Source organism: Phyllobates terribilis, unplaced genomic scaffold, assembly GCF_046119375.1.
Source record: "Phyllobates terribilis strain yellow unplaced genomic scaffold, ASM4611937v1 Scaffold_11__3_contigs__length_659146591, whole genome shotgun sequence".
Classification (NCBI taxonomy): Eukaryota; Metazoa; Chordata; class Amphibia; order Anura; family Dendrobatidae; genus Phyllobates; species Phyllobates terribilis.
Genome location: NW_027362771.1, coordinates 163,629,707 through 163,701,795, shown reverse-complemented (window position 1 = coordinate 163,701,795; position 72,089 = coordinate 163,629,707). Strand labels below are relative to the sequence as shown.

Below are 72,089 nucleotides of genomic sequence, written 5' to 3'. Positions count from 1 at the left end.
AGAGATGCACGGGGGGGTGAGAGATGCACGGGGGGGATGAGAGATGCACGGGGGGTGGATGAGAGATGCACGGGGGGGTGAGAGATGCACGGGGGGGTGAGAGATGCACGGGGGGGATGAGAGATGCACGGGGGGATGAGAGATGCACGGGGGGGATGAGAGATGCACGGGGGGGATGAGAGATGCACGGAGGGGATGAGAGATGCACGGAGGGGATGAGAGATGCACGGGGGGTGGATGAGAGATGCACGGAGGGGGATGAGAGATGCACGGGGGTGAGCTGCACATGGGGGGGTGAGAGATGCACATGGGGGGGTTATGTTTACATAACTTTGTTGCCTTATGAAGGGCGGGGGGGGCCCCCAAAAATTTCTTGCACAGGGGCCCACTACAGTCTGTGTCCGCCCCTGGGATGAAGTAAATGCAGCTGAACAGCAGCTGTCAGGACAGCTGCCCTGTCCTGCTGCAGGGTGTGATGGGGCCTCAGTGATGCGGCTCCTGGCACAGCACATTATGTGGGGCTCCTGGCATAGCTCCTGGCGGGGACCTGGTCTACACTATATGATAAGTATGCACTAAACTCCAAATCGCTCCATTACCCCGCCCCCATATGACCAAAGCCCCGCCCACCCCACCCCCTCCTTGCTGGGCCATGGAAAAATGATCTTGCTTCAAGCCGGTCCCTGGTGCAAAAAAGGTTGGGGACCACTGCCTTAGACGGCTCCATGTGGAAATTTATTTCTTCAACAAAAAAACATATTTTTCAAGTTTAGCAAATAAAAAATTGTCTCTGAGTCTTTGGAATACAGTATGTACATGTCGGATATCTGAATTAATATCAAGTGAATAAGCCAATATGTCATCCAAATAGACAACCACATATTGACCACTGATATCTCTGAAAATGTCAAAATTTTGAAAAACAGCAAGTGCATTACTTAGCCCAAAAGGCATCACCAGTAGTGATGCGTGAATCTGCTTGGATAAGGGATTAACCGAGCATGCTCGGGTACTAACTGAGTAGCTTTGGCGTGCTCGAAAACTATTCTCGAGTCGCCGCGGCTGCATGTCCTGTTTGTTAGGCAATCCCTGCATGTGTTGCGGCTATCTAACAGCCGCGAGACATGCTATTCGGAAAATAGTTTTCGAGCACGCCGAAGCTACTCGGTTAGCACCCAAGCTTACTTGGTTAACCCCTTATCCGAGCACGTTCACGCATCACTAATCACAAGATATTCATAGTAACCCTCTGGTGTGTTAAATGCCATCTTCCACTCATTTCCTTCTCTAATAGGGATCAGGTTATACACACCCCTGAGATCAAGCTTGGTGAACCAATGGGCTGCCTGCAGCTGGCTGTAGAGATCAGGGATGAGTGGGAGAGAATACTGATTCTTTACAGTAATTGAGTCTAGTCAATACAAGGTCTGAGACCACCATCTTTTTTAACAACAAAAAAGAACCCGGCGCCTTCTGGTGATGTGGACTGCCTGGTGAACCCCTTTTGTAGATTGTCTACTATATAATCTTTCATGGCCTGACATTCTGGACATGAAAGATTATATATTTTACCTCTGGGGAGACAGGAGTTAGGTACCAGGTCTATGGAACAATCATAATCACTGTGTGGGGGTAGTTTTTCAGATTCGGACACTGAAAATACATCAGCAAAATTTCTTAATACAGGAAGTAAACTATTGGGTATGGCTTTAGACAGATTCGCAGAAAAGGACATAGATTTGTGCTGACACTCGGGGTTCCAGCGCACAATATCACCCTGGTGCCAGTCAATGACTGGGCTATGTTTACATAACCAAGACATGCCCAAGACCACAGCTGTGGGCCAGTTCTCAAGGGCAATAAATGACACAGATTCAAAATGTAATGTACCAACAAGCAGGGACACCTCCTTAGTGACGTACTTCATGACCGGCGTGAGAGGTGTATCATCCATAGCAGTGATTTTCATAGGAACACATAATTTTAGCAAGGGTTAACCAACATCCCTTGTGACTATGGCATCAACAAAATTTGCTTCAGAACCGCAATCAATAAAGGCCTGAAGTTGAACAGATTTTTCTAGGAAAGATGAACAAACCGCTAACAATAATTTTTCAGAATCATAAGGAAATACCTGTATGCCTGGGTGGGCATCCTTTGGCCCACCCAGACACTGACATTTTTCTGGTGGCGGTTGTCTTGGGCAGAAAGACCTCTGACGTCGAGACTCTCCACAGTGGTTACCCAAAACCGACTTCTGTTACTTGATCCCTTGAAGTTGATGTGAGTGAGTCACCCCAATCTGCATGGGTTCCTCAGTGAGGGTAATTGGTGCACAAGTCTTAGGAGAAGGTACAGAGTCAGCATTGCGTTACTGTCTGCGTTCTCGCAAACGCCTATCAAAACGGATAGCCAGGGACATGGCAGTATCAAGAGTCAGGAGATAGGGACAGAACCAACATGTCCTTAACTTAGTCAGAGAGTCTGGAAAGAAACCGACTGCGAAGGGCCTGGTCATTCCTCTGTGAGTCTGTGGCCAAATACAGAAACTCTGTACAATATTCCTCAGCAGGACGTCGCCCCTGATGGAGTACAGTTAATTTACTTTCAGCGAAAGCTACTCGGTCAGGGTCATCATACAGGAGCCCTAAGGCCTCAAAAAAAGAGTCTACAGTGGAGAGTTCTGGGGCATCAAGGGGTAGAGAGAAGGCCTTAGTCTGGGGGTCTCCTTGCAGAATATGGCGACGCCTGGCGACAGAAGCAGAATTCGCAGGAGCAGGTTCTGGTGGGGATGTGACACTTAGGTTGGGTACACTGTGGATGAGTTGTGGGCAGAAACCACATGCGGTTTTAAATAACACGTGATTATTAATATGTGGTAGTTGAAAGCACTTTTGCTTTGCAAATTAATATGCAACAAAACAGACGTCAATCTACCACATCTTTAAAAAGGCATGTCGTTTCTTTAAAATTTCATGTAAATTTTGTGTTTTCTTAACATATGGAACAGCTTTACTTTCCATGTTGGATACACAGATTTGTATCAATGTTCTTATATGACAACAGAACAGGTTCTGTAAGGTCAGCAGCCATCAATCTGTTTTGTACTGTTGCCATTCAGAATGATTCAAGGGGCATCCTGACATTTACAATCTCTGAATTCTGATAATGATTAATTATTTTGTTTCACTTATTTGTCATTCCTCAGACAGGTGATATTTTGCTCTGGAACAAATAGTAACAAAACATGACTGATTTAAAACCTGTTTTATAGCATGGAGTGCTTGAATATCTGAACTTTTTATAGGGGTTGTACCAATTGGACAAATCCTGGTCATACGCTCTCAATCCACCACTAATGTCAACCACTATATATACGGTGCAGGTGAAAGTCGTTCATGCAAAGCTCCAGTCTGAGCTTTTAGCTACTTGGAAGCTATAGTCAATAGCAACTGCAACATATAAGAGTCCTGTTTTGCAGAAGGTTTGGATGCAAGCCCCGACGGGACCAACGTGGGCGAAAACGCAATGGTAAAAGGGCCTTAGAAAGACATACATTCACACAAATTGCAGTCCCTGCTACATTTTTATCATGGTGGTGCAGGCCTAATGAAGGTCCCAAGGTCTTTGATCTTTCTACATCTCTTAGGTCCTGGGCAGGATCTGGATGTTAAAATTAGACTAATAGGCATAATACACTGCAATGTAAGACAATAATAAAAATAAATAACATTTTGGAATTGATGATTTTTTTTTTTTATTTACTTGATTGTAAATTGAAAACTATTTGTACCCCAAAATGGTGGCATTTAAAATAATGAATCATCCAAAAAAAAATCAGCATATGACTATGTAGCAGGAAAAATATAAAATGTGATTTTCTGCATATGTGGCGCCCCTGCGGGTTCAGTCGCCACAGAGGTACTGCATCTCACCCAGAGGTGTGGTATCTCACTCTCAGGTAAGGATGGAGTACTGCCTGGGACCCAAACTCCTGCATCTAACACTACACTCCTCCAGACCAGCAGAAGGGGCAACATGCAGAGCGCGCTGCTGAGCCCTGTCCCTGGCTGGAGTGGGGGGAACTAGGAGAGGGGGAACCATGTAGTGGGTGTGGATCGAGGAAGGAGTTTAGAGGAGCACTTCAACAAGTGTATAAGAAGGGATGGAACCATCTAGAAGGGTTCCAGTCAGAGGAGGACAGTGAGTGGGAGCAGGAGCTCTGCTCAGAAGAGCGGGCCTAGTGAGAGGCCCAAAAGGTGAGACCGACTGAGGAGAGGAGAGGAACAGAAAAGAAGGCTCTAGAAGAGAAGAGGGGATCCTAGGGGTACGGAAAGTGCTGGAGGCCACCCGTACGCCCGAATCTACCAGGACGTGGAGGAATCAGGCCGCAGAGGAGACCGGCCCCTAACTAGTGAGAATTGCAACGTTCAGCTAGAAACCGGAGGCTTCTGTACTTTTAGGGTGCAGTTGCCACAGCCACAATTACATCGCCGAAAAGGTGGCCACAGAGGGTCCAGGGGACTGCAGGTCGCCCGACAAGATCCGAGGCTACCGGCTTGGGGCACTGATTGTGAGGCGCAGGGCAGGAGGGTAAGAGCCAGTGCAGGAAGACGACTGAGAAAGGCACATAGAACGGGGTCCTGTTAAGTGCTCTTGAATTATCTGAGGGATTGCTGAACCCCTTCCTTGGTGAACGCAGGACGACGTGGGTGGTTATAATCCGGAAAGTGTAACCTGAGAAACTTAAGAACTGTGAGTAAAACCCTGAAGACTGCACTCCACTGTCTCCGTGAATAATTGCTGCGCCATCACCTTCCTGCGCTACACAGCACCCGTCACATCTACCTAATACAACATCTACACTGCCCTGGAGCTAAGCTCTACCTGCGGAGAGCTAAACCAACTCTGCTGCATTTACAACAGCTCCAGAGCACCTGCTCTGCAGCGGCGGCTCCCTTTATCTGCATACCACAGGTGGCGTCACGAACATTATCTCTATAAACTTTATTCCCCTTTCTCTAATCCCCTTTTATTGACCGCCCTGGGTCATGGACCTGGTCACCGACACTGTGACATCCCCCAGCATCGACCGGCCCGGCACCGAGTACCCCACGGCCCAGGGGGCGCGTCACATACAACAGAAAAATAATCACCGTGTCTTTATGACCCAAAGAGTCACATCCTTAAGAGGTTAAAAGAAATTAAATTAGATATTAATTTTATGTTTCCTGACTAGCAGATTAATATTAATATTATTTTGTATAAAGTAGCAGGTTTATTGGCAATGTAACATTCTGACAAACAAAATTGTCATTACTTCTTAGGTGATTCAGTAAAAATCAAACAATATAGTGCATTTTATACTTCACTTGGTTTACCTGAAACATTGATTTGGGTTAAATTGGGTCAATGAATATTTATATATTTCATAAACTTTATAAAACTTATTTTGTAGAATTGGAGACTACCGAAAATGGGTATAAAATGACCTCTAAAGCAGCAAAGAATGACTTTTATACCAGTGCAGTTACTTGATATACTGCCTGTACTGCTGCACATAGCATGATCATTTCCATAGAAGACAATGTGCAGACGTGTAGCTCTATTACGTTTAATAAACAGTGCTATGCAGTGAGGAGATATGCTTATGTAACTTGTGCTACTTATGCAACATTGATAAGAACTTCATTCCTTAAAATGTTTTGTACCATAATTTATACATCGCACCATACCCAATAAGGATAAAAAAAGACAAAGATTCCTCCAGTCTAAACATCATTGCAGTTTGCCCTAAGAAATCTAATCATTCATACACTAAGACTTTTACATTTCTGTTTTTTCTGTGAGATTGGGAAAACTCTTGGCCAAGGTAGAAGGCAATGTATTAAATGGCGGCATTCAGATAAAAGTGATAACCTTTGGATTGGCATAAAGCTACGGGGCTGATTCAGTAAGACATGCCAGTCTTAATGAAGGGGTGTCGTGGGATATGATCCACCAAATTCATTAAGAGGCGCACAACATTTTTGTGCAACTTTACCTTGCATAAAAATGTTGCAACTTTTCAAAGTGTTTTACATTAGAAAACTGGTGTAAACACTTTGATGAATCAGCCCCTAAGGCTATGTGTCCACGATCAGGAGATAGCAGTGATAATTTTTGCTGTGTCCAAAGCATTGCGTTCAATCCCGCAGTTAAATCCGTATGTGTTCAGTGAACCCTGTGGATTTACTGTTGCGGAGACTAGTGTCTCCGCAACAGAAATTGACATGCTGCAGCTCGTAAATCTGCACTGCGGGTGAGTTTACGCGGCGTCAATTAGAAGCACAATGGGCATAGGATTTCTATAAATCCCATCCACTGTGCTTGTATCATAGAACGCCGCGTGTTGGACGCAGCAAGGGTGAGCTGCATCCAAACCGCTGCTATTCCTGATCATGGGCACGTACCCTAAATGTTCATTCTTTTGCCTGATTTTTCACTTTGAAAAGTAAGGGTATGTAAATACAAGAGTTGTTTTCTTTTAGGTGGTCAAAAACTACAGGTATTCTAGTGAAAATTGCTTCAGGAATCATTCTTTCTTTGCGCTGTGTGCACACTGAGTTTTTCGAGAAGTTTATGGAGTAGCAACTGAGCAGAAACTCTCCAAATTTCAAAACTACCTCAAAACTTGGAGTTTTCATTAAGATTCTATCCTGAAAACTCAGTAAAAAGACCCCACGAGCACATACACTCGGGCAAAGACCCCTCAGGGAAATGCCGGCAGTCATTTTAATAAAGTTGTTTCACTGGCGTTTTTTCCCATTGTTCTTGCGGCAACTCTGTTGCCAGTGTATTCTCCTTTATTCTTTCAAGTAAGGAAGCTAGGAAGCTGCCCAAAAAATAAGCATTTAACTTCTTTTAACTGCTTTAGGATTTCCAAACCCTAAAATGACTAAAAGACCTGAAATGAATGAAACGTGCACAGCAATGTTGTTTTGACATTGCTGTACATTATGCTCATTTTATGGGCGCTTTTGCGGGCCTTTTTCAGGCAGATTTCAAGTGGAATCGGCCTGAAAAAAATGTCATGTGCACATAACCAAAGGCTATGCGTTTACAGAGATCCCCTAACCTACTGTCTCCTTCCTCGTTATCCTGTATACTGTAAGCCCACAATGGCAAAGTTCTCTCCTTTCTGTACCAGTCTGTGTCATTGTTAGTTTGTTCACCGTAATGTACATTTGTATTTTGAATCTAACCCCTTTTCATATACAGCATCATGGAAGCAATTGTGCTATGAAAAGAAATAATAATAATTAAAAAATAAAGAAAGAAAGAAACTGTCAAGGCAGTTTACCCCTATAATGAAACAGGAGCGCTTTATCATGCTGTTAATAGCCTTTTTAACCATGCCTTTTTTGTTATAAAACCTAAGACAGAAACAAAATGAACATATATCCTACTGTAATAAGTAATAGCAATAGTGCATACAAATAACTTAAGGTACTTAGTAAACACCGTTTTTGATAAGAAAAAGCATAAATGCCATCCCATTAGCACTAAGGTGTACCCAAATCGGGATAGTCCTAACCCCTAGTATTTAAACCTTGCAATGTTAAAACCTTGCAATGCAAAGTGACGTCAATGTGAATAAGGGCTGAGCAGGACCAGTCCTGAATATGGATACCCAGCAACTTGGAAGCTATATAATGGCCAGCTCAGAGAAATTGAGGCCACAGCCTTACTTGCCTCATCTTTAAGGCTATAAAAAGTTAGGGACTCACTAAGGGGTTTGCTGTGATGTGGCAGTGGGGTTCATACATTCTGATGAGAATGTTAAACTAAGAGCCTCATGTTCAGTTTTGTACATTTTGGCCTAGCGGCATTAGATCAACGTTTGATTTTTGGATGTGCGATCCATGTCTTATTTTACAGCTATGGTAGTTTGTTGCACAGGTGCTTTACACCACAAATAAAAGCACACAAAGTCTGGTTACTTACAAATCTGTTCCAAAGAAAGTTTTCCTAGTCTTCCAACCGCTTTTAGGCAAACAACTTTAAGAAGACCTCAGATATGCACACATGATGCTGGGAAAGAATACAGGCTATTTTTTCTTACAAATTTAAAGGGGTTGTCTGGTCTTAGAGTAAAAGTCTGCAGTCACTCCATGTGACTGCAGACTTGTGAATCCTCACAGCCCGTGACTGCAGACTAGTGAATCCTCACACCCCGCGCACTGTGAGGATTCTCCGGTGAGGACGCTGGGAGTGGTGGGGGCGTGACTACAAGTATGTGATTTGCATACATATGGTCACGTGCCGACTAGACGTGCGTGGCCTCGCTCAGTGCAAGTGAATTGAGCGAGGCCGGACATATCTAGTTGTAATGTGGCAATCACATACTTGCGGTCACATGACTGCCCGTTCCCGGCACAGGAGAATCCTCATAGTGCGCAGTAGGGTGACAGCAGACTTATACCCTAAGACTTGACAACCCCTTTAGGATACTTGTTTGGCTCTGATTCACAGTTGAAAATGTATGTATTTACACTATGCAAGCAAGTAGTTCTTTTGAATCAGCAGGAAAATTATACAAGACTTTATACACAAGACATAATGACATCTTGAAATTCAGCTGTGAAGGATTTTTGTAAACTACAAAGCTGGCATCTCTGAAGTAAAATAAATCATAGATGGAAAATATAAGACATACGGGGTCTTTTGAAGTTGCTAATGTCTTCATCTGTTAATACCTACACAACTTTTTACCTGAGTGTGCACTTGATGTGTGAAGGAGCCTGTGTGCATTAGCAAATGTGATTCTACAGAGACATTTGAAATTATTCACCCATTAGCCATGGACGTTATTCTTAATCCTTGACAGGTATTCTAAACACCATCAGATTACATCTGGACTTTTGCTGGTGTTTTAAAACTTGGAATGTTTATTGGAGATTTCTCCAAGTTTAAAAATCCAGACTTTTAAACATCCACTATCAGGATGTAGATACCTTCATAAATAACAATGTGTATAGCACATCATGTTTTATGTCCTCTCTGCTTTTTCATGAGCTTTTGCCAAAAACAGTCCATTCACATGGTTTGCGATGGTAATTTAACATTTTTTGTTTGTATAGTTGTTCAGACTTTGGAGACAGGGGAGAAAATGTCTTCATCACCACTTCTGTCCTTCTCATCACCAGGCACTTCTCTAGCTATCAGTAACTCTTGAGATTAATCGCAGTTACCATGTAAACAATGTATTGTAATGGAACAACAGAAATGCCACTCACGGCAGTCTCCATAAAATATTGTCCAAGAGGGAACAGAAGTCTCAGTGCATGAAACTTGTCATTGCACAGAAGATGGGCAATACAATCAGAGGAATTATTGCTTTCTTCCCATCCAACACCTGCCAAAAATACCTTCTTGGAGACTTGGAAGAAATGCCTATTGATAAGATGGTTGATTTGAGCAGTATGCAGCTGAGGAGGTTTCCACTGAGGGTATGTGCATTTACTGAACTTATCAAGTTATATTTAAGTGACAACAATTTAAGCTCCCTTCCTCCAGAGCTTGAGCTTCTTCAGAACCTCCAGATCCTTGCTTTGGACTTTAACAACTTTAGGGTTCTTCCACCAGTTGTCTGCAACCTTAAGCAGTTATCAATATTATACCTTGGTAATAATCGGATTAGAGACCTTCCCCAGGAGGTAAATTACTTGAAGAACTTACACACTCTGTGGATTGAATCAAATTATTTGACATATTTGCCAGTTGTCGTTTGTGAACTGCCCCTTCTGAAGACACTTCACATTGGCTGCAATCCAATACGTAATATTCCCAGAGAGCTGAAAAATCTTACAGAATTGCGCAGCGTTTGGATGTCAGGAAGTCTGCTGACAGAATTCCCACCAGTTTTACTAGAAATGCTTTTCCTGGAAGTTATTGATGTTGACCGCAATGGTATTAGATTTTTCCCAAGTCTGGTGCACTTGACAGGATTGAAGCTTGTCATCTATGACCATAATCCATGTCGAAATGCTCCTAAAGTAGCAAAAGGAGTTCGAAGAGTGGGAAGATGGTCTGAAGAGACCCCAGAACCCAAGAAGAGGTTTGAAGTTGAAACAGAGCTTGAAAAAGCAGCAGAGAATAAAGAATCACAACCTACAGCACCTAATGAGCCTCCAGTCCTGACTACTGATAACCCAGAAGAGATCACTTCAACATTAATTTAAATGTTAATACAATCCGAAACTCTGGATTCTTGGACTGAATGTGAACTAATTTTAACAACCCTCCTTACCTTATATATTAGCTGTGAACTCAGTTGAGTAAAGGCAAGTTAATTTTATGTAAGTAATTAAGAAATACATTGGAGCTTCTGACCTTTATTTTTAAAAGTGCTTCATTTTTGTTAACTTTATTTTTATAATTTTTCACTGAATACGTGTCTGGGTAAAGCAAGAAGATGGATATTATGATGTAAAAAATATTGTACAGTAAAGTATTTAGTATTTTAAAGTATTGTAGTTTTTTAAAAAGTATGTCATTTCAGATTCTTACACGTGAATTTCACTTTGCATAGCAATAAATAAGATCCTTCTTATGCCTCTAAACTTTTATGTCTTACCTGTTATTAAAAAAAGCAAGAAATTTTAATTGTTCAGACACAATTGAGGGTTTAGCTTTAAATGCTCCTGAATAAATCCATTCACCAAGTCAATTTGATTATTTTTTCTGAAAAAAAATTGATTTTTTTTTCTTATAACTACTCGTAAAGTTATCGCGTATAATCATGTGTAGTAAAGATTCTGCTTGTTACTTATAGAGGGAAAAATGGCAAATATCTTGCAATACCTGCACCTTAGCCATAGGCAAGAATAATAGGTTATTACATCATTCATCTGTGGAACCCTGCTTATTCCACTTCATAGTAAGAGTTGTCAAAATCCGCAATGCCTGACCTCGACAGGTAGTAATATACTTTATCTTAAATGTAATAAAAAAAAGGTTTATACATTGCTATCATGACTGAAGGCTGTGCTGCTGCCCTCCAGGCATACCGGTACAGACCCAGATCAGTGACTTATAAAGTGTGAAGGTTACGCTTTAATGACCTCCTGAGGGACATATTCTTAGGATGATTTTGAGGTATGTTTTCGTCGTTATCTACTTGTACCATCAACACAATCTTATCAGTTTTAAACTTCCCAACAGGATTAGTTTTCCTCCTTTTCTCCCAAGAGCCATAACTTTTTTTTATTTTTCAGTTGACATAGCCATATGAGGGGCTTGAGGCTGCGTGCCCACGTTGCGGATTACAAGCGTTTTTGATGCGGATTTTCCGCAGCGTAAACGCTTGTAAAACGCTTGTTAATCCGCACCCCATGGTCCCCAATGAGAATCCGCAAGTTCTATGCCCATGTTGCGGATTTTTCCGCAGCGTTTATGCTGCGTTCAAAAATCCGCAGCATGTTCATTAATTTTGCGTTTCCGCATGCGGAATTGCCTTATTCAATGCATGAAAAAACGCAAGGCAATTCCGCATGTCGAAAACGCGTGAAAAACGCGCGATAATCGCGTGCGGAATTCCGCATGCGTTTTTCCGGGAGAGGACATGCGGAAATGAAGCAGAAATTTTCTGCTTCATTTACGCAACGTGGGCACATAGCCTGAGGGTGAGTTGTAGTTTTGAATGCCACCATTCATTTTACCATATAATTTACTGAAACACAAATTACTGGAATGCGGTGCAATTCGGTCACTGCTTTTTGGGCTTTGTTTTTACGCCTTTCATTGTACAGTAAAAATGACCTAGCAAAATGATTCTTCAGGTCAGTAGATTTACGGTGATGGAAAAATTGTCAAGCTTCATTATTCATTTAGTGGTGAAAAAAATCTGAAATTTGTAAAAAAATATATATTTTTTTGTTTCCTTCGCCATTTTCTGAGACCAGTAACTTTTTTTTTTTTCATCCATCGTGCTGTATGAGGGTTTTTGTTTTTTTTTACACACTAAGCTGATATTTTTATTGATATGATCTTGGGATACAAATGATGTTTTGATAGCTTTTTATTGTGTTTTGGAGGGGAAAGTGAGGAGACCATTAAAAAAATGCCCTTCTGGCGCTTTTCTTTGCAGCATTTAATGTATAGTTTCAATAATGTTATTTTTGATAGACCAGACTGTTTGGGAAACGATGATACCAAATAATATAAAGTTTGTTTTTTTCAATGTCTTTATTTTTAATGGGGGTAAAGGGAAGGTGATTCTATTTTTTTTTTTTTACTTTTTTTTTAATTTTTAGTCTCCATAGAGAATTTGAACCTGTTCAATTACTGATACTAAAAAGTTCAGACAGGGCCATATCTACCATTGTGCTGCATCTCCCCTTTATACAACAGTCCGTAAACATCTGGGAACTGAGACCAATTGCTGGAGTTTTGGGGGAGGATTGTTGACCCATTCTTGTCTGATGTAGGGTTCTTGCTCCTCAACAGTCCTGGTTCTCCTGTGCCAGATTTTTTGTTTTATAATGCACCAAATGTTTTCTGTTGGTGAATGGTCAGGACTGCAGACGGCCAGTTCATCACCTAAACATTTCTTCTGCAAAGACCTGTTGTTGTGTTGGATGCAGTATGTGGTTTAGCATTGTCTTGCTGAAATATGACAGTGTCTTGATGGGAACATACAGTGATGTGAAAAAGTGTTTTCTCCCTTCCTGATTTCTTATTCTTTTGCTTGTTTGTCACACTTAAATGTTTCAGATCACAAAGCAAATTTAAAAATTAGACAAAGATAACACAAGTAAACACAAAATGCAGTTTTTAAATGAAGGTCTTCATTATTAAGGGAAAAAGAAATCCAAACCTACAGGGCCCTGTATGAAAAAGTGATTGCCCCCTAAACCTAATAACTGGTTGGGCCACCCTTAGCAGCAACAACTGCAATCAAGCGTTTGCCATAACTGGCAGAGTCTTTTACAATGCTGTGGAGGAATTTTGGCCCACTCATCTTTGCAAAAGTGTTGTAATTCAGCCACACTGCAGGATTTCAGAGCATGAACCGCCTTTTTAAGGTCATGCCACAGCTTCTCAATCGGATTAAGGTCAGGACTTTGACTAGGCCACTCCAAAGTCTTAATTTTATTTTTCTTAAGCCATTCAGAGATGGACTTGCTGGTGTGTTTTGGATCATTGTCCTGCTGCATAACCCAAGTGCGCTTCAGCTTGAGGTCACAAACAGATGGCAGGACATTCTCCTTCAGGATTTTTTGGTACACAGCAGAATTCATGGTTCAATTTACCACAGCAAGTCTTCCCGGTCCTGAAGCAGCAACACAGCCCCAGACCATCACACTACCACCACCATATTTTACTGTTGGTATGATGTTCCTTTTCTGAAATGCTGTGTTACTTCTACGCCAGATGTAATGGGACACACACCTTCCAAAAAGTTTAACTTTTGTCTTGTCAGTCCACAGAGTGTTCTCCCAAAAGTCTTGGCGATCAACAAGATGTTTTCTGGCAAAACTGAGATGAGCCTTTATGTTCTTTTTGCTCAGCAGTGGTTTTCGTCTTGGAACTCTGCCATGCATGCCATTTTTGCCCAGTCTCTTTTTTATGGTGGAGTCATGAACACTGACCTTAACGGAGGCAAGTGAGGCCTGCAGTTCTTTGGATGTTGTTGTGGGGTCTTTTGTGACCTCTAGGATGAGTCGTTGCTTCGCTCTTTGGATAATTTTGATTGGCCGGCCACTTCTGGGAAGGTTCACCACTGTTCCATACTTTCGCTATTGGTGGATAATGGCTCTCACTGTTGTTTTCTGGAATCACAAAGCTTTAGAAATGGCTGTATAAGCTTTTCCAGACTGATAGATCTCAACTACTTTGTTTCTCATTTGTTCCTCAATTTCTTTGGATCGCAGCATGTTGTCTAGCTTTTGAGGATCTTTTGGTGTACTTCACTTTGTTAGACAGGTCTTATTTAAGTGACTTCTTGATTGAGAACAGATGTGGTAGTGTGAGCAAAATACGCTCTCTTCTATGCCTTCCAAACTCCAAATATTAAAATTATATTTTCGAGATCTCGAGGAAATCAATACAGCACAGCCTTGTATGGTGTACTAGAAAAGACTTATGCTTTATTAACACATGTGGCACTTTTAAATAGGGTCAGAGACAAAGGAATAGTTTCCTCTGACCTATGAACCATTAGTAACCTTAGGGGAGTGAACAGTAATGTGAAACCTCACTGCCCATCAGTGTTACCTGATGACCATTACATAAGAGTGAAAACAAAATGGATACCACAGACAAACAAGATGGATTCTTTTCTCTCACATTTCCCCCTTTTTGTGACCAATTATGGCATCTCAGTAGGTATATAGGAGCGCGCTAGTCGCGTCCCCGGCACTTTCCTACCTGCTTCACCTCAGTTCCCTACCTAAACACCTATAATTGTGTCACAACAATGGATCTTTTCTTGTCTGGGGTCCATAGTATACAATCAGGGGTTCTGTGACACGGTTTTCCTTACATATAAACCTGAGTAACTTAGGTGTAACTTAGATCAGCGCTTTTACGGCTACATATATCAACAAGCAGAATAATAATAATTGCATACATGTATGTATAATCCCTGAGAGCCACCCACCTAGACCCTTGAACCAATTGGTGGGATTCAGGAAAGAGAATGTTTCTCCCCACCAGGAGTCCTTGTTTGCGTCATGTTCCTGTAACCACTTATCCCTTATCTCGGTTATCTTCTGTATATCAGTCCTAACCGGGAGATTTACCATAACATCGATGTAATGACAACATGCAGGACCGATGATCTGACACATCCCTCCTTTCTTAGCGGTCAGGTAGTCCAGCACTATGGTGTGTTGGTTAGTGACTACAATCAGCTGCTTCTGTATTATATTAGATGCATTAAGGACATCAAGCACCTGGAAGATCTGGTCATCTAGATAATCAGTCGCCTATACCAGCTTATCCCACATTTGCGTTATGAATGGGTAAATTAATACACAGCTCACTATCTTATTTGCCACCCCCATTTCTACAAGATGAGGTTTACCATTGGGTCTGGGATTGTTGTCTGCAGCTCGTCTGTATAATGTGTGTAGAGGGATTGCTTTAACATTTACTCTGGTGTGAGGCACTATAAAGGTTGATGGGATCAGGAAGGCCAGTGTGCAGACCCCTGTGAAGTTATTAGGTAACCACGTGTAGGCCTGATGTCCACATACAATGTACAAACTCTCTGGTGCTCCCATAACAGGGTTATTGAATAGACTAGCAATCCATTTAGCCAACAAAGTGGAGCTTAATATGTTCATCATTTCTTCCTGATACTGAGTGTCATTTGACATAATACCTGATATCAGTCTTTCCAAGGTGACGTTTACACAGTGAAGCTCAGGATTGAGCGTGGCATCAACTGCTACACACTGTCTGATGTCAGTACAGACCCGTTACACTCAGAATACTGTAGAGAAAGCGACGTCTCTGGATCTTATCTGGATGCAGCTGCAAGAGGTGAAGTTCGGATAACAGGAGAGGTCAACATGACTAGAAGCCCAAGGCATTCCAGTCTGTCTTAAAGGCAGACCACTCCTGTTGAACAACAACCATGGCTCTGTCACCCATGCAGCTACAGGCAAACCTACAGCTCTCTCTTTCCTGTTGTTATCTAGCTTAGTGGGAAAAGTGTGGTTACTCAAATAGAACATTTCTTTCAAATTCACTGGAATGGCTAAATAAGGCATAGTATTGGAGCTCACAGGACTGTGAGTGCAAATCCAACAGTCTTTTGGTAATGTACTCGTGTCCATGTCTTTTAAAAGTACTTGGCAATGTCTAATGAATTTATTATCCCAGTCATCATTCAGAACCTCATTTAATGTCTTTGCTAGAGGCAATGCCACCACTATCCCCATTAGAACTGGTAAAAAGGTCATCATTCTGCTGGTGGAGTGACTCGTTTACAGTGGCTGGCGTGTATCCAAGTGGATTTTCCCTCAAGCTTCCCCCGAAGTTTCTGTGGTCAGAAGAACTTGGAATGGCCATCAAATCTTGGATCAAGGCTTTTTCTGACGTGTCTTTTCAGGACCACCCAGTCTCCTGGCTTGAGATCATGTGTTCCAGACACTGATTCAGGGTCTGGAATGGAAGAATACACCTGTTTATGCACACTGTTTAGGCGATTATGCAAGGCTTGCACATAGCTTGTCAGGCTGTCATTCTGCATCTGAAGTGACTGTGGGAAATATAACCCTGTTCTAGGTACTGAACCAAAAAGTATCTCATGATCTCTCCAGTGAAATGTGTACCTCTATCTCTTTCAATCACTTCAAGAACCCCATATCTACATACCACCTCCTTCATGAGTTTTTGAGCAGTAACTTTCCTGTAGCTTTTTGCACCGGATATGCCTCAGGCCAGCCTGAAAAGAGATCAACACACACAAGCTCGAACTCATATACCCCTACTCGTGGTAGTTGTATATAGTCAATCTACAATCTCTGGAACGGGTAGAGCGGACGAGGGGCGTGTTTCTGTGGGGTCTTTACAGTTTTCCCTACGTTGTGTTGGGCACATGTCATACAAGACTGTGTGGGCCTGGCAGCCTGGGTACTGAACCTGGCGCCACCCATACCTTGTCTACCAAAGCACACATAGCTGTTTTTGACAAATGTGTTAGCCCATGGATTACCTGGGCCATCATTGAGTAAAGAGCTCGCGGCAGGCAGAGCTTACTGCCCTTTTTCCACAAATCTTCCTCAGTCAGCTGGGCTCCCTGCGTCTCCCACTCCTTTTCCTGTTGAACCGCCTGTTTCTGCTGGGATTTAAGAATATCAGGAGTGACAGGTGCCACTGAGGTCACGGTCGGTACCGCTGCTAGACTTTCAACTCTCGGCCTGTCTGCTGCTTCCTTGGCGGCGGCATCCGCACGAGCATTTCCTCTGGCTTCATTGGTGTCAGCTCGAATGTGAGCTTTTATCTGCACCACGCCAAGCTTAATTAGTAACAAAAGAGCCTCCATCAGAGCTCGCACGCTCTCTGCATTCTTTATAGGTTTCCCATTTGATGTTAGGAAAAACCTGGCTTTCCATATTGGACCATAATCATGACAAATTCCAAAAGAATACCTGCTATCTACATACACATTGGCAGTCTTACCCTCAGCCGCTCTACACGCCTCAGTGAGTGCCCTCAGCTCTGCCTCCTGTGCTGATAGGTGAGGAGGGAGTGGTTCAGCTTTTATTACCTCATGTTGTGTGACCACAGCATATCCAGCGTAGAACCGACCAGCATCTTGATATCTGGATCCATCTACAAAAAACTCAAAATCTGCATTAGCAATGGGTTCATCTGAGACATGTTCAAACCCTGCCGTCTCTTGTTGCATCAGAGCTACGCAATCATTGGGTGTATGTATGTCGGCTATTTCCTCCTCTGTCAAAGAGTGTAAAAGTAGATCATTTTCATCATTTTCCCCAACTTTCCCCCCTTTTGAATCCACTGGCAGAAGCGTAGCTGGATTCAAAACTGCATCGCTTGAGTTCTACATTTGGGGGCATGAGAAGGGCACATTGAAGTCGAAGTTGTCGGGCCATTGAAGTGTGTCTAGGTTGTACTTGACTGAGGACACCATGAATGTCATGTTGAGTGTAAAGTGTGACCTTGTAATCAAGAACTATTTCTGTGGCCTTTTCAAGTATTGCTTGAACCGCAGAAATGGCTCTAACACAAGAGGGTGCCCCCCTGGCAACAGGACCCAGTCTAGCTGAGTAGTAGGCGACTGATCTTTGTTGTTGTCTGAGCTTTTGGGTCAGTACTGAAGTGGCATGGCCTGTCATCTCAGTGCAGAACAAAGAAAATGGTTTAGTATAGTTGGGTAGACCAAGAGCTGGTGCAGAGGTAATCGAGAGTTTTAGAGAGTAAAAATTTTGTTCAGCCTCTGGGGTCAGATGGAAGGGTTTTGTAGACAGACAATCATACAAGGGTTGCATGAGCTGGGATGCTGATCGTATCCATGGACTGCAATATGACACCAGACCCAGGAAAGTTCTAAGTCGTGTGAGGTTTTGGGGCAATGTAAGCTGTTGTATTGCAACTTTCCTTTCTTCTGTTAGATGTTTAGTACCTTGAGCCAGGCAATGACCTAAAAACACTACTTTCTGCTGACAAAATTGTAATTTGTTTTTAGAGGCCTTACATCCATGTTCTGCTAAGAAACACAAAAGCGAGATAGATGACTCATTACATGACATTTGGTTAGGACAGCAAAGTAATAAATCGTCCACATACTGAAGCAACACAACCTCCAGATAAGGAGGAGTCCATTTTTGCAAAACTGAGGACATTGCAACAGGATACATAGTCGGTGAATTTTGTGCACCTTGAGGTAGCACCGTCCATGTATACTGTTGATGACCATGAGTGAAAGCAAATAAATACTGTCAGTCTGGGTGCAGAGGCACAGAAAAAAAATGCATTTGCTAAGTCAATCACCGTGAAATGTGTGGAATTGTGTGGGATTTGAGCCAATAAAGTGTGAGGATTTGGCATTATGGGTGTTATAAGCTCAGTGACCTTGTTTACAGCCCTCAAATCATGAACCATACGGTAGTTTGCTGGTTGTCTTTTTTCAACTTTTTCTTTATTGGGTACAGGGGCGTATTACAGGTGGAGGTGGTAGGTATGATTGTCCCTGACTTGAGTAATTCTTGAATTGATACTCCAATGGCTGCATCTTGTGCAGGGCTGAGGGGGTACTGTTTAACACGTGGCAGTAGAGCACCTGGTTTTAACTTTACCTCCTCTGGTGGGACTGGTAGTCGGCCGACATCAGTCTTCCCAGTCGCCCACAATGTTTCAGGGACCTGAGCTAGAAAATCATCTGGTAAATGATTTTTGTCCTCAGATGTGGACTGGTGAAGGTACAAAAACGCTCCAATTGCACAGAGTTGCTCTTCTGTAAGATTAGAGGTTAATGATACCATCCCATCTCCGTTGTATTGAATGTTTGCTTGCAGGGCACGAAGGACATCTGCTCCCAACAGATTTGTTAGGGCTGTGTCACTAATTAAAAATCTGGTAATCAGTCTTTGGGATGGGTGTAGTGTCACTGCAAGAGATTTGGTAAGTGGTGTATTTCTTGGATCACCATCCACCCCAATACATTCAATAAAATCATTGGTGATTTCCCACGGAAAAACATTTTTTGCATGCATGACTGACTTGGCTGCCCCAGTATCTATTAAGAATTCTAATGTTCTATCTCCAGGCAGAGTTAATTTAACCATTGCGGTAGGACCTGTAGAAATAAAATAGGGTGCATGCTAGCTACTGGGTTGCCGAATTCCTAGTGTGAAGAAGAATCATTCACAGCAATCTGCTAAGTGGGAGGAGGCTGCTGCTTGGGGGGTGCTCTGCAGTTTCTTTGTATGTGACCCTGCTGTCCACAGTTGTAACAGACGATAGAGCCACGCCTCCTGCCATATCCTCCCTTCCTCCCTCCTTCCTGGTAAGACATAACGCCTTTTGTTCTGCGAGTTTGAATCAACTCTTGCTCCACCCCTTTGGCTACTTGTAAGAAATCCTTTGGGTCCTTTCCTCTCCACTCTGGGCGCGCTTTTACAAGTCCCTCTCTAATTGGTTTCTTTAACCCATCCACAAAAGCATTTCCCAATATACGTATATTAAGAGTGTCCCCTGGAAAATATCCCATATCTGTCCAAGTCATCTGTAAACGGGCAAAATATTTTTCTTCAGCTTCATCTTTCTCCTGAGTTATGTCATGTAAAGATATAGATCGTTCTGTTTTGTCAATGCCCAACGCTGCAACATCTTACAATATTCTTCCCCCGACTCTAATGTCTGTAAATATTCTGTTCCATGTCTGTCAATCAGATAGTCTTTTGATGGTCCTGTTTCTTGCTTTATAATATGTGCAGTCACATCTCCTCCTTTTGCGTCTACTAACGATTCTTAATCCTCCCATGTACAGTTGTATGTAACCTGTATCTGCTGAATTTGTCTATAGAAAGGAACAGGCTTCTTGTCAGGGTCAGAAAGTTGTTTCATCATAGCTAACTGTTCACTGGGGCTCCAAGACTTGTATTCCTTTATAGTCACCATGTGAGGGGGGGCTATGCCTCGTGTGTAAGGAGTACTGGTCGTTGGTATGTGAGAGTATCCTCTATCAGTCCCCCCCCCCCTCTCACTGCTCTCTTCCCCCTCCCCATCCCATGTAATTAGCTCTGGGGGAGGAGGTGTATCATCAGCTACCACATGCCTCTTTGTTGTAACTGGTAGAATAGGAGCATTTGGGGAACAGAATTTAGATTTAGTTATCTTCCAATTTGAACAGTTATTTTTCCATCTCAAATTCTGTACCCTACATACTGTACATGTCCACCGTCCTGGTCCGTTATAAGGAGGAGGTACTGATGATTCTGTCTCATTATGTCCGTCCAGTCCATTATCAAAACATTCATACAAAATTCTGTTTCCCATCGTGGTTTCTTTACAACCTCCACTTATTACCTCTTCAGCCACTTTCTTCCACTGTTCAGCTTTTTCTGTCAGCCCATTGTGCAACAACCAACCACGATGTTCTTTCATGAACATTCTCCACTTAATCACATCCAGACTTCCCTCAGAGGGCATTCCAGCCTTTTTCAACATTCTTGTACAATCTCTGACAGCATCTTTTCCTTCACGTTCTCTAACTATTCTTTTTGCTGTTTTTCCAATCGCATCTTTGCTCCATTTACTTGACAAGTTTCTCCTACTTGCTTTAAAATCAATGCTAGCACAATATCAACAATAGGCACACAGCCAAGGGTCAAATTCTGTAGTCAGGCACCTAGCCACTAATACTACAATACACACAGTAAATGGTCTATAAGATACCCTTCCTGCTGAGTTGATCACTCTCCCCAGTCAAACAAGATACAGCAACACCAACAATCCTCCAAGTATAAGGACCATGATATCACAGTCAAACACTGATCACATCACATGCACACAGTTCAAAAAGGCATAGGTATCTCTTCCCTGTTCTTGGACTAGACTATTAATTGCAAAAATAACTCACCCGGATTGGAGGTGACCAGCTCGCAGTAAAAGTGAAATACAATTGTAAGAATAAGCTTCTTACCTTATGCTGCAGCGATTGAATTCACTTTTCCTGGAGGGTCCTCCTCACTCTAGTTCCGGATGGAATAATGCGCGTCTAGTCCCGGGACTTTTCGGCACCAAATTCTGTGAGCGAAATACGCTCTCTTCTATGCCTTCCGAACTCCAAATATTAAAATTATATTTTCGAGATCTCGAGGAAATCAATACAGCACAGCCTTGTATGGTGTACTAGGAAAGACTTCTGCTTTATTAACACATGTGGCACTTTTAAATAGGGTCAGAGACAAAGGAATAGTTCTCTCTGACCTATAAACCAATAGTAACCTAAGGGGAGTGAACAGTAATGTGAAACCTCACTGCCCATCAGTGTTACTTGATGACCATTACATAAGAGTGAAAACAAAATGGATACCACAAACAAGATGGATTCTTTTGTCTCACAGTAGTATTAAGGCTTGTGTGTGGCTAGGGAAATTCAATTCTGCTTCCCAAAGATGGGGGTAAACCACAGTTAATTTATGTTTTAGGGGGGGGGGGGCAATCCCTTTTTCACACAGGGCCCTGTAGGTTTGGATTTCTTTTTCCCTTAACAATGAAGTCCTTCCTGTACTAAATGCTCTTTGTGTCTACTTGTGTTACCTTTGTTAATTGTCTCAGATCACCAACAAATTTAAATATTAAAGTGTGACAAACATGCAAAAGAATAAGAAATCAGAAAGGGGGCAAACACTTTTTCACACCACTGAATTTTATTCTAAAAACCTCTATATACTACTTTAGTGCCTTACAATATGTGTAAGTTCCCCATGCCATAGGCATTAATGCAACCCCATACCATCAGAGATGCAGGCTTTTGACCTATGTGCTGATAAGCTGAATAGTGCTTCTCATCTTCCGATTCATCTGACCACAGAACAGTTTTCCACTTTTGCCTCAATCCATTTAAAATGAGGTTTTGCCCAGAAAGGATGGCAGCGTTTCTGGATGATGTAGATGTATGGCTTCTTCTTTTGCATGATAGAGCTTTTTTCGTGGATTGCGCCGCAAACTGTATTCACAGACAATGATTTCTGGAAGTATTCCTGAGCCTATGCAGGGATTTGCACGACTGAACCATGCCTGTTTTTAATACCGTGCTGTTTGAGTATGGTGCTAGTCAGTAGTGGGTGTATGGAGTGGGCTCAGAGGGTGCCCGATACCCGGCAGTTAATGGCTGTGTGTTACAGCCAGGGGTGCCCCACATAGTACAAACAATCAGATGATCGCAGGTTCAAGTCCCCTATTGGGACTAATAAATACAGTAAAAAAAAAAATGAAAAAGAAACCTCTCCATGAAAGTTCAAATCACCCTCCTTTTCCTCCATTAAACATAAAAAAAAATACATGTGGTATAGCTGCATCCAGGAGTCCAATCTATCAAATTATAACAATAATGAACCAGATCAGTAAACAGAAAAAAATAAAAATGCCAAAATTAAACTTTCTTTTCGCTGCTATACTGTAAAAATGTCATATCTATTGCAAAAAAAGTATTAATAAAAATGTTGTCTTGCCCTGCACAAAATAAGTCCTCCCACAGTTCTATCAACTGAAAAATGAAAGTGTCTCGGAAAATGGCGACAGAATCCCTAAATATTTTTTCTTATTTCTGTTTTTTTTTTTCACCAAAAAAAAAAGAAACTGTACAAGTTTAGTATCACCATAATTGTACTGATGAGGAGAATCATACTGTCAGGTCAATTTTACCATATAATGTACGCCATAAAAACAATTCCAAAAAAACAATGTCAGAATTGCATTTTTTTTTTTTTTTTCGCAATTTCACTGCACTTGGAATTTTGTTTCCTGTTTTCCAGTACATTATATGATAAAATGAATGGTGTCATTCAAAAGTACAACTCACCCCACGAAGAAACAAGCCCACATACAGCTATTTGGACAGAAAAATAAAAACTTTGTGGCTCTTGGAAGAAGGGGAGGAAAAGACAAGAACTAAAAAAAACGGAAATTGGGCATGTCTGGAAGTCGCTAAGAAGGTCAGTATATTACTGCTGTAAGTAACACAATTTACTACAATATTTTTTGTCGTTTACACTGTTATAGCAAATATACTGAACACACTGTTACAGATATAGGACAATGCCCTTAATTAAAAAAAAAAAATAGGAACAAGTCCGCTCACCTTGAGGGGTGTGGAGTGTGCGCAACCCCGCACGGATACAGTCAGAGCAGCTGTGACGAGGACTAGGAAAAAATACAAAACGATCCAGCGGGAACTGCTAAAAAGTTAGTAAAACTTAGCTAAGTGCGTCTTATAGTCCGAAAAATACGGTATATTTAAAACCTTAAAATAATTGAAGGACTTTGAGTGCATACAGTACAGTCAAGTAAGGCCATGCATCAGTTTTGTGTATTTATGTTTTTGTGCAAAAAATAAAACTGCAGAAGAGTCAGGAAGTTTTAAAAGTTATCTAATTTTTTTTAATGAAGCAACAGGTCTTTAAGGGCATGTTACTAAATGCAAGAACAATTTTGTAATTGATTCTCATTAAAAATTTTCCACCCTTTGCCTTCTACAGCCTCGGCATTGCAGTTTATTGCTGGTTTTAGACTTAACTTAGAATCTGTCAGTTAGCCGGTTATGATGGTCTGTAACTCTTAGGCTGTGTGCCCACGTAGCATTTTTCAAGCGTATATGCTGCGGAATTTCCGCAGCGTAAACGCTTGAAAAACTCATGCATATCCGCACCCCATGGTCCCCAATGGGATTCCGCAAGTTCTATGCACATGCTGCGGATTTTTCCGCAGCGTTTATGCCGCGTTCAAAAATCCGCAGCATGTCATTTAATTTTGCATTTCCGCAAGCGGAATTGCCTTTGTCCAATGCATAAAAAACGCAAGGCAATTCCGCATGTGGAAAACGCGTGATAAACGCGCGAAAAATGCGCGATAAACGCGTGCGGAATTCCGCATGCGTTTTTCCGGGAGAGGACTTGCATTTATGCAGCAGAAATTTTCTGCTTCATAAATGCAACGTGGGCACATAGCCTTAGGCCATGTTTCCACATGATGTTTTTTTTCAGTCAGAAATCTGCTGAAAAACTGATCTCTGGCAGGAAATCAGCTGCGTCAAATCTGCAGGTTTTGCTGTTTATGTGTTTTTGATGCATTTTTTTCACTGTCCTTTTGTCTCCATTTATGAATGTACATAAAAGTTCTGTGAAAAAAAAAAAGAACCAAATTCTACTTCGCCATCAAAAACGCTGAAAAAATTTTGGTGCGTTTTTCAACGTTTTTTTTCACCACCCATTACTTCCTATGGGTGAAAAAACGCTGAAAGAAGTGACATGCTCTATTTTCCAAAAACCCAACCAAGGCACAAAACACGCAACAACAAAAATAGAATTAGACTTACCGGTAATTCGGTTTCTAATAACCCACCACGACAGCACCAAAGAAGGATGTCACCCCACCTTAATAGGGACAGGAAACACAAAGAGGTTAAATAGCCCCTCCCACATCCTCCCTCCAGTGTTTTATAAAGGACCACACAAGTATGGATGCTTCAAATTATATTTATTTGAATTAAATGATTGGCTAACCAAGCCTGGGAGGGAATTACCAGTGCTGTCGTGGTGGGTTATTAGAAACCAAATTACCGGTAAGTCTAATTCTATTTTCTCCAATAAACCCCCACGACAGCACCAAAGGAGGAGTACCAAAGACTCATGTTAAGGGAGGGACAATGGCCTGAAGCACTTTCCGCCCAAAGGCCAAGTCTTTAATGGACATTAAATTAAGTTTGTAATGCTTGGTGAAGGTATGGACCGAGGACCATGTAGCTGCTCTACATATTTGCTCGAGGGAAGCGCTAGCCTTTTCTGCCCAGGAGACGGACATGGCTCTAGTAGAGTGTGCTTTCAGTTTCTCTGGTGGTGAGAGATTCTGGATTTGATATGATTCCACAATTGCTTTCTTGATCGAAGTAGCGATGGTAACCTTTGAGACCTTCTTCCCTCTTTTCTGACCAGATGGCTGAATAAAGAGGTTCTGATCCTTTCTCCAGGCCTCTGTCTTTTGGAGGTAGTGAACAACAACCCGCCTTACGTCCAAAGTATGGAATTATTCTTCCCTTTTATTCTTCCATATCTTGCTGTATATGGAGTTTGTGATTTGTTTCCTACGTTTTTGTAGGGTATGAATTACTCGGTCTGAGAGTCCTTTTGCCTTCAGGATTGTGAACTCAGAAGCCAGGCCGCTAGATGGAGGTTCTCTGGATCTGGATGGAGTATTGTACCCTGATGGAGAAGGTTTTGATTACTGTCAAAATGAGAGGTCCTTCTATGCTTAAACTGTTCAGTGTACAGAACCAGCTCCTTTTGGGCCAAAGTGGGGCTATCAAAATTATTTTAACCTCTTCGGTTCTTACTTTCTGTAAGGTCTTGGGTAGCAATGGAATTGGGGGAAAAGCGTAAGCCAGATGGAAACGCCACGGGTCAGCGAATGCATCTATCCCCAGGCATACGTCGTCTGGATCTAGGGACAAGTATTTTTCTGCCTTGGTGTTCTGGTGTCTTGCAAAGAGGTCCACCTCTGGACGACTCCATTGTCTGGTCATCATGTGAAAAATGTCTGAGTCCAGCTCCCATTCCCCCGGATGGATATTCCTTCTGCTCAGAAAATCGGCCTGGATATTGTCTGAGCCTTTTATGTGCAGACCTGATAAGGAACGAAGATGTCTTTCCGCGCAGAAGAATATTCTTGCTGAGATACTTTTTAGATTCTCGTATCTTGTACTCCCTTGATGGGACAGGTGAGCTACGGTAGTCATGTTGTCTGAATAGACTTTTAAGTGTTTGCCCATAATGATTGGAGCCGACATTTTGAGTGCCTCCTCCACTGCCTTTAACTCGCGGAAGTTGGCGGATCTTCTGCTGGTCTCTTCTGTCCAGACCCCTTGGAAAGGGGTTTGAGCAACGACAGCTCCCCATCCTGTCTTGCTGGCGTCTACCATGACTGTTATCAGAGGGAACTGAGACCATGGAACCCCTTTTCCTAGGTTTCTTGGGCTGAGCCACCATGACAGGGATGTTTTCACATAATGAGGGATCATGATCTTCCTGTTTAGGGAGTCTGGGGATCCGTCCCACTGTGCAAGAATATGGGTTTGCAATACCCTGGTGTGAGCCTGAGCCCAGGCTACGGATTGGATGCAGGCTGTAATTGAGCCGAGGGTTGACATGGCAAACCTTAGGGACACCTTGTTCAGGGTCTTCAGATTCGATATCTTGGATCTCAAAAGTATCTGTTTGTCCTTTGGTAGGAAGGAGGTTAGTCTGGCGGAGTCTAGTAGAACACCCAGGAACGTTTTTTCTGTGGCAGGGACCAGGTCTGACTTTTGATGATTTATCAACCACCCTAGGGTGGTCAGGATTTGGATTGTTCTCTGCAGATCTTCCTGAAGTGCTTCCACCGAGGGACCTCGAGGTAGGGAATGATGCAGATTTTTTCTTTTCTGATTGAAGCCACTACCTCTGACATAATTTTGGTAAATATTCTCGGTGCGGAGGATATCCTGAACGGCAATACGTTGAATTGAAAATGTAACGTCTGATCCTCTTGAACCACCACAAACCTTAGAAATTTCTGGTATGTTGGATGTATAGGGACGTGATAGTATGCGTCCTGTAAGTCGATGGTTGCCATCACATATTCTTGTCCTATCAAGGGAACTTCTGATCTGATGGACTCCATTTTGAATCTTCTGTAGGTGATGTATTGGTTTAGGGGTTTCAGATTTATTATTATTCTGTAGGTGCCGTTTGGTTTCCTTATCATAAACAGGCGTGAATAGTGGCCTGTGTGTCTTTCTGCTTTTGGGACCGGTGAAATAGCCCCCAAGGATAGTAAGTTTTTTAGGCCGGACATCAGTCGGGGAGGTTAGACGAGTTATCCTTACTTTTCTTGGAGGATATGAGGAGAATTCGATCTTTACCCCTTCTTGAATTACCTTCAAGACCCATTGACTGGAGCAGATCTTTTGCCATTGGGGAAAAAATATTCCTATCTTTCCCCCCTTTGGGGTAGCTCCATTGGCCGGACTTGCCTTTCCCCTTGTACTGGGGATTCTGTTCCCGAGGGGGGCGAAAGGGGGTCTTCTTGTAGTGTCTGGGTTGAGGCAGGGATTTCTTTTTATCAGCCGCCTTCTCCAGGAGGTCGTCAAGGGCCTGGCCAAACATATATTTTCCCCTGAAGGGAATGGAACAAAGCTTTATTGTAGAGGCCACGTCACCGTTCCACGATTTCAGCCATAGTGCTCGCCTTGTGGAGTTTGATAGGACTGCGGCCCTGGCGGTTACCCTCACAGATTCTGCTAAAGCATCCGCCAGAATGTCAGTGGCCTTCTGCAGTAAAGGTAGGGAAGCTTGTATCTCCTCTCTGGATGTGCCCATAGCCAGATGCTTTTCAAGCTGGTTGAGCCATCTTGACATGGACCGTGCAACACACGTGGAGACTACGTTTGTGCTCAGAAGGACTGCTGATGTTTCCCAGGATTTTCTGAGAAGGCTGTCCATCTTGCGGTCCAGAGGATCCTTTAGTTTCGACGAGTCCTCGAATGGCAATACGGTCTTTCTAGAGACTCTTGCCACCTGAATATCGACCTTAGGTATCTCGGTCCAACATTTTGAGGTTTCTTCATCTACCGGAAACCTGTCGTTCAATTCTGCTGGTGTATTCAGTCGTCTTTCAGGATTTTCCCATTCGTCCAGGATTAGATCCTGAATGTTTTTATGTATCGGGAACACCATCTTTTTCTTTGAGCAGAGACCACCGAACATCTCTTCCTGGACTGATCTAGTGGGCTTCTCTTCTTCCACTTCCATTGTTCTTCTTACTGCTGAGAGGAGGTCTTCCATAAATTCAATTGAAAAATAATATTTATTTTCCAGACCTTCCTCTGCTGGGCTGAGTTCACCTTCCTCTATAAGGTCTTCTGGAAGGGATACTTTGTCCTGGGAGTCAGAGTCTCTTTTTTCTTCCAGGGAAATCTTCCTCTTTTTAGCCTTTGGAGGCGAATCAGAAGTGGATCGGGAAAAGGAGGCCAATGAAGACTGAACCTCCTGACGGACTATCCCTTTAATTTTGTCTATGAGGGACGGCTGCTCTTCCCTAATAATCTTCTCCGTGCATTTCTGGCATAAATATCTTTTGCTTGAAGAAGATAATTTTTTTGAACATATAGCACATTTCCGGCTAGATTTATTTCCTGGTGCAGGATCCTTGTCCCCCTAAAAAAGAGGGAGAAGGGTAATTAATGTATCAATTCTAACCTGCACCTAGGAAAGGACCCCCAGTGCCAGACTTACTGGGACTGGAATTGCGCTGGGCTCCGCAGACATGGAGAAGGTAAATTCCTGACCATCCAGTGTAAGAATACAAAACGGATTAGGTCCTACCTTAGATGTCTTCAGTCCAGGGCTCTTATATAGGCGACTGGACTCAGCACTCTCCCTCTTTCTCTGGGGAGGGGGGTGGCAAGGCTCCTCCCCCTTGGTCCAATTGGTGAAGCAGGAACATCTGCGATCACCTGTAGGGTTATTTATTTTTGCTGCTGAACCAGCGGAAGTGACCTAGGGGACCCTTTTTCGGCGTCCCACGTCACTTTCTGGCCTCTTCCTAAGAACTTGCTTTCCAGGGTGGAACACACACCGGAAGTGACGTTATGGGCGGTCCGCGTCACTTCCGGGATCCAGGGCGCATCTCTCCACTATGGAGACCGCCTCCAGCCCGACACCCACCGGACCTTACCCGTAGGCGCGGACTCGGTGGGGACAGGGGTCCCAAGTCCCGGAGGAGACGGGAGCAGCATAAGGGAGGAGAAAAAAACTGCCCGGTCCCAGCTGCCCGGCTTAAAGGTAGACTGGGTGTCTGCCGCCGGCACAGAGCACCCTGGATTTCCTCTTCATCCCAATAGGGACAGGAAAAACACTGGAGGGAGGATGAGGGAGGGGCTATTTAACCTCTTTGTGTTTTCTGTCCCTATTAGGGTGGGGTGACATCGTCCTTTGGTGCTGTCCTGGGGGGTTATTGGAGAAAAACAAGATGTGTGAACAGAGAATTCTGGTTTCTCAATCTTTGCTGGTACTGCAAAACACAGTGGAAAATTTGCATAAAAATCTGCAGCAAAATACAACGTGTAGGAACATAGCCTTAGGGCTCATGCAGACGAGCATATAAATCAAGTGTGTGCCATTTGACTTTTGATCAGCTAGCGCATAGACCTGTGTTATTCAATAGGGCTGTTCTGATGAATGATTTTACTCTTGGCCAAAAAAAATGTAATATATATATACTGTATATATTAGATCCCACATGGAACATCCCATTTTTCCGGATACATTTCTATTATAAACCTGGGAAATTGTATTTGATCATATACATTTTTTAGTATAGAAGTATGAAAACTGATCCCACACGGACATCACAAGCAGGGCTGTGGGGTCGGAGTCCATTTTGGTGGAGTCTGTATAAAATGGATCGACTCCTAAAATACATAATAAATTAGGTACAGTAGTTCAATGCAGTTTGTGGGGAATATTTTTTCATAAGAATTTGGGAAAGTTATGAAATGTCCTATAAATGTCTGTCCTATTCCTGATCTAAGGGTCTAGACTTTTAGCTGAGATGAATCTGTGCTACAGTAAAGTTATCACTTAAACATGAGCCATGTATGAGGGAGTCAGAGTCATGGAGATTGAGGAGTCGGAGGTTTGGCTTATCGACTCCACAGCCTTGATCACAGGGCCGTAAAAAACAGACGGCACAATGATGAAAAAAAAAGAACAAAAATCGTCCTGTGTTTTCTGGACAAAAATCGGATATCTCATGCCCTCATCTGCAGGGGCCCTTACAGTATTTGCATACGGTATCTTTAAGACACTGAGTTTTCAAAAGGAGAAAACACGTCAGCGAAACGTCATCGGTCATTTTTCTTAAAGGGGTTTTCCCATGAACAAAAGTTAACTTTAATTAATAGATCTTGGAATAATAATAATTTCCACAATTGGATGTGTTTAAATAAAATGTTCCTGTGCTGAGATAATCTTATAAATGTGCCCCTGCTGTGTACTGTGTAATGGCTGTGTCTGACCGTACAGAACATGGTCTGATCATACCACATCTCCTGGACAGGGGAGGAAGCAAAGGAGTATACAGACATTACAGCACAAGATCACAGCTGATTCTTTTTGTAAGGTAAAACATTTATCTGCCTGTTTTTAATCAATGTTTTACTTCAAAGAAAGAAGTAAACCTCACCTGGTTTTGGCTCCCACTCCTGAGAAAAAATACTGACCGAATACTGATAGTGGGGTCATGCCTTTACACATACTACGCATTGGGATAGGATTTTTTGAGATGGAAATACTCCTTTAATTCCCTTAATATGCAACAGGAGCAAGCTGTAATTCACAGCCAGGCTCCTACTGGAATCTGTGATAACAATTCTGCCCATTTTACCACTTTGATGTCACTGAGAACAGTGACATCTAAGTGATTAAACAGGGTGGGGGGGCTCCCGTCACCACCTGCGACACAATTATGGTACCCCAATGTCTTGTCACAGCAGCTGGAGCCTAAAGAAGGTTCCTAAGTAAATCTCATCAGAAGCAGTACTTAAAAATAATCAAAAATAAAACTCATTTGGTGGGATGCCCACCAATACCAGGAACGGGGCAGTGAAATGGCATTGTGAAACTACAACGATGGCTGTGCATGCATGCCTACCATTCTATTCTAACAGGCAAATTCAAGGACTGTTTTTGGAATCAGTGAGGTCTCAATGGTCAGATCTTCCCCGACAAGCAATTCACAGGATGGGTGATATGTTGTAATGTGGGCAATAACCATGTAAAATGTATAAATTAACAGAACCCAGTGTTAAAAATCTTCTATAACGTGATTCAGCGCCGCAAAAAAAAAAAAGATTTATTTTTTTTTATACACAAACTGAAAGGAATATGAGGTTTAATATTGCAAGTTTGCAAAGATGTTCAATCGGTAAAGCAATAATCTCACAGGTTTTTATTTTTCAGTGCTCTTTACTGAATAAGTACATATGAGTTAGCAAATTTTATGTTAGAAAAAGAAACGTTTACTTATACAATAAATAAACCACTAGAGTGGTTGTAATCCTCAAGTGCCAAGATGACAATCGTACAGCTTTCTTCTGCTTGGTTCATCAAAAAAAAAAAAACCCATCCAACTGCAGTCTACTTCACCACTCGCTGTCAGATGGAAGTTTAGCAGGGATGATGATCAGGAACACGCTTCCTATATGAAAAGAGAGAAAAGAATGACAAATCAAGATATGAAAAAATAAATCAGTAAGATGCAAAGAAAAAAAAAACAGACAAAATACTGAAAAATCTGGTGGGGGGGGGTGGAAAGGCAATATATACAGAAAAGAGGTCAGAGGTTAACTTCCTATGTAGCAGATGCCAGGTCGGCAGACTTCAGCAGGATTTCAGTTACTTTTGGAATTTATTTGGAAATGTGAAGTTTAATAAGCCAATAGAAGTCCAGCTAGTCTGTGTTCGTGTGTACAACACTTGCGATTTTGGTAGGAGACATGGACAGCATTGAGGCTCATGAAGTACGGTTGTTGCAATATAACTAAGGCACAGCTTACTGGCAGAATCAGGCAGCTTTCGGCTAATTAGTGCCCAGTTATTTTCTCGGTTTAAAGAACACCTGGCCCCAGGACGTTTAAGCAAAAAAAACAAATGAAGAAACAAAACTGTCCTTTACTTACCCTTCCCGGGTCCATGCAGAATCTCCACTGCTACTCCCGGTATCGGTTATGGTCTGCAGTGCACAGCCTCACAGTAAGCCCAGTTACTAGCAGCTGTGCTGTCAACATTAAAGGGGTATTCCCATCTGCAAGACCCTATCCCAATATGTAGTAGGTGTAATAATAATAATAATAATAATATTGGAAATAAGTAGAAATGTAGTATAGTTCTTCTGATTCACTATGTTTCTTACCTCATGCGCAGGGGCATTACCGGAGCCACGGTTACAACCACTAACAGCTAACTAGCTCTCACTATATGAATTTTCGTAATCTCGGTTACCCCTAAGCTACTGCAATGCCCTGCACATGGGGTAAGCAACATAGCAAATCAGAAGAAGTACATTTTTAATTGGAGGTAATTTTCAATATTATTATTACACCTACTACATATTGGGATAGGATTTTGGAGATGGGAATACTCCTTTAAGTCAGCACTGCAGACAATATCAGACACTGGGAGCAGCAGTGGACACACAGCACTGGACCAGTGGAGGGCGAGCAAAGGACTTTTTTTTTTTAAACTGCAATTCGGAAAAGACGAGGTTTCTGAAATTGGAAAACCCCTTGAACATTGAGCAAAATGGAAGGCTGAACAGCTGTAAAGAACTTAGGTGGCATAGCTCATGGTACAAGAAGTACAATATAGAGGCAAAAGTAAGACAAAAAAAAAATCAGAAATCAAACTTGATTGTCACTAGTTAGGACCACTGAATTAGATTGTGGTATCTGTTCAGCAAGCTTATTCCAATCGTGTCCATTGTAACCAGACTAGATCCACCTTAACACTACTCAAGAGCAGACTGTTCTATTAGAACCTGATAGGAAATGACAGGCGTCACAGAGAGTCCAGCAGCTATGTGGTCATAGCGATAACACATGCGCCCTCTAGTGGCTATATCAATTCAGACAGAACTGTAAATATGTCAAGACTGCTGACATACTGGAAAATATGGAAAGATTTATCTACATACTGTTATACTATTTATTTTAGCAGTCTATACATCATGTCAATCTATTAAATGTAAATGCCCAAATTCACCAAGTAAAATAAGAAAAGCCGTAACTTGCCTCTCAAACTCATGTAAAATTATTTTGCCATATGAGCAATGCAGCCAATCAGTGGCAGTCAACCGGCTGCAGCCTTTACTATTTCATCAGAGCAGACGTCTGTGCTAATGGAATATTGATTGGCTGCAGTGGTCATGTGACAACAACGTCGAGTCACCTACTGGGAACAGCAGAGCCAACATGGCAGGAGTGGTGCAGCTGCAGGAGGCGAGTGTGCATGGTTGTTATTTGCAATGTGGCAGCAGTTGTCCAATATGCACAAGCCCTATATAGCCATATATATTATCAATGAGGCAGTATTTTGCATCAGTATATGTAAGTGAAAACTCTTACAAATTCGGAGTGAAAATCCTGACCAATCGATGGCAGGGTGAAGAAAATAAAGAAAAAGTGGTCTCGCTGCACTAAAATTCAAGACCCCAAAAAATAATGCAACAATGATGTAATAAAGGTGAAGCACCGGCAGAAAGCCTGCATATCTGATGATGAATTGGAAGTGTAAGAGTGCAGTGACCGCAGCCTCTGACCCCGGATGACCACGCGTTTAACTATCCCAGCATGCATTGGGATTATCAAAGGAAGTGTCATCAAAGAGGAAGCAATAAAAACAATTAAAGCAGAGTAGTCAGGGAAAGGTAGGGATTTTTTAATTAAAGGAAATCAGTCACCCCCTGGGCTATATCAGACCTCTACCATGGGCATACAGGTGATAGAAAAGTAAATCTATACATACCTGTATGGCCCATATTAGAGGTTTGAGTGCAGAGAAATCTGTTTTTATCCACTCTTTTCCACAGACTTGGCATCCCCAGGACGACAAGCACTCTCCGCCTAATTGTTTATTATTCCCCTAAATCCCCATCTATATTCTTAGTTACCATAATCACCCCATCCCCTGAACGTCACAGGGCCCTGTGACATGCACTGTGCTCCCTGGCTTCCCCGACATGCGCAAAGCGCCGCTCACAGAGAGTGCTTTGCTCCCTCCCAGCCGGTCTCTCTGTGCACTGCGCCGCAGGGTTCTATTGCGCAGGCGCCGGGAACTGACAGTGACTCCCCAGCGCCTGCGCAACAGAAACCAGTGGCGCAGTGCACAGGCAGAGGGGGCCGGAATGAAGCAATGCACGCTCTATGTGAGCGGTGCTTTGCGCATGTCGAGGAAGTCAGGGAGCACAGTGCACATCACCGGGCCCTGTGACGTTCAGGGGATGGGGTGATTATGGTAACTAAGAATATAGATGGGGATTTAGGGGAATAATAAACAGTTAGGCGGGGATTTCTCCCCGTCCCCCGGACGCCAAGCCTGTGGAAAGCAGAGGTGATAAAAACACTTTTCTCTGCAATCATACCTCTAATATGATCCATACAGGTATGTATAGATTTACTTTTCTATACTCTGTATGCCCATAGTAGAGGTCTGATATCTCCCAGGGGGTGACAGATTCCTTTTAAGGTATATTAGAAAAAAGATTAGATCACAACAATAAATAGGTAGGAATTTAGGATTAAAATACATTTTAGTTTCAGATGACCCCCTTAAGAATGAATTTGGTGCCTCTAGTGAGGGACTGGAGTAGCATTTGTGGAGTAAAAACGTCAGCAGATTTGATGGATTCGATGAGGGTCCTAGTAACGCCCTTCCCCAGCTCCGCCTCTTTCGACAGAGTTGCTCTAACGTAGTGTGAAAACACACCATATTTTTGAGCAATTGTGCATAGCACAAAAGTTTTGAGATTTTTCAACACCTTAACATTACACTAGTTACATAAAAGCTTTGACGAATCGGCCCCATGGCTCTAAGGGCAGGTTCTCTGGAATTTATATTTAGTAAAGCATACAGGTCAGAAGAGCGGACAGATCATGTATCTAGCACATAAGTTACCGTGGCGCAGCTTTAATAATGTTGTCCACACGCAGGATGACTTCAGCAGCTTCTGCCGCACTCAGCAACACTTGCCTCTTCACCTGGAAGCTTTCAGTGATACCCACTTCTTCCATATCTCCAATAATACCGTTTCTCATATCTGATAAGAACAGGGTAGAAATTATGTTGTTTTTTTTTTTTTTTACAAAATTGTGTCAAACCCAATCTTTGACTTTTTAAGGGAACCTGTTCACCGGATTCATGCTGCCTAAATCGCAGGCAGAATGAATCAGAGTCTGGCTGACTGACTGCAGCCAGGCACATGATTAATGCAGTCCATGGGTTTGGCAGCATAAATCAGGTGACAGGTTCCCTTTAAATAAAAGCTAAGAAAGTAAGAATTATTCTAAATGCAATCCCAGATTACTATCCCTAGTCAATCTTACAAAGTTTTGTCTGACTCCCATCAATGTCAACTAAGCAAAAGGTAACAATTACTGACCATACATCAGGTTATTAAATGAGTTTTCCCATTTTCAGGGAACTAGACGCAAAGCGCTGTAATATACCTAAAACAAAAAGTGCAGGTCCAGCCCGGCTCCCCCAGCAGTACTTGGGTCTCGGTGTTTTGGCTGCAGTGGTGATGTGGCATTGACAGTGTGCATCACCGATATAGCCAATAATGGAGCTCAGCAGCTGTGCCGCGATGCACAAGCACTTTTACAATTTACTGCTACCAATCTTAACCCCTTTCTGACCTTGTCAGTAATAGTACGTAGCTGTGCCCTGGGACTTATGGACCAGCTACGTATTATTACGCACGCTGAGATCGCACACAAGCGGTGCGGGGCGATCGCCGCCGGGTGTCAGCTGATAGCACCGAGTGTCAGCTGTGACAATGTGCTGGGAGCGGTCCAGCACCGCTCCCGGCACATTAACCCCCGCAATGCTGCGATTGAAGTCGAGGTGATCGGTATACTCACCTCTTCTGCCGGCGTCCAGAGATGTCTGCGGAGGCTTCCGGATGTTGCCATGACGACCCGATATCGTCATGACACCATCCGGGTCACCAGGACGTTACTTTGGTCATGCGCAGTGCGCGACCAAAGTAATGTCTCCCCTGTGTGAAGCTGACAGGCTGCATGACAAAGGGAGCTGTTGCTCTCTATGCCATGCAGCCGATCAGGCTGCAAAAAGTGAAAGTCCCATAGTGGGACAATGTGTAAAAGTAAAAAAAAAAAAAAAGTAGAAAAGTGAAAAAAAAAAATTGTAAAAATATAAAAAAGAAAAAAGAAAAAAATATTGAACCCATAATATTTATTTATTATGAAAAAAAAAACAAAAAAACAATAAAGTACACATATTTGGTATCGCCGCGTCCGGAACGACCTGACCTATAAAACTGTCCCACTAGTTAACCACTTTAGTGAACACGGTAAAAAAATAAAAATAAAAAACTAAAGCAAAAAACAATGCTTTATCATACCGCCAAACAAAAAATGGAATAACACGCAATCAAAAATGTAAATAAAAATGGTACCGCTAAAAACGTCATCTAGTCCCGCAAAAAAACAAGCCACCACACAGCTCCATTGTCCGAAAAAAAAAAAAAAAGTTATAGCGCTCAAAATAAAGCGATACAAAAAAAATATTTTTTCTAGAAAATTGTTTTTATTGTGTAAAAGCAGCAAAACAAAAAAAAAACTATATAAATGCGGTACCGCTGTAAATGCACTGACCCGAAGAATAACGCTGCATTATCAATTTTACCACACGCGGCATGGCATAAAAAAAAAAAAAACGCAAAAAAACAATTCCTGAATTGTTGGTTTTTGTTTATTCTGCCTCCCAAAAATCAGAATAGAAAGCGATCAAAAAATGTCATGTGCCCGAAAATAGTACCAATAAAAACGTCAACTTGTCCCGCAAAAAACAAGCCGTCACATGACTCTGTTGGCCAAAATATGGAAAAATTATAGCTCTCAAAATATGGTGATGCAAACACTAGTCTTTGCAAAAAAAAGCGTCTTTTGTGTCAGCTGTCAATCATAAAAACCCGATATGAATCTGGTATTGCTGTAATCAAACCGACTCGAAGAATAAAGTAGTCTAATCACTTATACCACGCAAGGAATGATGTAAAAAAATAAACTCTAGGGTCACGGTTGTGCTAGGGTTAGGGTTGTATTAGGGTTAGGGCTAGGGTTGGGTTTTTTTCAAAAGTAAAGAAAAAAAAAAAAATGACGACAATATGGTGACCAGTGTTGAGCGCAAGTGCTCGCTACTTGAGTTTGCATCGGGTACTCGGGTATGCACTGAGTATCGCGGGTGCTTGAGTGACATGCTCGAGTCTCTGCCCCATATGCTTCGCGGCCAAAAAAAACGTTGCTGGGATCGCCTGCCATGCACAAGCGATCCCCGCATGTTTTTTTTTTGGGTGTCTAACAACCGTGAAAACATGTGGGGCGGGGACTCGAGCATGTCACTCGAGCACCCATGATACATGGTGCATACCCGAGTACCCGATGCAAACTCAAGTAGCGAGCACTTGCGCTCAAGACTAATAACAACTTATTCAATATGATGACCTAATGTTATCAAATTCTGTCGTACCTTTGGGTTCAAAATGTACACTATACCCCTTGATAAAATTCTCGAGGGGTCTAGTTTCCAAAATGGGGTCACTTGTTAGGGGTTTCCACTATTTCGGCACATCAGGGGCTCCCGAAATGCGACATGGCGTCCGCTCTTGATTCCAGGCAATTTTGCGTTCAAAAAGTCGCACAATGCTCCTTCCCTTCTGAACCCTGACGTGCACCCAAACAGTGTATTTTCCCCACATATGGGGTATTGGCGTACTCAGGAGAAATCGCACAACAGTTTTTAGGTTCCATTTTCTCCTCTTAGCCTTGTGAAACTAAGAAAATTGGGGCAAAAAGATCAGTTTTGTGGAAAAAGTTAGATTTTTTTATTTTCACGGCTTCATGTTCTAAACTTCTGTGAAGCACCTGGGGGTTAAGGGTGCTCACCACACATCTAGATAAGTTCCCTGAGGGGTCTAGTTTCCAAAATGGTGTCACTTGAGGGGGGTTTCCACTGTTTAGGCACATCAGGGGCTCCCCAAACGCAACATGGCGTCCGCTAATTATTCAAGCAAATTTTACATTCAAAAAGTCAAATGGCGCTCCTTCCCTTCCGAACCCTGCTGTGCGCCCAAACAGTGGTATTCCCCCACATATGGGGCATTGGCTTACTCAGGAGAGATTGCACAACAAGTTGCATGGTGCAATTTCTCCTGTTACCCTTATGAAAATGCAAAACTGGGGGCTGAAAAACATTTTTGTGGGAAAAATGTGAAAATTTTATTTTCAGGGCTCCATGTTATAAACTTCTGTGAAGCACCTGGGGGTTCAAGATGCTCACCACACATCTAGATAAGTTCCCTGAGGGGTCTAGTTTCCAAAATGGTGTCACTTGTGGGGGGTTCCCACTGTTTAGGCACATCAGGGGCTCTCCAAACGCAACATGGCGTCCGCTAATTATTCAAGCAAATTTTACATTCAAAAAGTCAAATGGCGCTCCTTCCCTTCTGAGCCCTGCTGTGCGCCCAAACAGTGTTTTTTCCCCACGTATGGGGTATCTGCGTACTCAGGGGAAATTGCACAACAAATTTTGCGGTCCATTTTTTCCTGTTACCCCTGCAAAAATTAAAAAAATTGGGGTCTAAAGTAACATTTTTGTGAAAAAAGTTAAATGTTCATTTTTTTCTTCCCCATTCCAAAAATTCCTGTGAAGCACCTGAAGGGTTAGTAAACTTCTTGAATGTGGTTTTGAGCACCTTGAGGGGTGCAGTTTTTAGAATGGTGTCACTTTTGGGTATTTTCTGTCATATAGGCGCCTCAAAGTCACTTCAAATGTGATGTGGTCCCTAAAAAAATGGTTTTGTAAATTTTGTTGGAAAAATGAGAAATCGCTGGTCAACTTTTAACTAGTGTTGAGCGAGAATGTTCTGTCCGAGTATGCTCGGGCCGAGCTCAGAGTATTTATAGCTGCTCGGTGATATGCTTGAATCGCTCCCGTGTGCATGATTTGCAACTGTTTGATTGCTTTATTACATGTGAGGAATGTGTAAGAAATAGACATTCCTCACATGTAGTAAAACTGTCAAACAGTCGCAAATCATGCACACGGGAGCGATTCAAGCATATCACCGAGCAGCTATAAATACTCGGTGCTCGGGTTAACAGAACATACTCGCTCAACACTACTTTTAACCCTTATAGCGCACTGATAAAAAAAAATTTTGGTTCCAAAATTGTGCCGATGTAAAGTAGACATGTGGGAAATGTTATTTATTAACCATTTTGTGTGACATATCTCTCTGATTTAACGAAATAAAAATTCTAATTTTGAAAATTGTGAAATTTTCAAAATTTTTGCCAAATTTCCATTTTTTTCACAAATAAACGCAAGTGATATCGAAGAAATTTTACTACTATCATGAAGTACAAGATGTCACGAAAAAACAATCTCAGAATCAGCGGGATCCGTTGAAGCGTTTCAGAGTAATTACCTCATAAAGTGACTGGTCAGAATTGTAAAAATTGGCCTGGTCATTAACGTGCAAACCACCCTCGGGGGTAAAGGGGTTAAGATATTAAAAGGGGTTTTCCCATCTCCAAGATCCTATCCTAATAAGTAGTAGGTTTAATAATATCAGCAAATACCTCCAATTAGAAATGTAGTATAGTTCTTCTAATTCACCATGTTGCTTTCCCCATGTAGTCCATTGTAGTAGCTTAAGTATCCATGGTTACAACCACTCATATAATGACAGTTAGCTGTTAGTGGTCATTACCATGGTAGCATAAGCTACTGCAATGGCCTATATTGGGTAAGTGACATAGCATATAATAATAATATTTTTTTATTTTTTATAGCGCCAACATATTCTGCAGCACTTAACAATTTTAGGGGGGACTTATACAGATAATACAGAATAAGCATATCTCAAATCAAAAGGAGCGAGGGCCCTGCTCGCAAGCTTACAGTCTATGAGGAAATGGGGGAGACACAAAAGGTAAAGTGTACATATATTGTATAATGCAGCCTTGATATACTAAATAGGATAAATAATAATACATGGACTGGTCGCCAGCCAGTATGTGTACAGTCCTGACTGAGGCTATTAAGTGCATGGATGGTATGAATCTGAAATTGAAGATTTTAATATGGGGGAAAACTGGGACGGACAGATTGTGTTTAGGCGATACGCCAGTCTAAAGAAATGGGTTTTTAGGGTTCGCTTGAAACTGTGGGTATTGGGAATTAATCGAACTGTCCTGGGTAGTGCATTCCAAAGAATTGGCGCAGCACGCAAGAAATCTTGGAGACGGGAGTGGGAAGTTCGGATTATGGAGGATTTTAGTTTTAAGTCATTGGCAGAACGGAGGGCACGTGTAGGGTGGTAGACTGAGACAAGGGAGGAGATGTAGGGGGTACTGAAGCATGGAGCGCCTTATGGGTAAGTGTGATAAGTTTAAATTGAACTCTATATTGGATGGGTAACCAATGCAATGACTGGCACAGGGAAGAGGCATCGGTGCAGCGGTTGGCGAGGAATATGATCCTTACTGCTGCGTTAAGGACGGATTGGAGAGGGGAGAGTTTAGTAAGAGGGAGACCGATTAGTAGAGAGTTGCAATAGTCGAGACGAGAATGAATAAGAGCTACAGTAAGAGTTTTTGCCGAGCCAAAGGTGAGAAATGTCCTGATTCTTAAGAGGTTTTTGAGGTGTAGATGACATGAACGAGCGAGTGATTTGATGTGAGGAGTGAAGGAAAGATCTGAATCAAAAATGACCCCAAGACAGCGGGCTTGTTGCTGGGGAGTAATGGTTGAGCCACAAATGGAAATGGCAATATCGGGCACAGGTAGGTTAGTGGAGGGAGGAAATATGAGTAGTTCAGTTTTTGACATTCAGTTTTAGGCAGAGGGAGGACATAATGTTAGACACAGCAGAAAGACAATCACTGGTCTTTTGTAGTAATGCAGGGGTGATGTCCGGAGCAGAGGTGTATAATTGGGTGTCATCAGCATAGAGATGGTACTGAAAACCGAATCTGCTGATTGTTTGTCCAATGGGAGCGGTGTATAAGGAGAAAAGAAGGGGGCCTAGGACTGATCCTTGAGGAACCCCGACAGTAAGGGGAAGGAGAGAGGAGGAGGAGCCAGCAAAAGACACAGAGAAGAGAGATAGGAGGAGAACCAGGAGAGAACAGTGTCCTTGAGGCCAATAGTGAGGAGCATAGTGAGGAGGAGCTGGTGATCCACAGTGTCGAATGCTGCACAGATCCAGGAGAATCAGCAGGGAGCAGTGGCCATTAGATTTAGCTGTTAGTAGATCATTAGAGACTTTAGTGAGGGCAGTTTCAGCAGAATGTAAAGAGCGGAAACCAGATTGTAGAGGGTCAAGAAGAGAGTTGTCTGAGAGATAGCGGATTAGACGGGAATGGACCAGGCGCTCCAGGAGTTTAGAGATAAATGGAAGATTGGAAACAGGTCTGTAGTTGGCTGTGCAGTTCTGGTCAAGGGATGGGTTTTTAAGTAATGGATGTATGCTGGCGTGTTTAAAAGAAGAGGGAAAGATACCAGATGAGAGGGAGAGGTTGAAAATTTTAGTTAGGTGAGTGGTGACAGCTGGAGAAAGGGACTGAAGGAGATGTGAGGGAATTGGGTCACTGGTGCAGGTAGTAGGGCAAGAAGATGCAAGGAGCCTGATGACTTCATCTTCCATGACTGGTTCGAAGTCAGAAAGTGAGCAAGATACAATGGGGCGGGGGAGAGCATGCATAACGTTTGGGGATTGGGAGAAAATTTCCTGCCGATATGGTCAATTTTTTCTTTGAAATAATTGGCCAGATCGTCAGCGCTGAGGCCGGTGATCGGGGCCTGTGCTGTTTGATTGAGGAGAGAATGAAACGTGTCAAAGAGTCGTTTAGGATTATTGGAAAGTGAGATGATGAGGTTGTTAAAGTAGGTTTGTTTGGAGAGGTGAAGCGCAGAGTTATATGTTTTCAGCATAAATTTATAATGGAGGAAATCTTCGGGCAGATTAGATTTTCGCCACAGCCGTTCAGCGCACCTGGAGCACCTCTGGAGAAGACATGTTTGAGGTGTGTGCCAGGGTTGTCGCCGTCTATGCCGAATTTTTCTTTGTGTAGGAGGTGCGGCTTCATCCAAGGCGCACCAGGATATCAGAAGAACTATATTACATTTCCAACTGGAGGTATTTACCATTATTATTATTATATTACACCTACTACTTATTGAGATAGAATCTTGGAGATGGGAATACCCCTTTAAACATTTCTTTTGTTTACAGTCGTTGCCTAGGAGATCAACAGTCTATCCAGGATTAGGAGATAACAGTGCCCTGCAGCAATCCTGACCAGCCTCAAAACAGTGCTTACAACCTCAAAAGAGAAGAGCTTGTAAGCAACTGGGCATGTTTTGCTGTCTAGTAGCGGTGGTCGGTCTTCAAGGCAATGAGTTATAAACAATAGAAAAAAAAAGTTACTATCCTAGAGAATGGCTACAATTTTAATAAGCTGGAAATTGCTGGTATTTACATGCACTACCTGACATTACCCATTTATAAAGATGGAAATAACCCTTTAAATCTAAAATTAAACCATGATTCAATAGGTCAGTACATACCAAGCCCATAGGTCGTTTTGCCTTCACTGTGAGCTGCTCTAAGCTGTGACACTAGGTCAGCACTGTCGTAGCCAGCATTGTCTGCTATAATGGTTGGAAGCTAATAACAAAAAACAAAAACACCATAAAAAACAACACTACATTCATAACCAAAATCAGAAAAACTTCAAGAAATCCTCAATCTCAAACTTCTCTGCTGTTGGATGCAACTCTAAACAGACGTAACTTGGGATCTAGAGCCATGTTTATCTACTGTAGTAAGTTTGCACTTTTACCAAGTTTTTTGCCAGGTAAAAATCCTTCAGAGAACAGGTCAATTTCAAAAGAATCTCTCTCATGTTTTTTTGGGGAGGAGCATGCCTATGGGTGCCTTCACACTGTGTTTTGGCACCCGTTCGTTGGTCTCGTCAGTGATTACTTCCAAACCCCTGGCAAAACAGGATTCGGGTGTATGCACTAACTATAATGTCGAGTGCCCGCTTCCAGTAGGTGTACACGCCCGAAAATTATGCACGACAGAGCGCACGTTCATTCTGCTGGCACCATTATAGTTTATGGCCCCGTTGTCGCATATGCCCAAACCCCGTTTTGCAGGGGGTTCACACATAAGCCCCGATGGGACCAAAGAATGGATGTCAGAATACAATGTGAAAGCATTAAGTGTGCAGGGATTTGTCCTACAACACACAGGGCAGAAGGGGGCAGAGGCTCCAACTGCAGCCAGTTATCTTACAGCCAGACACCAAAAGAATGGTAATGAGGAGGCCATGGCACTTGGCTGGTGTCTTGGGACACAGATTTCTTGCTAAAATTTTCTGGTGCAATAAGATTTTTAATTTCTAGAACGCCAACATATTCTTCAGCACAATAGGAGACTAAATTAAAGATTTAGAGATTAATAGATAGTGAACAGTAAAAAAAAAAAATCCTGCTTATTCACTATCAAATTGATTGTTCTCAGTGGTGAAACAAAATAATAACCTTGCAGTTATGATCGCTTTTAATGGCTAACAAAAGTAAAATAAGTGATGTTACAAAGCAAACTTTCAAGACTACTTAGATCTCTTCATCAGGCATGGCATAACAAAGTATCTGAAGAAACACAAATGTATACACAAAAGAGCAGAGACATGACATTATAAATGGACACTTTGTTATACCATGCCTGATGAAGAGACCCAAGTAGTCTGGAAAACTTGCTTTGTAACATCACTTATTTTATTAGCCATTAAAAGGTATAACTACAAGATTATTATTTTGCTTCCCCACTGAGAACGATCAATCTTTTTTCAACTGGCTAACACTGTACCAAAACTTTTTTTCTTTTCACCATCAAAACAAAATGTTTTGGGGCACACCAATGGCAAGAAAAATGCCCACTCACAGTAGGTATTGTGTTGTTCCCCTTACCATTTGCAGTGCTTTGGCAAAAGATTCCATTGCCACAGACTCTTTGCCTGGTGTTCTGTTAGCCAGATCTGCCACAGCATGAGCCATCAACATCTCAGAGCAACCTAAATTAAGATTCACAACAGTTATCATTAAAAATAAGGGTTGTGCAAAAGGGAGAAGATAGAAAAAAGATAATTCAACATTCAAGTACCTCCTCCAAAAACCGTCCTGGTATCTTTCACAGTCTGAGCTAGTACACAGAGTGCATCATGAAGGGACCTCTCAGCTTCATCCAAAATCTGCTGTGTTGCACCCCGAAGCACAATTGTGCACGCTTCTCCTGGAATGCCAAAGAAAAGGAACCCATATTATTAATAAGAGACATGGTAGGAGATGGAATCCAAAGTAGATTAGGGAAAGAAAAGCAATAGCTAGCAGGCAGACATGAACAGGACGTCATCATAGCCACATATTTACCAATGGGAAAATAAGCAACCCCTTAAAAGATATAATGCAATTTAATTCAAAGGAAGTAGAAAATTCCTGAAATCCAATCACATTGTAATTGGTGTTTTAAAAAAAAAAAAAAGTTTTAAAAAAATAACACTTGAGAGGGAAAACAATTTGAGATTACTTACCCATGGCAACACCTGAGAAGTGGATCAGCTTATCTTCCCCAATCATTACTTCTTCAATAAGTTTACAGCTTCCAAGTTTTACTAACTCAGGATGATCAAAAGTAGATGCAATCTCTCCACCTGAAGCAAAGGAAAAAGAAAATAATACATATACTTTATTTTTAAGACCTGGAAAGCTGTGTCCTGCTACATCTATTTAAAGCACCACTCCAAAGTTTTTTTTTCAGCGCTGGAGTGGTGCTTTAAGTGTAAGCCCCATTCCCCCAATGACATACTCACCCTCCAGCGTCTTCCCCAGTTTTCGGCACGGCTCCGGTCCCCCGCGCCATCTTCTGACTGTCCGGAAGTCAGAAGCTCCGCTTACAAGCTCTCAATACAAGTCTAAGAGCCAGAACGAGGCCAGAACGAAGCTCCCATAGACTTGTATTGAAAAGTGACCTGAGACATGATCCAGCATAGACTGGAGAGCACTGGCAGGCCACTTTTCATAGGGGATGGACGGGAGCGGCGGGGAAACCGATGAAAGCGGCGGAAGGTGAGTATATGATAGGGGAATTATATTTAAAGCACCACTCCAGCAGTGCAATAAAAAAAACACTGGAGTGGCGCTTAAAGGCATACAGATGTTCTGCTGCAACTTAAAAAAAAATTCCAATCCCTACAATTGAGGGTTTCTGGTGTCACACCTTTACCCACTACCATAACTCAGGAGATATGCTCGAAGAGAAGGAACGTATTAGGACTAAATGAAAAGAAATATTTCCCTCTGACATACTTTTAAACTGTTCATGTGCTATAAGCCAAGGAGGTAATTACATAGTAACATAGGTTGAATAAAGACCTAGGTTCATCAAGTTCAACCTTCCTCCCCAAATTGCACATTTTGTCACTAATTTACCTATAACCCACAATGTTAAGTACATACTTCTACTAAATGATAATTCTTTAGGTTGGCTAAAATCCAATTACTATTACTCAATGGTTCTTCATGTCTACTGCAATAAATGTAAAAATTGTCAACAGGAAACAATACCTGTAACAAGAGCCAAACGCTCGACCCCCACAAAATCTGCATGTTCTATTGCCATGACTCCAGCAGAAGCAAAGAGCTGCTCAGGGTAGTTATAGATCAGTTGTCTAAGGAAAGAATGCAAAAATAGTATTATCATAAATAAATCATGCAAGAAATGTTACTACAAAAAGCAGCGCCCCCTGGCTGCTGCAAAGTCCTCAAATAATAAAGGTGATCTGGGGAAAAGGTGCATTTAGATGGAGTTGTCAATTAAGAGCCCCTGCGGTTTACAGTTCTCCAAAAGTATGATATGTTAAAGGGGTTTTCTACTGCAGTTCAGCTTGACAAGGATAGGAGCAGAATGGCCACTACAAATGCGTGCAGAGCTGTGCTGTTCCAGCCCCGGACACTGAGCGCTGCTGACAGGTACTGGGTATCAAGCCCTAAAATCTGATATTGGTATCCACATTTTGCAGTGTATTTTGCTGCAGATTTTTATGCAAATTTTTGGCTGCTTTTTGCAGTACCAGCAAAGTCTATGAGAAGCTAGAATTCTCTGTTCACACTTTTTTTTTTTTTGCAGGGTATTTTGTGACTTGGTTGTGATTTTGGAAAATAGAGCATGTCACTTCTTTCAGCGTTTTTTCACCCATAGGAAGAAATGGGTGGTCAAAAAAACGCTGAAAAACGCACCAAAACCTGTTGTTAACGCAGCTGTTTTCCTGCCAGAGAAAAGTTAGCAGCAGAAAAAACACACAACGTGTGTGAACATAGCCTTAAAGAATGGTCATTAATATTTAAATGTAACATTCTTTTAGGAAATTGCTTAGAAGGATTTAATTCAGATGATACATTGTTGGGGAGGACCATGGTCAGACATAAAATCAGCCCAGTGACTACTGATCCAAGCCTTGTATCAAATTGAATAGACTAGTTTCTAATCGTTAAATTCCCTTTAGTGAAAAAGATTGCCAGATTTGACATCCCATCACCAGATCCCCCTTCAGTTAACATGTAACAATGCTACTACCCGCGCACATGCCATGCCCAAGTCCCTACCTGTTAATAAAGCAGCTGATCCCGTGTTTTAGAATTCGCTCTACTTTCTCCTTCATCTTCTCTTTTTCTGCTAACTCAATTTCAGCCACCTTTGCAGTAGAGTCCACACGTACCCTTGAGCCAAAAACCTGCACGTCATAGTATTTGTTAGAGGACAAGGACATCAATTGAGTTAAGGGGTTAATACACAGAATAGTACAACACTGACCTTTATTTTGTCAGTGTCCATTCCCGTATTTGCAATTAGTATTTTGGCGTTTTCAATACGTTTTGGTTGGTTTACTCCAATTTTCTTGTCCAATAAGAAACCTAAAAGACCACAGAGAATATTAAACACGTTTATGAAATAAGACAAGACAGGAAAAAGTAGAGTAAGGAAACAAATCACTGAGGAACAGTCACCAAAAAAAAACTTATTCCAGCTTTTAGGTCTGTGGCCCAGTGAAAAAAAAAAGAAGGCAAAATGTCTTGTAAGCTTGCTAAGATCATCCTCAAGTTTGATACAGTAACTGTGTGGAAGTTACATAGTTAAAAAAGATTGTCATCTGCCATATCCTTAGAGAAAATGACCAGTGCAATGATAAAAGCCCCAGAATGTACCGATGCAGACATGCTTAGACAGAATACCTTCATCCAAGTAAGACTCGATTAAACTTCCTCCTAACTTCTTAATCACATGGATAGCTTCCAGATTTCCAGAACCCTTCAGTCTCAGTACAGCTTCCACAGCAAGTTTTGCAAAGTGATCTTTATGGTGGGTCAGGAGCTTAGAAGACAATGTGGTCCTGGCAATATTCAACAAATCAGCCTCGAACTTCTCTTTATCATTTCTGTGGAAACAAGTGGTGCAGACAAGGTACCATTTGTGATACATTATTAAGTGAACCTTTACTTCACTGCAGACGTTACAACATTTTTCACTGCTTCAAATCATCTGCATTAAGTAACTCAGTAATTTGACTGTAGGACCTGACTAACTACAATTCTCACTTGTAATAAAAGGAGACATAGATCTTTAGAGGAGCTGTGTACACGCTACAACATTTTAGAGAAACACCATTTAAATACATTGGTAGCAAAGCAATTTTTTTTATTTTGGATGCAATGATAGCAGAGCAGAATACCTTGCCAAAGGAACACTATACCCAGGAATGAATGAGCATCTAAACATTGTTTGTCTTCAAGTAGACAAGTCTGCAGACAGATCATTCTGGGGTTCATTTCCTGCTAACCACACTTTTGGCAAGTTAAGAGGTGCTGGGGTTTCACAATGTGTGTCACCAGATAGTACAGAAAATGGGGGGAGGGGAGGCTCCTGCTGCAGACAGAACTACAGTTACAAAGGATAATGAGGAAAAGGTGAGGGGTAGCCAATCAAGACCAATATAAAGCACACATACATATTTCTCCTTTATATATTTCTCGGGATATGAAAATAAGGGAGGATTTGATGTTGTATGTGTGAGCTTCTTTAACAATAGTAAAAATGTTCAGATAGTTAATGATCGTTATGTCTATTGCCTGCTTAAAGGGAGTCAGCAGGTTTTTGCTACCTCATCTGAGAGCAGCCGGATGTAGGAGAGGCAAAGAGAAGCTGAATCCAACGATGTATCACTTAGATTACTGGGTGCAGCTGTTCTGACACAATCAGAGCTTTTATATTTAGAAAGAAGCAGAGCTGAGAAACCTAACCCCGCCCTCACCAGGCTCTCTGTGTACAAAGTCCATAGACAGTGAGGTGCTTAGTTGCCATCTGGCAATATTAATCTCTTAGTGATAAATCCTTCACAGTTCGTAAACAACAGCACTTTGACAAATGATACATCCCTGAATTCTGTGTTTAAGTCTCTATCTCCTGCTGTCTTCAGATTACATAGCAAAAACCTGCTGACAGATTCCCTTTAAGGGTATGTGCACATGTCGTACATTTGCTGCAAATCTTCCTCATGGAAAAGTTAGACATTCTATTTCAAGAAAATTAACCTACCAGTAAGTGCATCTCTTTGTTAGGGATATATTGTGTTAAATATAAGTACTGTATTTTTCGGACCATAAGACGCACCCCCCCCCCCCCCCCCAAATTTGGGAGGAAAATGGGGGGTGCGTCTTAAGGTCCGAAAGTAACTTACCGGTAGTGGTGGAGTGGGATCGGCGGCAGCAGGTGGCGGCAGCAGCAGAAGTATCTGCCTGGGAGCCGGGGCCTTGCTGTAAGAGGCTTCCGGTGCGAGCGGCCATCTTTCTGAAGCTGATCTACAGGAAAATGGCCGCCAGAGTCGGCGCATGCGCTCTGCCACGCCAGCGGCCATTTTCCTGTAGATCACAGCTTCAGAAAGATGGCCGCCTGCACGGGAATCCGCTCACACCGCTCTGCCACGCTGCTCACAGCAAGACACCGGCCCCGGTACCAGGACCCAGGGTCCCAGCCACCACTCACCCAGGCTCTCCGCGCCAGCCACCACTCACCTAGGCCCCAAACCCCCCGCGCCAGTCACCACTCACCCAGTCCCCAAAGGCCCAAACCCCCTGCGCCAGTCACCACTCACCCAGTCCCCAAACCCCCCGCGCCAGCCACCACTCACCCAGGCCCCCAGCGCCAGCCACCACTCACCCAGACCCCAAGCGCCAGCCACCACTCACCCAGACCCCAAGCCCCCAGCGACCACTCACCCAGGCACCAAGCGCCAGCCACCAGGCGCAAGCCACCAGCCCACCAGCACCAGGCGCCCAGGCCACCAGCGCCAGGCACCTAAAGCAAGCCACCAGCGCCAGGCCCATCTTCCTGAAGGACCCTGCCTTCTGTGACCCCCGCTCCACAAGGTAAGATACCTATTCAGACCATAAGACGGACCCCCATCTTATAAAAAAAAAAAATTTTTATTTTCCATCCCAAAATTTGGGGTGCGTCTTATGGTCTGGTGCATCTTATAGTCTGAAAAATACAGTAATATGTGTAGAGCGTATGCGCATAGTACATGTCATTGCTGTCTCCTGACGGTTTCAGCGCCGCTCTGGTCCTCTCCTGCATCATGTGACCAGCTAGCTTACAAAGCATCTTCTATCTATATGGACCAGAAGTCAGGTTCTCTTTGCAAGCCTATGAGACGCAGAACAAGACTCTCACAGGCTTAGGTTAAAAGAGAAATTAATGGTCCAGGGTGTGAGCCAGCAAGAAAGAGCTGCAGTCACAAGATGCAGGAGACAGCAGAAGAAAACGACCGGTAAGTAAATTTAATGCACACACTATACACACACATTATTAATGACTAATTGATGGGGCATAAAAAAACACCAGTGGAATGATATGTGAAGTTCAATACGCACACAAGATTAAGCGTTGACAATGATCTACATTTGATAACTCACCCATGATCCAGTGCTGCATTTAAAAGAGCTTCTCTGGCAACCTGAGTGGCCAATCTCCAACCAGAAATAATAGTTTGTGGATGAATCTTCTTGGCAATCAAGAGTTCAGCTTCCTAAAAATAGGTAGTAAAATTAATCACAATTGCATTAAAATGGTGTAAGTGTAACGAAAGCTTCAATTTCTGACAGAAGCATTTCTTTCCTTATCATTTACCACCTATCCACAGATGATACTTCTTGTTCCAAGGGAGATTCAGAAAAAACGAAGCCTGCTCATTTGCAATTGACGTTACAAAGGTCAAGCAATTGGAATACCCCTTTAAGTTTAAACAGAAAGCATAGTCCACTACATAGATACTGATAACCTAGTCATTACTATCAGACTGGTTGGGGTCTGACAACCGTCACCCTAACTGATCTTCTGTCAAGAACTGCAGCAACAGCAGGACTTAAAGAGGTTGTCCACTACTTTTACATTGATGGCCTATCCTTAGGATAGGTCATCAATGTCTGATCGGCCGGGGTACGATGCCCGGCACCCCGCCAATCAGCTGTTATCGGTGGAGACGGCTGCTGGTCAGAAGTACTTACTTGCAGAGCTGGCCATCTACTTGCAGTGGCCGGAGCTTGGTACTGCACATCCGCCTCCTATTCAAATCAATAGGAGGCGGATGTGCAGTACTCCGCTAACTGGTTAAAAAAAGTGACATATCCAATCTTCTGGTGTTCTCCACTCAGAAGACACTGTGTACTTTACAACAGAAGTCAATGGGAAGGCTCAAGAGATGCCTGGACATCTTTTGGAGCATTTTGCTTAAAAAACTCTTAGCTGCACAATATTATTAAAGACATATCATTCTGAATCTGTATTGGGCAGGAGGGCCTCCCTCCAGCCTTATGCTTATTATAAGACCTTATTTGTTTGTATTGTTACATATGATTGAATAAAATATATTGAACACAAAAAACTGCTAGCGGTTTCTTCATTATTCAACAGAGTGAATAAAGCGACTAGAAAACGTCAGTAGAAAAAAAAAAGAAAAAAAAGGCTCAGAAAACTACTGGAAAAAAACGACGATTTCTTGAAGCATTTTCTGCTTGAAAAACTTGGCGGGTTCACCTGAGTTTAAAAGACCTCATCGTGTGCACATACCCTAATGCAGAAAATAAAGATTGTTTATTTGACACGATTATCTAAAACTTTCCTTCTCTGCTTAAATTTTGCTTTGGGTACATGGAACTTTACTTAAAAAGGGGGTTGTCCACTACTTGAACAACCCATTCTGGATCCCTATGTTTCTCCCCACTGTCGGCACTGACTCTCCCAGGGCTTGTGTGTCATTGTTAAGTCTCGTGATCACGGTGGCCAATCAGCGCTGGCTTCATTCTCCTACAGACAAATCAAGATATCCGGATGGAAGTCAAATAAGTCAGTAGGAGAGGAGAGTAAAGCCAGCGCTGATTGGCCGCAGGGATTGTGCAACATAATGTCACGGGAGCCCAACGGGAGCTAGTGCCAAAACAGCTGGAACAGCGACATCACCGGAAGTGTAAGTGTTATTTTAATTGAGAATGGATTGCTTGAGTAGTGGACAACCCATTTCATAAAAATAAGGAAATTACAATGTAAGCTTGTACTGGCCACAGGGATCTATGACTACAAGTCATTTTGTTGAGCTATATACTTGATAAAAGCCTATGTTCCGCACATTATTTATGCATTTTAACAGATAATCTCAAGTTCTTTCAATGGGCAATTGTTACTATTCCTTGTTAATTGTATATGTAAGCACATGTATATATTTACATGTTCATACATTTTCCAAAAACTCAAATGAAAAACAAAAAACAGATCTTACTCTAAGCAACTCAGCAGCCAGCACAGTAACTGATGTGGTCCCATCACCTACTTCATCATCTTGGACTTTAGACATATCTAGAAGAATAGGAAAACATCTTAGCACCAGCAATGTGATAATTGGCATGTAAAGTCGGTTTCTTGCCTCTGTATTATCCTGCGCAGACTACCACTGTGTAGACTGTCAGTTTCTCACTTACCTACTAACACTTGGGCAGCAGGATTGTCAATGCCAATAGACTTTAGGATGGTTGCTCCATCGTTAGTTACAGTAACATTGCTGTCTCTGCCACTACTAAGGAGGATCTTGTCCTGTTCACGGGAGCAACCAGATGATCAGCATATGAAATCCACATCACCCATGTAAGAGTGGAAATCTTTGTATTAGAAAACTAATGTCAAGAAGTTATTTTAAGAAGTTTAATTATACTGCTAATGCTGTTAATTGTTCCTCTAAGGTCACGTTCAGTATTTGGTCAGTATTTTACATCAGTACTTGTAAGACAAAACCAGGAGTGGGTGATAAATACAGAAGTGGTGACGTGTTTCTATTATACTTTTCCTCTGATTGTTCCTCATCTGGTTTTAGCTTACACATACTGACCGTCAGTGGTGTGGATTAAAGATGAAAATAGAAAATGTCATCAGTTACAATATGTATCTGAATCACTGTCTTTACAAACAAATTTAAGATTTGCATGGATTTTGGAATTACAACAAACCTCAGCAACAGATATGAGCAGAGTGCAGGCAGATTGTATACTGACGGACGGAGCAGTCACCACACGTCACAATACAAACTGTGTACATAACTAAATAGATTTCTTAGACCAGGCAATACAGGTTTAGTTACTTTGAAACCAAGTCACTAAAATCTATGTTACAATGGCTGCATACTCCTGATATTAAAATGAGCTTTTTATGAGTCCAGTTGTAGAATGAAATAGCTGAAGAGTCCAAGTGTGAAACTTTGGGGAGGGGGGCACTGAGAAAATGTCAATCAGGCTTATGCATCCTTCCATAAAAGATTATGAAATCATTCTGACCTGGATTGTCAAAGTAAGTACATCAGCATTACCAGGTCCAAGCACCATTTAGTACTGAATTCAGTTTATATTGTGATATCTGGTGACAGAGCTGCTTTACATAACGGAAATATGCTGAGTGACTGGTCTTCTCTGTAAATATCACCTTCTACACTCTGCAGTCCTATTAACTCCAGAAGAACACTTCACAGTCTAATGATCATTTTTAAGATGTAAACACTTACCATGCCTTTTGGTCCCAGGGTGCTTTTTACCAAATCTCCAATTGCAATGGCCCCAACAAAGGAGGACTAGAAGAACAAGCATTTCATTGTAAAAAGCATGTTGCTGATCAGTCACAAATAGAAGCACAATTCTCATCTACAGCTTACTGTACTCTGCTTACTCCAGCAGTCCCACCACAATGAAAGGGACAGGGGCCGAGCATGTACACCTCTGCTACAGTCTCGGGATTTCCGAGGGTTCCAGCGGTCAGAGCATACAATCCCCCATATTATGCCTAGGGGATTACGCTTTGTTTTTTTGGGGGGGTGGCAGGGAATAATCCTCTAATACAACATGCATCCTCTACTTTTGAATTTCTAAACCAAGTGTTTATTAGGCGCTACAGACAAAACAGCAAGACCGCCAGCAGAGTCAATTCAGGGAAAAGACCGCTGGCTTTTCTTGAAGCAGCTTTGCCTAGGAGAACCTCGGCGGGTGTGTTGGTATCTTAAAGATGTCTTGTCTATATGCCCCAAGAGTGGAGATGCATCAGTATTTTCTTTATACTTTTAATTGAACACCGAATAAGTTTAAAAATAAAAAAATGCATGCATGAGTCCAACCTTTCTAAAATTCCATCAATGTAGCCCCATGGCTATGTTCATACATCGTAAGGCACAGACGACCGTCTACACACCACTAATTGAGCACGTAAACTCTAGACAAAGTAAGGCTTCACGTTTTCACATGACAAGTCACTGTATAGTTAAAATCAGAGATGAAAATGCTCATTACTAGACATAAGCAAATTTGCCCTGGTCTGGGGTCCAGTCACGTCCTCCATAGTAACCAGCCTTCACTTCTGCACCCAGCAGTTCTGGGGGTAACCATGTCATGTAGTAAGTCATGTCGCAGGGCCTTGTAATCTCCAGAGGAGCCCAGGGTGCGGGCCGTCACTGACGGACCTGTCTGGACCTGGGACTAGAGCATTATTCTTGCAGCGGTCACACTACTTGTTATATGCTGCTCTTTATGCACCCAACTACTTTTATTTCATCAGCAGTCAGAAAATAACAGGATTCTGGGGGACATTTATCACTGTATTTGCATAAGAATATTTGTGCACATTACAACATGTCATTGTCATAAACCCCTAAGCCATATCGAGCAATCAACACCATTTATAACGCCTATGCCAAAACCTAAAAATTATGAGAAAGGGGATGTGGTTACCTTTTGGCTTGAAGTACAACATTGTGTTTCTATATAAAAGTTGCTTATTGTAGACAGGTCACAGCAAATAATTTATGCTGTTTAAATTGCAACATAAATGTATCCCAATCTATGCATAGTCCTACATTACAGAGTGACATCTGACACACTGGTCTCCTGCTCTCTAACATTGGGAAGTACCACTTAGCATGCAGAAAAAAGTGACAATTTACACAATTTAGCAATGGCTTGCAACAATTGATCTAAGGCTCATACTGAATATTTGGTGTTGTACTATCCATGCTTGAGAACTTGCACCAAATGAGGGGCAATGTTCCTACAAGCTCTAATGTAGGAGGATTTCAAGGAAATGCCACACCCTGCATACTGCCATATCGTTACCACCAGGAGTAAAGTATAGTGTAGCATAATCAGTACGGATATCAATGCGTAGAGCTGGTAGGATGCACAACATAAGCGTTACCAGGCGGGCAGTCTCAGCTCTTTCTTCATCAGCTCCAGCTTTGAAGATGTTCACCGGTGCTAGCGAAAGGGAAGCCTAGAAGTGACATACAAATCAGATTAATATTACATGTACATTACTCCCAGACTGTGGTGGAGAATGCAGAGAATCAAAAAATTGAAACCAGGGTCTGTTTTTTTTATGCTGCTCTCAGATTAGGTAGCAAAAACCTGGAGACAGATTGCCTTCAAGTACACATTTCCATGTACATAGTCTGCTATCCATCCTTCAGCCTTTATTAACAGTAGCACTGATTATTTAGAATTGTATGTTATTAAAGAGATCCTTTCACTACAGTGAATGTGATTACACCACTGGCAAGCCCTGTTCATGGGAGAGACCTTACCAGTCTCATGTGCCCCCACTGGCTCCTCCACCCATGGGAAAGACCTGTCAATCAACTGTGGCAGGAAGAAGCCAGCTGAGGACCACATCTGACTAGTGTGGTCTCTCGCTTCAGCCCCCTGTCCCGACTGATCGACAGGTCTCTCCAATGTGTGTACGCTGTGGGGACACCATTAAACTAGTCAGGCCACTCCCTATAGTCCCCAGCCAGATCTTACAATAGAGCTTTCTCTGACACCCCGGAGTGTTCATACCTGGCCGCTATCACACAGACAGGCTCCGATCCATGCAGCCCGCAGGTGTGAAGCAAGAAGCAATGACAGGTTCCCTAGTTGTGAGACCCATCATCTGATGCACCATTTATACCAAGCAGTTCTGGCTATGGATGCACTCAGTATTACAGGGGTGTCCACTACTCACACAACCTCCTTTCAATCCGTTTCCCCCTTGTAAAATGTCACCTATACTCAGCGCCATTCCAGCACTGGCTCTCCTGGGCTCATGTGACATTATGTCACGCAATCCCTGCTGCCAATCAGCAGTGGCTTCGCTCTCCTCCCCTTATGACAGATCACATACATCCATGGAAAGTCAGAGCTGTCACTGCTCTCTCCCTTCCTCCAGATGTATGTGATTAGTCTGAAGACGAGGAGAGTGAAGCCACTGATGATTGGCAGCAGGGATTGCGTGACATAATGTCACATGAGCCCAGGAGAGCCAGTGCTGGCACCAGAGGGGAGTATCGCTAGTGTTTTACAAAGGGAAAACATAGTCTCGGTCAAAGTAGTGGACAACTCCTTTAAAGTAAAGGTCCAGTCAGCTATGGCTCCCCGTTATCAGCCGTTTCAGACTGGACTAGTCTCCCAGCCCATTAGGATGCGCTGTCACCTAGTGAGCACCAGGCCCTGAGGCTCGCTCGCCCACCATGTACTTGGATGGGGCTATGCCCGGTTGCGGGTACAGTAGCATACTCACCATACTGAGAGCGCTGGGGCACAATGAAGAGCACGCTGCAACTCCACACACCGGCGGGAGACAGGAAGTGACGCAGCTAACGACAAGGAGGAGGGCGCAGAAGCCGCTAGAGTGTGGGCGGTGGCTCCTCACGCGGCTGCCTGGCGTCCATCTTTGTTATGGGAAAGGTATAACAGAAGTCATCCCGATTCAGGTAGTTATACATACTTGCAGGTGTAACTCGCATGCGTCCTACTGGGAATTTAGCTTTACATTAGTAATATAGCTGAACGATAACGTATTATGTACTTGTCAGGCATTTTTTCCAGTTTCAAAGATGGCTGCCGGACTACGTTGTCATCACAGCACAGGTTCCCTAGGCGCAGTACATTACCTTCTAGGGCTGCTGGGACAGACCAGGATTCATAGCGAGGAAGCTGGTGAGGATACACCGCCATGCAGAGAAAAGCCCCCGAGTACAGTCCTGCTTGTATGTTCTCAAGGCTCTCACACCTGAAGGTTGCTGGAGGCAACAACAACGCCATTTGTTTATTTTACAATACTTTTGTTGAATAACCATATTGTACTTGAACAAATGTAGGATCATATCAATCCCGTGTTCACAATGCTGAAGTTGGTTTCTTACTCAGCTGTTTCTTTTTTACTATTTTTTACAGGTTTAACAACAAAAATAGAAAATCACAATAATAAAATACAATGCAGCGAGGTGTCCTGATGTGAATACTCTTAAAAGCTGCTGCAAAAGTTATAAAACTGGCACAAAAATGGGCATCAAAGTGGGCACTGAAGGGTGTTATTGAAAGGGTTAAATAACTTGGTTACTGATCTCACACCACCATTACATACATAGTGGTGGCACGCATCAAATTCAGGTCACTCTATCCTGGCCCAAATGGGTTCTGGGCGTCAAAGTGACCAAATAGCCACTTTTCACAGATTTGAATAAGTAACTGGTGTTTTTCAGGGGTTAAATGACTTTGGGCCACAGATGTCACACCACTAATAAATATATAGTGACACCCTGCATCAAATTCAGGTCACTCTAGCCTGGCCTAAATGTATTCTGGGCATCAAAGTGGGTAAATTCTTACATATTCAAATCTGTGAAAAGTGGCTATTTTTCCCACTTTCATGCCCGTTCTGATATCCAAAACCCATTTGGGCCAGGCTGGAGTGACCTGAATTTGCTGCGGGCCATCACTATCTGTGTATTGGTGATGTGAGATCAGTGGCCCAAATGTCATTTTCCTGTTCAATAATGCCCTTCAGTGCCCACTTTGAAGCCCATTTTTATAACTTTAGTAGCTGCTTTTAAGCGTATTTACATCAGGACACCTTGCTGCATTGTATTTTATTATTGTATTTTATTTATTTATTTTCACGATTTACATATGTGGTCATCATAATTATTGCCATTGGGGCTCACAATCTAGATTCCCTATCAGAATTTGGAGTGTGGGAGGAAACTGGAGAACCCAGAGGAAACCCACGCAAACATGGGGAGAACATACAAACTCCTTGCAGATGTTGTCCTTGGTGGGATTTGATCCCAGGACCCCAACGCTGCAAGGCTGCAGTGCTATTTGATGCATTCGTGATTTTTTTTAAGTTTAGAAAACTTGTACAATTACTATCATTTTCCAGTTCACAGTGAATGCAGCTAATGGCTTCATATCAGCATTATGGACTATAGCATTGTTTCCCAAACCCCGTCCTCACGGCCCCCAACACATCATGTTTTTGGGATTTCCTTAGTGTTGCACAGGTGAGAGAATTCCTGATGCTTTAATAATAAATCCAATACCTGTGCAATACTAAGGAAATCCTGAAATCATGACGGGGAAAGTGAAGACTGGAGTTGGGAAAAAAAAAGTCTCATACTCCCTGATCTTTCAAGAAGAGTTTTCAGCACTTTCCTCATCATCAGAGGCAGGATTACCATGTCAGGTAATATTGCTATACAGAGCTGATAACACTGGATCCACCAATAACAATAGGCAAAGTCACAGCTGACCTGCTCCTCCTCCCTTCACAGTGACCTTTTCACAAGCTCATTAGACACTGCAATAGGAAAGATAGGGTCGTGATCTGACCATTGCAGCTAATGTACATGTATTGTTTCCCGAGCAAAAGGAAATTCTATTTTTTTTATTTTTAATACATATTGTGATATGCTAAAAAAAAATTGTCAAAAATTAAACATAATACATTTACCTCAAAAATCAGATTTAAACAATTGGTCATTTTCTGTTTGTTTTTTTAACATGTCTGCTAAAATATATTGGCTGTCTGTGATTTTTTTTATAAGCTGTACAGATAAAAATGAATAATCAAGCTGGCAGACCTGATATGTGCGCTTTCATACACATAGAAATGTTCCATCTATCTAGCTTTTTAAAGCGGCTTTTCACACTGCCTTCGGAGGCTTAAAATGGTGAACCATGCGGGGTCCACTGCAGAGAGTTGTGGCTTGTTTAATAAAATCCCCGCACGTTGCCTTCATACGACGACATTGTTATGTGGTGGCTTCATCTAATAGATCTGCTTCTGAGTTGTATGGGCCGAGTTGTGGTTGGTGACCTGAACTCGGCATACAGGCGGCAGGATTTGTGATAAAAAAAAAAAGTAAAATAACTTATTTGTATAAACATGACTACTTACAACCAATCCAAGTTCTGATTTAACCCCTTGGAGGGACAGTAATTTTTTTTCATTTTTGCTTTTTTTCTCCTCACCTTTTAAGAGTCATAACTTTTTTGATTTTTTCATCAATGTAGCCATATGAGGGCTTGTATTTTGTCATTTTGAATCACACCATGCATTTCACCATACAATGTACTGGAAAATAAAAAAATTCCAATTGGGGCGGAATTGAAATAAAAATAACTATTCCTGTGGTGGATTTTGGGTTTTGTTTTTATGACATTCATTTCTACCAGCCAGTATAGTTATAGTGATCCAAAATGTAAAAGTCGCCTTATACATTTCATTCTTCTCTGACAGATTACTAAAACTTAACAAAACAGAATCCATCATCTTTCCTCCATCTCACTCAACCCCCCCAAAAGACCGATCCATTAAAGTCAATGGCTGCCCACTCTCCCCAGTCCCGCTGTAGCGCTGGCGTCCCTGCCCTCTGCTAGGCAGGGACGCTGCTCCCCTCACCGCTCTGCTCCGTGCCCGGCGTCCTCTCCCCGCTCTGCTGTCAGCGCGCGCTCCTTCCCGGCGTCCTCCTCCCGCTCTGCTCTCAGCGCGCGCTCCTTCCCGGCCCCTGTGCTTAGGGCGCGCGCGCGCGCGCTCCCCTCCTCTTAAAGGGGCCGCGCGCGCCGTCCTAAGGAGTCCCCGGCCAATGGCCGGAGGACTTCATCATATATAAGGCACCTCCTCCAAAATGGAGGTGCCCGAGCAATGTTGTTTGCACCTGTGTCTCACCTGTGCTTCAGCCCTCAGGTCCCGTTGCCAGTTACCTGCCAGTTTCCTGCTAGTTACCTGCCTGATTCCTGCCTGAATACTTGTTACCTGTCTGCCAGTCTGAGGTCCGACGGTCTGCCTTACTACTCCTGTCAGTCTGTCTAAAGGACCAGCCTGCCCGCTCACCTGGGAGCGCATATCAGCTACCTGCCTGCTTGCCTGAGGTCCGACGGTCTGCCTTACTACTCCGGTCAGTCTGTCTATGGACCAGCTTGCCCGCTCACCTGGGAGCGCTTCTCCGTTATCTGCCTGCTTGCCAGCCCGGAGGCTCCGCTGTCACGTGCTGTGACCACCAGCTATCTCAGAGACTCTTGCCCGCTCACCTGGGAGCGCAACTCCGTTACCTGCCTGCTTGCCAGCCCGGAGGTCCCGTTGTCACGTGCGGTGACCACCAGCTATTCCAGAGACTCTTGCCCGCTCACCTGGGAGCGCTTCTCCGTTACCTACCTGCCTGCCAGCCCGGAGGTTCCGCCGTCACGTGCCGTGACCACCTGCTATTCCAGAGACTCTCGCTTGCTCACCTGGGAGCACACATCTACCATCTGCCTGCTAGCCTACCCGGAGGCTCTGCCATCACAGGTCGTACCTACCCCTTACCTAGAGACTGCCACCCGCTTCCTTACAAGGGCCGCCCCCTTGTATAGTAGCTCAGAGGTTCCGCCTCCCGGACCCGTTACAGTTTGCTCGGGCCATGGAACCCGGTGGCACCCAAGCTCCCTCGCTCTCGGACCTCTGTCTTGAACTGTCCCGTCAGAGGTCCCAACAGGAGGCCATCCTGGGTCACCTGCGGAATGTTAATACTCGCCTGAACACTCTGTCTGATCCACCAACAACCTCCGCCAGTGCCATATCTTGCAATCCGGAGCTCCGCTGCCCACTAATACTATGGTATCCTACCCCGGACCCCGGCTCTCTGCACCTCCTCGCTTCGGAGGCGACCCCGTCCAGGCTCGGGGCTTCATAAATCAGTGCACCCTGCACTTTGAACTTTTGTCCCATCAGTTTAATTCCGACCGGGCCAAAATTGCCTTTATCATGTCCCATCTCACCGGGGAGGCCCTGGCCTGGCTAAATCCTCTATGGGAGAGAGGAGACCCCCTGGTGTCCAACTTGCCTGCTTTTCTCTCGGCTTTCCGGAAAGTCTTCGACGAACCCGGACGGAAGACCTCATCCGCATCCTCTCTGCTACGCCTCCGTCAGGAGGGTCTCACCGTGGGCCAATATGCCATACGGTTCCGCACCCTTGCCTCGGAGCTGGCCTGGGATAACGACGCTCTGGTATCCGTCTTCTGGGAGGGTCTGTCCGGTCGTATTAAAGATGAACTTGCTGGTCGGGACATTCCTACCTCTCTCGATGATCTAATAACCCTTGCCACCCGGATTGACCTACGGTTCCAGGAGCGTGCCAAAGAGGTCACCCGTGAGAGAAGGATTCCACGTTTAGCTCCTACTTTCCAGAAACCCGTCATTCCCTCCATCTCTCCCCAGGTACACTCTCCTGAGCCTATGCAGGTCGACCAGACCAAGATGGTCAAAACCCGTCAGGACTCACGCCGTGCCGAGGGGAGCTGCTTCTACTGTGGCAGTAAGGAGCACCGGATCCGTGCCTGCCCGGAGAGGTCGGGAAACGCCTGTGTCTAGGTTCGCTCAGAGAGGTCCACCTAGACAAGAATAAATCCTCTCCATCCCTGCTGTTGTCAGTTTCGATCATCTACGGGGAGAACCGTTATTTCGAACTAGCCCAACTTGACTCTGGAGCAGCCGGGAACCTTATTTCACAGTCCCTGGTTGAGAAATACCGCATCCCCACCAAACCTCTGGCTGTACCCTTGTCTGTCGCTGCCGTGGATGGGGGCCTCTTACCTCGCCCCATTCAACTCATCACCGAATCCATTACCCTGCAGGTGGGAATGCTGCATTCTGAAAGTATCTCCTTTCATGTTCTGCCTGGACTCTCTCACGCCCTCTTGCTAGGTCTGCCCTGGCTCCAGAGACATGCACCCGTGCTAGACTGGCAAACCGGAGAGGTCCTTCGCTGGGGACAAGACTGTCATAAAACCTGCCTGGTTCCCGTCCGTCCCTCTCCTACCCCAGCTAATCTACCTGGACTTCCGATTCCTTATTGGTCTTATGCAGATGTCTTTAATAAAAAGGAGGCAGAGACATTACCACCACATAGACCATACGACTGTCCCATCGATCTGCTACCCGGTACTACTCCTCCCCGTGGGCGTATCTATCCTTTATCCGCTGCTGAGACCCGGTCAATGTCCGAATATATTGAGGAGAATCTAGCCAGAGGATTCATCCGGAAATCTACCTCCCCGGCGGGAGCAGGCTTCTTTTTCGTCAAAAAGAAGGACGGCTCTCTCCGTCCCTGTATAGATTATAGAGGCCTAAACCTGATCACGGTGAAGAATAAGTACCCCCTTCCGCTCATTCCAGAATTATTTGATCGCCTGAGGGGGGCTAGGATCTTCACCAAACTGGACCTTCGTGGGGCGTACAACCTGGTTCGTATTCGTCAGGGGGATGAATGGAAGACGGCATTCAACACCCGGGACGGCCACTATGAATACCTGGTAATGCCCTTTGGTCTCTGTAACGCTCCTGCCGTCTTTCAAGAGTTGGTCAATGACATCTTCCGGGACCTTCTCTACTCCTGCGTAGTGGTGTACCTGGATGACATCTTGGTCTTCTCTCCGGATCTCCAGACTCACCGGAGGGACGTTCGTCAGGTCCTGCTCAGGCTAAGGCAGAACCATCTCTACGCTAAATTTGAGAAGTGCCTCTTTGAGCAGACCTCGCTTCCGTTTCTGGGCTACATTATCTCTCAGACCGGCCTACAAATGGATCCTGAGAAACTGTCTGCCATCGAGAAATGGCCCCGACCGGAGGGGTTGAAGGCCATTCAGCGATTCCTGGGCTTCGCCAACTACTACCGCCTCTTCATACCACACTTCTCTTCCCGGACGGCCCCAATTTCTGCGCTCACCCGTAAAGGTACTAATCCCAAAGAGTGGCCACCCGAAGCAGAGGAGGCCTTTCTTTCCCTTAAACAGGCCTTCTCTTCCGCCCCGGTGCTGCATCGCCCAGATGGCAACAAACAGTTCTTCCTGGAAGTTGACGCCTCCTCCTCTGGAGCCGGAGCGGTACTTACTCAAAAATCTTCTTCCGGGAGGATGGTAACTTGTGGCTTCTTCTCTAAACTCTTCTCCTCCTCTGAGCGCAACTATTCCATAGGAGACCGAGAGTTATTGGCCATCAAACTGGCATTGGAGGAGTGGCGTTACCTGCTCGAGGGGGCTCTTCACCCGGTAATAATTTACACTGACCACAAGAACTTGGCTTACCTCCAGCATGCCCAGAGACTTAACCCGCGCCAAGCCCGGTGGTCCTTGTTTTTTGCTCGTTTTGATTTTGTCCTTCATTTTCGCCCGGCTGACAAAAACGTCAAGGCGGACGCCTTGTCTCGGTCCTTTCTGGTGTCTGATCTCGAGGAGGATCCGAAACATATCATCGATCCCGCCAGAGTAATGCAGGTGGCTCCCGTGAGTCTAAATCGTCTTCCTCCTGGTAAGACGTTCGTACCAGTACCTGATCGGGAGAAGATCCTACACTGGGGTCATTCGTCTAAACTAGCTGGCCACGCCGGTCAGAAAAAGACCCTCCAGCTTATTACCCGGCACTACTGGTGGCCTAACCTGCACAAGGATGTAATAGACTTTGTTTCTGCCTGTGTGTCCTGCGCCCGCAACAAAGTTCCGAGACACCTGCCGGCCGGCCGCCTCCTACCTCTGCCAGTACCTGCTGCCCCCTGGCAGCATATAGCGATGAACTTCATTACTGATCTACCCGTCTCTGCCGGTTGTACGGTCATTTGGGTGGTCGCTGACCGCTTCTCCAAGATGGCTCACTTCATTCCACTGCCAGGTCTTCCGTCTGCACCCGAGCTGGCTAAAGACTTTATCCGCCACATCTTCCGTCTTCATGGCCTGCCCCGTCACATCGTGTCGGATCGTGGGGTACAGTTCACTTCCCGTTTCTGGAGAGCCACTTGTAAATTGCTGGACGTCACCCTGGACTTCTCCTCCGCATACCACCCACAGTCTAATGGTCAAGTGGAGCGGATCAATCAGAACCTGACCAGTTACCTTCGGCACTTCGTTAATGCCCACCATTCTGACTGGGTGGATCTCCTGCCATGGGCCGAATTCTCGTACAACAATCACGAGAGCGAGTCTTCCTCCAAATCCCCGTTTTTTGTAGTCTACGGTCAGCATCCTCGGATCCCGTTTCCCGTCTCCACCTCGGCGGACAATCCGGCTGCGGAATCTCTTGTTAACAAATTTTCCTCCATATGGGAGAGTACCCGGTCCGCACTCCTTCTGTCTTCCGAGCGTATGAAAAGACACGCTGACAAAAAACGTCTGGACCCTCCTCAATTCCGCCCTGGGGATAAAGTCTGGCTCTCGTCCAAATATGTCCGGCTCAAGATCCCTTCCTATAAGTTAGGGCCTCGGTTCATCGGCCCACTGGAGGTCAGTCAGATCAACCCGGTGGCCTATAAATTGAAACTCCCGGCCAACTTACGGATCCCTAACTCCTTCCATGTGTCTCTCCTCAAACCTGTGGTGCTTAACTCTTTTTCCAAGTCTACAGGTACGCCTCCTGCTCCGGTTTCTGCTGAGGACGAGTTTGAGGTAGAGAACATTCTTGCCACCAAAAGGGTAAGAGGAAAGACCTTTTTTCTGGTAGATTGGAAGGGGTTTGGTCCTGAGGAGAGAACGTGGGAGCCCCGGGAGAACATCCATGCCCCTCTCATCCTAGCTAAATTTCTGTCTGGCCTAAAAAAGGGGGGGCCTAAAGGGGGGGGTACTGTAGCGCTGGCGTCCCTGCCCTCTGCTAGGCAGGGACGCTGCTCCCCTCACCGCTCTGCTCCGTGCCCGGCGTCCTCTCCCCGCTCTGCTGTCAGCGCGCGCTCCTTCCCGGCGTCCTCCTCCCGCTCTGCTCTCAGCGCGCGCTCCTTCCCGGCCCCTGTGCTTAGGGCGCGCGCGCTCCCCTCCTCTTAAAGGGGCCGCGCGCGCCGTCCTAAGGAGTCCCCGGCCAATGGCCGGAGGACTTCATCATATATAAGGCACCTCCTCCAAAATGGAGGTGCCCGAGCAATGTTGTTTGCACCTGTGTCTCACCTGTGCTTCAGCCCTCAGGTCCCGTTGCCAGTTACCTGCCAGTTACCTGCCAGTTTCCTGCCAGTTTCCTGCTAGTTACCTGCCTGATTCCTGCCTGAATACTTGTTACCTGTCTGCCAGTCTGAGGTCCGACGGTCTGCCTTACTACTCCTGTCAGTCTGTCTAAAGGACCAGCCTGCCCGCTCACCTGGGAGCGCATATCAGCTACCTGCCTGCTTGCCTGAGGTCCGACGGTCTGCCTTACTACTCCGGTCAGTCTGTCTATGGACCAGCTTGCCCGCTCACCTGGGAGCGCTTCTCCGTTATCTACCTGCTTGCCAGCCCGGAGGCTCCGCTGTCACGTGCTGTGACCACCAGCTATCTCAGAGACTCTTGCCCGCTCACCTGGGAGCGCAACTCCGTTACCTGCCTGCTTGCCAGCCCGGAGGTCCCGTTGTCACGTGCGGTGACCACCAGCTATTCCAGAGACTCTTGCCCGCTCACCTGGGAGCGCTTCTCCGTTACCTACCTGCCTGCCAGCCCGGAGGTTCCGCCGTCACGTGCCGTGACCACCTGCTATTCCAGAGACTCTCGCTTGCTCACCTGGGAGCACACATCTACCATCTGCCTGCTAGCCTACCCGGAGGCTCTGCCATCACAGGTCGTACCTACCCCTTACCTAGAGACTGCCACCCGCTTCCTTACAAGGGCCGCCCCCTTGTATAGTAGCTCAGAGGTTCCGCCTCCCGGACCCGTTACACCCGCAAGCTCGCTGCCTCGGGGTAACCCCAGACTCTGATCTCTCCTTCAAACCTCACATCCAAGTCCTTTCCACTTCCTGCCGACTCCAACTCAAAAATATCTCCCGGATCCGCACATTCCTTACTCAAAAATCTGCAAAAACCCTAGTGCACGCCGTCATCATCTCCCGCCTCGACTACTGCAACCTCCTGCTCTGTGGGCTCCCCTCTAACACTCTCGCATCCCTCCAATCCATTCTAAACTCTGTTTCTCGACTAATTCACCCGCTATTCCCCTGCCTCTCCTCTCTGTCAATCCCTTCACTGGCTCCCCATTACCCAGAGACTCCAGGTCAAAACCTTAATCTTGGCATCCAAAGCCATCCACAACCTGTCTCCTCCCTACATCTGTGACCTAGTCTCCCTCTACTTACCTGCACGCAGCCTCCGATCCTCACAAGATCTCCTGCTCTACTCACATCACCTCTTCCCACAATCGCATATAAGATTTCTCCCATGCATTTACAGAGTAACATCTTAATTGTGCCAGACATACTTTCTGATGGCAAGAGCAGCATTCCTTTATTTTTATGTTGACTCTATAATCTCTGTTCTTCTTTAGTTGATTAATACAGACTACTATTTGTATAACCCTGAATGTTATCTGCTCTTTGATTCTGAAACAATGATGTGTATTTACAAGAGCCCCTGTGATACCAACTATGTAAATAGATTATCTCAAACAATGATAGGTGAGCCCTCACCTTTACCTCTGACATGTGATAAACCACTAAGCTTTGGGGGAGTGGGGTGAGAGAAGTTCTGCCATTCAGGGGGCTGAGCCCAGAGAAGCAGAAGGAACATGTGTTTTTTTTGTAAGAGTCAGACTTGAGCCCAGAGAAGCAGAAAGATGTGTTTCTGAGACAGAGGGAGTCTTGGGACAGAGATTGAAACAGACTTTGAAAAGAGAATAAGAGACATCCTCCAGGACAACAGATGGATTGCATGGCATTACCAAAAAGACACAGATTTGAATTCTATATTCTTCTATCCTAAGGGTAATGGCCCTGACTGGAAAGATTTGGATCTGCTCCATTAACCATCAGAGAGACGTGTATACATTTTGGGGAGTCCAGGAGAGGACAAAGTCACCTGGCCCCATGGATATGTTGTTTTGGGGTTTACTAGGAGGGACCCACCGGTCGCCTAGAACCCATGGAGACATTTGGAGTTGCCAGGAGGGACCCACCGGTCGCCTGGCCCCATGGAAACTCTCGGACAGGCCAGATTTGGACCCTCGGGTCTCCTGGTCTTGTACCTCGATGGACTGCTAGCTTCCTAAGCTTGCCGCTAGCTCCTCTCTGTGGCGGCCCGCCAGAAGCGGGGGGTCACTGGTTGAGGTAGTCGGCCCTGAAAGTCTCCAAAGGCGCGGCTGTTCTATCCCAGGTGGGCGAAGCGGAAGGGTGTGACTGTGTAATGTACCATCTTGGGCATTTGCTGGGACTATTCTACGTGTTTTATTGTCCACTTTGTCGTTCAATAAAGTATTGCCACACTGTTTTACCCTCAACCTGTGTTGTCTGAGTAGCGTTACGCCCACGGAAGACCCCGGGTCTTCACACCCCCTACTCTCTACCCCAACAGATCAGACTCTCACTTACCGTGGAAACCTTCAAAAGGAACCTGAAGACCCACCTCTTCCGACAATCCTACAACCGGCAGTAACCACCGCTCCACCATACTGCTGCACGACCAGCCCTCTCCTACTGTATCCTCACCCATCCCTTGTAGACTGTGAGCCCTCGCTGGCAGGGTCCTCTCTCCTGTAGCAGTCGCTGACTTGTATTGTTTAAGATTATTGTACTTGTTTTTATTATATACCCCTTTTGACCTGTAAAGCGTCATGGAATAAATGGCGCTATAATGAAAAATAATAATTCTGAGAGCCATACAATTTTTATTACTTTTTTATTGATAATGTTTTTTGAGGGTTTATTTTATGTGGAGGGAGATGTAGTTTCATTGATAATGTTTTTTGAGGGCCATCCATTTTTGAGTGGAGTTTATGTGACAAAAAACAGCAATTCTGCCATTTCTCTTTTTCTTCTGTTTCTACGTTCTCCTTATGGGATAAATATTTTGTTAGTTCGGACAATTATGCACATTGCAATGCCAGATATGTTAAATTTTAGATTTCGCTATTTGCTTTATGGGAAAAGGGTGAATGTTTTAAATGTTTATATTTTATGAGGGTATTATATATATATATATATATATATATATATATATATATATATATATATATATATATATATATTTTTGACCTTTTTTTTGTCTTGGGGAACTTTAACTTGTAATCACTTAACTTGTTTTCATCGGACAACCCCTTTATAACCTAATAACGAGATAGGTCATAAATTATTGATTGTTGGGGGTCCATCCACTGTGACCCACAAAGATCAGCAGAACGGGGCACTTTTATCCCCGTCAGAGTGGAATAGCAGTGCGCATGTCCAATCACTGCTCTATTTATTCTCTATTGGACTGGCGGAAATATGATAATTGCTTATCTGTAATTTGATTTTCCAGAACCATGACAGCACCTTACAGCGAGAGTGTCCGCCCCCAGTAACAGGAAACCTACCAAAATAAAAAGGGCGGCACCTCTCTTCCTCCCCAGTGTGTTTACAGAAAATAAGAGGTAACTGCCTTGTTAAGACATATATACATACAACAATAGTTATCAACATTCACCTTATAGTGTTTGCACAAACCAGTGTTGTTGTTTTTTTTTTTTTTTGAAAACAAGAAGTTTTCCACCACCAAAGTAAAAGAGATGGGAGGGAAGTAGCATGGTGCTGTCATGGTTCTGGAAAATCAAATTACCGGTAAGCTATTATCATATTTACCCTTTACCATGACAGCACCGTACAGAGAGATTAAAATAGATGAAATCCCTAGGGCGGGACCACCGCTGAAAAAAGCTTTGTCCCAAAGGAAAGATCAGACAGCCCAAGATCCAACATGTAGTGTCTGAAGAAAGTGGTCGGAGACGGCCAGATTGCTGCTTTGCAGATCTGGTCTACTGAGACATTGGCTCTTTCTGCCCAAGAGGCAGCTATGGCCCTAGCAAAATGTGCTTTTATGACCTGAGGGGGATCACGGTCAGAGGCAGAGTAGGCTAAAATTATAGCCATTCTAACCCATCTGGCAATCGTGGATTTAGTAGCTGCTTTACCCTTGTTTGCCCCCTATAGAGAATCAAACATGGCCGAGGGCTTCCTCCACTGACTCATTACCTCAAGGTATCTAAGGATACACCTCATTTAGGGAGTGAAATGTTATTTCCCCTTGGGTCTTTGGTTCATCACAAAATGAAGAGAGCACTATTTCCTGAGTTCTGTGAAATCTAGAGCTTAATTTTGGGAGGAAAGCTGGATCTGGCCTCAATATCACCCTATCTTGTAAGATGTTTGTAAATGGGGGATTGATTGAGAGAGCTTGTAACTCACCCGCCTAGCAGAGGTTAGTGCCACCAGTACTGTTTTTAGTGTAAGCACTTTAATAGCAGTGGATGAGATGGGTTCAAAGGGAGCTTTTGCAAGGGCATTCAGGACTAAATTAAGGTCCCAGGGGGCTACCCTATCACTGGCTATAGGTCTGGATGAAAAAGATGCTTTTATAAACCTATATATCGATGGGTGATTAGCTATTTTATGATCGAATAGCGCCCCTAGGGCTGATACCTGCACCTTTAAGGAGCTAGTGGAGAGACCCCTCTCTAGACCTTTTTGAAGGAATTCTAATATTTCCAAAATGGGTACTAGCTGACTTTGGGGAGTCGTGACCCGACCGGAAAATTTAAGAACATTTTTCCAAATCTTTTAATATTTAAGGGAGGCGATTTTTTTTCCTGCTCAACAGGAGAGTTGAAATTAAGTTTTCTGAGAAACTCCTGGCCGATAACAATCCCCTCTCAAGTTCCAGACAGTCTGGAAACCTGAGGATGGGTCACCGGACCCTGGGATAGTAGATCTGGGTTGTCGGTTAGGATTCAGGGGTCCGAGACTGACATGACTCTAACGCTAAGTGCCCACGATGCAGAAATGCTGCATATTTTTTCCGCTTTTCTCTGGCAGGAAAAACGCATGCGGATTTTACATGCGTTTTTCCTGCCAGGTAGAAGCGTTTGTCAAGCTTTTTTGCATGCATTTCTGCATGCGGGTTATCAAGCGCTTTTCCAAGCGATTTTAGCATCACTTGGAAAAGTGCTTGACAACTTGGTCACACTATATAAATCCATGCAACCGGCATGGATTTATATAGTGTGACCAAGTAATAGTTAAAAAAAAAGAATAAGAATGGTAAAAAATAAAGATTATGCTTACCTTCCGATGGCCCCCGGTGTTTTCTCCTCTACGTCCGGTCTCTTGCACTGCTCGTGGTAGTGTGAAAGGACCTGCCATGACGTCATTGAGTCATGTGACAGGTCACGCGACCTCTGACGTCAGCGGTCGCTTAACCTCTCACATGACTAAATGACGTCATGGCAGGTCCTCACACCACCGCAACCCATACAACAGACCGGACGCATCGCTGAGGAGGCTGGGGGCCATCGGAAGGTAAGTATAATCTTTATTTTTTATTTTAAATTCTTTTTTTAACAGGTTCTATGGTACCTGGGTCTGGATGAGAGTCTTCTCTTCTCCAAAAGTACGCTGCATGTCTGCAAAATTAATGGACATGCTGCGTATTTTTCCGCAATGATAATCCGCAGCGGAAATTTCCGCAGCATGTGCACAGCACGTGCGGATTATCATTGAGAACCATGGGGCACGTATTACCAAGCGTTTTTTAACCTTTTTCGCTGCCGAAATTCCGCGGTAAAAACGCTTGAAAAACACATAGTGGGCACGCAGCCTTAGCCAAGTAAACCAGGCCCTTTTTGGCCAGAAGGAGGCAATCAGTATTACTCTGGCTTTTTCCTCGTGTATTTTCTTTAATACTATTGGAAACAAGGGAAGCTGTGGGAAGGCATATGCCAGGCAAAACCCCCATTCCTGCAGAAGAGCATCCACCCCATCTGGTGACTCCCTTGGATTTAGAGAATAGAATTTTTCTACCGGACGGTTTTCTTTGGTGGCAAATAAATCTATTTCCAGAAGACCCCAGGCTGAACAAATCTGATCGAAGACTCTTCTGTTTAGAGCCCATTCTCCTTGACTGAGTAAATGGCGACTTAATCGGCAACAATATTTTCTGAACCCCTTAAGTGGCGGCCTAAAAGTGATAGAAGATTTTGTTCCGCCACGGAGAATATTTTCTCTACCTCTAACATTAATGGGTCTGACCTGGTTCCCCCCTGGTGATTTAAATAAGCCACTGCTGTGCTGTTGTCTGATAGGATTACTACTACATCCTTCCCCATACAGTATTTTAAGGTTGCCTGTAACGCTTTCCTGACTGCGGTCAGTTCTTTTAGGTTTGAGGAACCACTTTTTAATTTGCAATCCCATAGACCTTGAAACCAACCCCCCTCTAGGTGGGCACCCCTACCTGTCGGGCTTGCGTCCCTTGGTGATTACGACTGGATTTTTAACTGTCCATGGGACCCCTTCTGAAGATTTTTTGACTCTGTCCATCAATTTAGAGATTTTAGTGTCTTTGCAGACAGCTGAAATTTGTAGTCCGGCCGATCTACTGAGGTCTGTATTTCCAAGATCTCCCACTGTAGTCTTCTTCTGTGGAAATGAGCCCATTGTACCGCTGGAATTGTTGCTGTCAGGGATCCTAGCAAGGACATGGCTTCTCTTACCTAGATATGTCTTCCTTGAATATTTACAATTTTTTGTTTGTTCTTTTTTAACTTTCTCTTGTGGGAGGAAGCAACGCTGATGAATAGCATCCAGGTTGATGTACAGAAAAGCTTGAAGTTGAATGGGCTTGGGTCTTGATTTTTCTTCGTTTATTATCCAACCCAACCTTGTTAGAATGGATATAACTTGTTTGACTTCTACAGTACAGGCTTTTTCTGAGTCCCCGACTATTAAAAAGTCATCTAGGTATGACACTATTAATATGTCTCTTTTCCTTATATAGGATGTCATTTCTGCCACTACTTTGGTAAAAATTCTGGGCGCTAGTGACACCCCAAATGGCAGTTACTGATATTGCAGATGCAAAAGGTCGCCTTGGAACTCTACGGCCACCCTCAGATATTGTTAGTGGTCTGGGTGGATTGGGATGTGATAGTTCGCATCCTTTAAATCTATTACTGCCATGAAACAGAAGGGGTACAAAAGCTTTACTGTCGATCTCAAAGTCTCCATCTTGAATATTCCTGTTTTTACATACACATTCAAGGCTTTTAGATTTATTATTGTTCTGTAGGAACTATCTGTTTTTTTTATTAGGAATAGATTGCTGTAAA

General features: G+C 43.7%; 2 protein-coding genes across 2 annotated transcripts; one reads left to right on the top strand and one right to left on the bottom strand.

Moving 5' to 3' along the window:
- Nucleotides 1–9,124: 9,124 nt before the first annotated feature.
- Nucleotides 9,125–10,505, top strand: LRRC10 (leucine rich repeat containing 10). Its single transcript, XM_073650694.1, has one exon. The coding sequence runs from the start codon at nucleotides 9,327–9,329 to the stop codon at nucleotides 10,221–10,223; it is 897 nt and encodes a 298-aa protein (XP_073506795.1). The 5' UTR covers nucleotides 9,125–9,326; the 3' UTR covers nucleotides 10,224–10,505.
- A 20,707-nt stretch (nucleotides 10,506–31,212) lies between these two features.
- Nucleotides 31,213–56,426, bottom strand: CCT2 (chaperonin containing TCP1 subunit 2). The gene is made up of 16 exons (XM_073651772.1): nucleotides 56,278–56,426; nucleotides 54,919–54,993; nucleotides 53,243–53,308; nucleotides 52,173–52,284; nucleotides 51,974–52,050; nucleotides 50,115–50,227; nucleotides 47,379–47,581; nucleotides 46,960–47,060; nucleotides 46,752–46,879; nucleotides 45,714–45,817; nucleotides 44,681–44,800; nucleotides 44,254–44,382; nucleotides 44,061–44,164; nucleotides 42,651–42,750; nucleotides 34,950–35,091; nucleotides 31,213–31,476 (listed from the first exon to the last, which is right to left on the bottom strand). Exons 1-16 carry the CDS (start codon nucleotides 56,278–56,280, stop codon nucleotides 31,446–31,448), a joined length of 1,608 nt encoding a protein of 535 aa, XP_073507873.1. The 5' UTR covers nucleotides 56,281–56,426; the 3' UTR covers nucleotides 31,213–31,445.
- Nucleotides 56,427–72,089: the final 15,663 nt, after the last annotated feature.

Excerpts from the sequence above, each read along its gene's own strand:
- LRRC10 (XM_073650694.1), top strand. The coding sequence starts at position 9,327 with ATGAAACTTGTCATTGCACAGAAGATGGGCAATACAATCAGAGGAATT.
- CCT2 (XM_073651772.1), bottom strand. Across the intron at positions 53,309-54,918 it reads GAGCTGAGACTGCCCGCCTG|TCCTCCTTTGTTGGGGCCAT; the intron begins GTAACGCTTATG and ends TTGTTCTTCTAG. Across the intron at positions 42,751-44,060 it reads TTGCCAAAGCACTGCAAATG|CTTCCAACCATTATAGCAGA; the intron begins GTAAGGGGAACA and ends TTTTGTTATTAG.